General features: G+C 35.8%; 1 pseudogene; it reads left to right on the forward strand.

The window, feature by feature from the left end:
* Nucleotides 1-29,657: 29,657 nt before the first annotated feature.
* LOC118840752 lies at nucleotides 29,658-30,023 on the forward strand (annotated as a pseudogene).
* Nucleotides 30,024-72,089: the final 42,066 nt, after the last annotated feature.

The following is a 72,089-nucleotide window of genomic DNA, read 5'->3' on the forward strand; positions in this document are numbered from 1 at the left end:
TAAACACTAGACACATGTATGGGTATGCATATGTATGTGTCTATAATTTCCCAAAACTAAATTTTATTTCAACACCATGACGAAGTGTTGGGTTGGAGTTAAAGCAAGAAACTCCACTTTGTACATTTCCAATTGATTTATTTCTAATGCAAGCTCTAATACATTCAAAGGAGATTGATCAAGGGATCAAAGGATCATAAGAAATACAACTATACTGCTGGAAGCTACCAAAGAGCATTTAGCACAACTCCACTTGTTTTACAGATAAAGAAACTGAAGTCCACAGAGGTTAATGACTAATCCAGTGTCATGGTACTAAATATGAACATATTTCTTCCCCTGGAAAATATAGATATGTACTTTGTCACCTGGAGAAGAAGAGATTTGGCAACTTCTGATTGGTTTCCAAGGATTCGGACTATCTAAAACATAAAAATGTAACTTTTTAGCCACCTATATGTGCAATTCTACAAAGAAGAACGACAAATTTTTTTCTACCCTTTTGCCTTTTGACACTTTTAATCTCCTTTTTAACTGGTCATTGTTTCCTTCATGTTTTCCCCTCCACCCTTCACCAAGAGTATCATGAGTGTGGCAGAAGGGTGAAAGTGTGTCTCATTCTTGGCCAGATATGCAGTTGACAGTGAACCTGATATAGATATATATGGTGGAAGTAGACATGTGCAAGCCTTTTGCATTCCAAGAGGTGAGGTGATGGACAATGTACTTGAACTCCAACCTCCTAAATAGAGGAGGAATGATTTTCATCTCCTATGCATTGTGATTTCAAGATCTAGCCTTCTATTCAGAGAAGCAAGATTTCCCAGGAAACAATAATCTTGGAATTTGTTTTGAGGGGATCCCACATTTATGTAAGAGAGTTTCAGACATGGACTACTATAAAGCTAAGAGGATTTTCTTAAATCCTGAATTTCTCAGACATAGAGCAGAATTGTTCTATAATCACTGGAGCTGGAGAATAATGAAGGGAATTCAGAAGTTCAGGAAGCAAGTACCTGCCATGTCATTGCTATTAGAGTGAATGATTAGGAAAGTGCATGGGAAGAGCTATTATTTTGTTGTAGCCCCAAAAGCTATGAATTTCTAGGTAGATTTGATGGGTGAGCACTTTATGCACTTTTTGTTTCTACCTATGAATTTCTATAGGTCCTTTGAGTAGCTTATGTATTACAAAAATATTGACTCGTGAATCATTTGTGATTTTATATTTTCTATCTTCTACCAATATTGTTGCATTTGGTTTTTTTCAGCACATATTTTTTTTCATACACACATTAGTTGAAACCTTGATATGAGCTACATTTAAGCTACATTTGGAAGTTTCGTAGAGAAAACCATATGTTAAAACACAACGAAGGAGGGAATAAACATGTATTATGCATTTACTATTTACTAGTTATGGTACTGAGTGCTTTACAAATGTTATCATATTTAAACATTACAACCCTGGAAGGTAGATGCTACTACTGTCCCTGTTTTGCAGTTGAGTAAACTGAGGCAAATGAGATTAAATGACTTGCCTAGAGTTAAACAGGTAGTAAATGTCTGGGATTGGATTTTAACAGAGGTCTTCCTGCCCCGAGGCCTGGTGTTCTCTCTACTCCACCGTCTAGCTATATCTCATGAGGAAATTAATCTTCTGCTACTAGCCCCTAGGAAAGATCACATTTATGTGAAACCAGAAACATATTGTGGGCTGAGTCAAGGAGTAAATATAAATTCCACTATTTTTCCCTTCGGTTTTGTTAAACATGAATATAAATAAAATACCAGGAATATTTTATGAACGAATGTTTTTCATGTTTCATAAAATCTTCTGTCAGTAAGGCAGAGGATAAAGAATTTTGTTCAAGATCAATTCTAGAGTATATCCTGGATGGATACTCTGAGAGCTGAGAGAAACAGAGAGAGAGAGAGAGAGAGAGAGAGAGAGAGAGAGAGAGAGAGAGAGAAACAGGAAGAAATACTGATTATTTGCTAAAGGAGACAAAGCAGATACAATTTTAAATTTGAAGAAAACCTTAAATTATAACAACTTTCTGTCTTATATTTTGTGTAATTGTTTCAACAATCTGGGTAGCAGCTTCTGTGGCGGTGTAAGATCCGCCAACAAACAGCACCCAGAAAGCTGCCAACACACTGCAAAAGCACAGGTTCTTTTGATCTGCTTTAGTAAGGAAAGCAATGTTAAGGGGTTGACAAGCTCACTTTAATTCAGTATACAAATATCATTCACCTAGTTCAGGGGAAACAACCATCACCCTGAACTTCAGAGCAAAATACAAAGTACAAACATGGACAGACAGACCTTGTCTGATTCAAATCCCAACACATAGTTACCAGAGTTTAACAAAGTCCTAGCATCCAGGTTACAAGCTGGAGGGCCCTTAGCTACAGCTGCCTGGAGTCTTTGCATCAGCACACCAGCATGAGTGAGAGCCCTAAACAAATTACAAACATCGACAGACAGACCAAATACAGATTCATAGTTACCAACATCTAGGTTCAGCCCGGGAGCTCATAACGTGGGCTGGCCCAGAGTCACTTGTGCCACCACTGCTGTGGGCAAGAGCTCCAAAGACGAGAAAGCCAACCCCTGGCTTTATATCTTTTTCAGGGTCAGGGGTGAATCACACATGCGAGTCACCCATGTGACCTAAAATCATCACAAAGAGGTGACTTAAACCCATGTGGTCTAAGAGCCTCTGATGTCCCAAACCTATCACTCAAACTCATGTGTAAACTAGGCCCTCCCTTAGTTAGCCCAACCTGGGGCCCCACCTTGGTTACCAAGTCACACCCACATAGGTTTAGCACCTAACTGGGGTTTGGGCCTGGGGCTTAGCACCTAGTAAGACTCAAAGACACTTAATTAATCATTTTAAAACAGTAAGAAAGTACCAACTCAATTGATATTACAGTAATCTTAGTCAAATTAAATGTGGCACAGTGAATTTAAAGTCAGAAGATGGGGTTTTTCATTCAACTTCTTCTAATTCTGATCATGTCCTTGGGCAAGTTAGTTGACATTTCTGACCTCAGTTTCCTCATTTGTACAATGAAGGTTTAAGGATGGATACCAATGGAAATCCCTTCTAGCTCTAAAACTGGCATTAGTTTCTTTTACTTTTATGGCTTCAGTTTTTTTTACCTCTACAAAATAAGGCATAGGGTTAGAGGATTGATTATATGCATACATACATACATATGTACATATATGTATGTGTGTATATACTCTTCTAGATCGAAATGCTAGTATGGTAAAGGATTAGGAAATTTACCCTTATGTTTTATATTTGGTAACACACAAACTTATATTTTGTTCTAAAGATAATACAGTGTACACAATATTATTCACATGAATTAAGGCACTGAGAAGGGAAGAGAATAAAGCTGATATAGGGACTCATCAGGATATCCACCCCCAAAAATTTGTTTAAAATACCAACCATTTGGTGCCATCTGTTGAATTCTGAACACTAAAAACAATGCTGTTCAGAAGAATTCTATTTTTGTTAGCCAAAGATGAGAGATTTCTCTGACAGGGATCATTTAACAGGACTCATTGAGCAGGAAGAGCTCCATCAGAGACATAGGAAAATCTCCCCTGACAGCTATCCACCACATTAATTTGAAACTGACTGGGCAAACATAAACACTAATTCATTCATGCTCTCTTTATGATCCAGAGCATAAAGCCTGGACTCTAACTTTCCTAAGTGAGTATCAGTGTCCACTATATGAAGTAGATCAGAAGGAAAACAGGCATTATGTGAACAGATAAAACAATAAAAGGGGGAAAAAGTTGGTGCCCAGGTATGTATGAGATATCTCAAGCCACAAGAACAGAGTAAATCTTAGTGGCTAGGACCCCTCAAAGATGCCTCTGAATAGGGGGTAGGAAGAAGAAAATAATTTTTTTTTCTAATATAGTCCCACTTGAATTTACCTCTTTTTAATAATTGTCTTTCAGTGAAGGTATACTATTCATAAACAATAAAAAGGTATCTCTCACAAGCGTAGAAAACCAGTACAGAAAAAGAAAAACCAAACTGAAGTAGAATGTGTACATCAACTTTTGAGTGGTTGAGACTTAATATTTTTCTGGCCTCCTCCTCCTCCAATCCTTTTGCTATAGTTTTGTATGTGTGTGGAGGGGGTGGGGGGTATAAAGTTACATGATCTTGTCTGTGCATTGATCCCATGTTTTCCCAAAGTTTTGGGCTGAAATTACCTTGCTTATTAGGAGAAATTCTCTTTGGGCTACACATCATAAAAGGCTGTTCTGGATTGCAATGATATTTACCCCATGCAGTTTGGGGCATCTATTGAATTCAAAGTTCTGGAGCTTGGGGTATATTGACCACTGCTTCAGTTGCTTCTCCCAGCTGTGCCAGCTATCTTTTGTGTGACCTCAGCATAGTCAATTAGAATGGGACTTTCTCCTTACTGGTGGAGACCAATGTACTCTGCCTGTGTGAGGGGCAGGGTGGAGTTTGGAACAGTAGAAAGAGGAGAGTGCCAGACTCTTCAAGTTTCTTGAGTGTCTTCAGGCTCTGAAGTAGATTTTAGACCTCCCGGCCTTTCTGACTTCCAGCTTTTGTAAAGAAGATGGATGATGACAGCTCCACTTCAGATTGTTGAATAAGACTATGAGAAGAAGCCGACATGAAAAAAGCTGAGGGCTCTATAATGTCACTATACTTCTTTGGGTAAGATCTAATTCTCTGTCTCTATTTCCTTGTCTCTGTTTCCATCTCCATGTCTCTGTGTCTCTCTATGCCTCTGTGTCTGTCTGTCTGTCTATCTGTCTCTCTCTCTCTCTCTCTCTCTCTCTCTCTCTCTCTCTCTCACTTACCCCAATTCTAATGGGAGAGCTGTATTGTCAGTTGTATATGTATATTCTCCTATATAAATTTTCTAGATTTACTTCATTGCTATCTTTTTGGATAACTGGGTTTCTTTGCTACTTATTATGTGTGTTTGTTGTGAAACTGATATTTGATGGAAAATATGTCAAGCCTATGATATAGAGCTTGGGTTGTGCTTTCCACATTAAGCAACAACTATCAGAAATTTAACTTGATCCTGAAAACCAATTCCCTAGACTAATAATATTTAATGAAGCAGATAGATATACTTCCAGCTTGGTAGTCCTTGTCTGTAGGGAAAATAGAGTGGTCAAGCTTCTGGCCCAAACCTCCCGCTTCTGCTCTTAGGGGAAAATGAAGTATCTCCTTGAGAAGGTTGAGTGTAAAAGAGGCTAGAAATGTCTCTTCTGCCTCACATCAACCCCCCAAAAAAATGACACCTCCATGCTAAAAGTGCAAGACAAATTTCACTACATGTAGTGCTTTCATCTACAGAGATATAATTCCTGATTTCCTATTTTTAATAAATTTTATAGTTTTACTGACCTTGAACATTTTTTTCTCTTTCTTGTAGTTTGCTATGCAATGACATCCCCAAGCTATTTTCCACATGGAGAATAGTCCTTGCTACATATATTTTAAAAATAAATCCTATTATTCAGATAATTTTCATGAATTTGATAGAATACATGTTGTCTGTGTATCATGAGATGTGATACGTGGTATGGCAATATGGTCTGCATTTTTTAATTGAATTTGTTATTCCATTGGTATAGGGAACTCCCAGAGAAAGAAACTTTTTTCAGTAGTTCAGATCAAGGTTTTCTCTGCTATGTAGAAACTTAAAGAGATATTGAAGATTCTGAGATTCACCATATACTCACATGAGTAGTAGATTTTAGAACCAGACTTAAACATGGACCTTCTTCTTTCTGAGGGCAGCTCTCTCTCCACTATACTACTTATGACCGTCTTCAATCTCCATATCTTTATATATTCATGATAACAAGATGGTTAAGTCTGATAGAGATAATTTGCTTAGTATTTTAGACTTTTTGAGAGGTCTGCACTTGTTTAAAGGAAGTTGACTTCCTCTGAAGGAACATTAAAAAGTTCTCATGTATGTTTAGTCAAAATATTTAATCAGTTTTGCCTGTAGGTTGCTGCAATTCATTGTTTCTGTAATTCATCAAGGCTGTTGCTAGGTGAAAATCTGCATAAATGAATTTATTCCTCAAATAGCTATAATGTTGGAATTGGGGATATTCCAAATTTTTTTTGCTTCTCTCTTTCCCCAAGTAATTGCCTAGAGCTTTGTAGGTAAGTCAAATGACTCATAACCAAAGAATATTGATTATATATGTACAAGAACATGTTTTCTTCTTCTGTTTCTTAAAGCAAAAGAACATTCACCACAGAAGTTTCCTTCGTGCCTACCCTTTGGGCAAAACAGCTGGAACTGAAGGTTTTGCATATTTAATTTCATTAGCACAATACTCATTTCAAAGAGTTGCTTAACTCCTTTTTAAACCAAAGAAACCTTTTCTAAATGCCGAGGATACAGCAATAAGAATATTTTTAGAACATTTTGCCAGTATCATGTTAGCTCTTTATGGAGCTGAAATGAAAATGAATAGGTCTGTTCTCAAAAAAAAAATTCAACCATGAATGTGAATGAGTTCTTTTCAGAGTTGAAGAAGCCCTGCAACTGTAAGCTTGGGACAAATAAGTGGAGAATGGAAGGAGAAAACAATCAATAACCAGACTGCTCTGCGGAAATGAGAGTATGGTAAAGATTGTTTCTTCATAAAAGGAAGCAACTGTGTATTGAACATGCATTAACCAAGATATTATTGCAAAGGAAAAACAAAAGGGAATACATTATATAAATGCTAGGGAAGGATAATGAAGCATATAGAAAGGTAATATGTTTATTGTAGCTGAAATGAATTACAGCAGAGATGATCAGGAGTGAAACCCTCAATCAAATCCCTGATTATATGTTGGCAATAACACCCATAAAATGAATCTGTATAACTATCTCTACAAATAGGTCAACCATAAATAGTGAAGTAAACATCAAAAAATAATCAAATAAATTTTAAACATGTACAGATATCTTTGTGTTTGTTTTTATTCTATAACACGTTACCTATAATTTCACGTCTATCATATTGTCAACTTGAATTTAAATGAAAACAATCAATACAACAAAATTGAGGTCTTTAATCAGGGCAAGTGAGTTGTCTTTCAAGGTGCCACAGAGCAAGTGCTGGGGTACCCAAGTTGGGGACTAGGAATGGAATTTGTGTAGGATATTAAGTCAGAAAGAATGACTGGGCTACAGGTGGGAGGGGTTAGGCATCTCAAAATTTCATTAGGTAAGTTGTTTTGCATAACAAGCAAAATTCCATGAGTTGCTATGGTCACAAGAATTCATCATTGGATGATCAACCCTTGGCAACAATTTTTTTCCAATCTGGCTAGAAGGGTACATGGATGACAGAAACATTATCCACTTCTCCACCCATTCTTGAAGTATTTACAAATTACTAGGACATAGTAGTAGATAGCTGGGATAGTAGACATAGTTCCAGGACAGGAGACAGGAAGACTCTTACTAGTTGTGTGACTCTAGGTGAGCCATTTTACCCTATTTGCCTCAGTTTCCTCATCTGTAAAAAGAACTGGACAAAGAAATGAAAAACCACTCTAGTATCTTTGCAAAGAAAACCCCAAATGAGATTGTGGAGATTCTGATACAACTGAACAACAACAACAAAAAGATGTAGCTAAATTTTACACAGCTGGCATAACCTTAAAAAACCTTGGGTCATCTCTAAAATATTTATATACCTATCCATATTATGTCTACATCCATGGTTATAGCTGTATAGAGTAGGTCTATGATTTCATTGGCATAGGGAATTTCTGGAAGAAAAAAACAACCTTTTACCAATGTAATTTGGCACCTTCTCTGTACTTACAGTCTTTCAGAATGGACTACATCATGGAGCCTTTGGGGAGGTGCTTTCAGAAACACTAAAGATTAGGAAACATGATTTTGTCCCCCAAATCTCTCAAGATGTGTTTGGTAAAAAAAAATGAGAAAGTAAATGAGTTAAGTGAATTTCCTAGGTTATGCAGCCAATATGTGTCAGCAGTAGGGATTAAAGTACAATCTTCTAGAGTCTGAGGCCAGCTTTCTATGCACTATTCCCTGCTGCGTATTATGTAAATAATAATTAATATTAATGATAATATAATCACAATGATAAATCACTTATAAATCTCTTTAAGATTTCAAATGTACTTTAGAAATATTACTTCATTTCATCCTCAGAACAACCCTGGGAGGTACATACTATCATTTTCTTTGTTTTACCAATAAGGAACCTAAGACAGATAGTGATTAAATAACTTCTCTGGTTATATAATTAATAATTGTCAGATGTAAGTTTTACACTTAGATTCAGTGCTCTATCCATAACTATTTACATATCTAGATCCATGCTTTAATGGATATCAATAGATGAGTGGTATATACATATATATGTATATATATATATATATGTATTAATGTGTATATATATAAAAATATATGTATGTATATATATGTATGTATGTGTATATATATATAATATTGTATTAGGTAACTATATGCAAATATATGAATATTTGAAATATATAAATGTATGGTTGTACTGTAAAGTAATTTTTAAAATTCAAATATAAAAATATATTCAAAAATGAGAAATTTTGTATACTACATCATTTATATTTCTCCCCCATAAAAATATTTGATTTTATGGCTGTATAATCTCACAGTTGGAAGGGATCTCAGAGTCCTTTTAGTGCGACCTATATCTGAGCACAAAGCAAATATATACAATATTAGCCAATAATCTTCTTTGCCAATCAGAAAACTTAGAAATCATCTTAACAAAATGTGTTTTTGAGATGAATATAGTCCTCATATCAAAACTAGAGAAATATAAAACAAAAGGAAAGCTATAGGCCAACATCATTAATGAACATTCACTGAAATTTTAATGGCAATCACAATTCTTTTCAGAGAAGAGAAAAAGAAAGAAGTAGGTGCTTTCAGAGACTATTAACAAACTTCCATTTTTAGTTATTTCTTTTGTTAATCTTCCTATCTCTTAACATTTCACATGGCTTTCAATTTGGAATTTCATTTATGCTACCACAGGATTACTCCCTTATATTTAAAAGAGACCCAACTTTCTAACAAGGATAAATTATGTATTTCTAAGGTCTTTATTTTCTTACCCATTATCTCACTGTAATGGCTGGTAAAGTGGGACTTTTCATTGTTTTTTTTTTTCTTTTGGAATGTTTTTTAGCACTAAGGTGATGAAATGCCTTTGATTGAGTCTTGCCTTTGTTTCAGTCAAGCATCTTTGATTGAATTAAGTCTTTGATGACCTGCTGAAGTCACAAGAAAGTCTAAGCCACATGAATTTGAGTAACATAGTTGTGATGCCCTCTGACCCTGAAGAAGTGTATATGTACTCTGTTAGCATTTTGCTTTAGGGGCTCACTCATCAGAAGAGTATTCATGTGATTTGGCCAGACAAGACTCTGGGTAGCCATTAAGGAGCCCCTAGCTTTGAAAACCTAGATGTTGGTGCTTCTCTCTGTGTTAACTATGTATGGATTGCTATGGATAGACAGAAGCCCTGTCTGCTGATTTGTGTTATTTGTTCTGTTTATATAATTTCTGCTTGTAATTTCTGTTTGTGTTTTCTCTGAAGTTCAGGGTGCTGACTTTTCCCCCTGAAATAAGTGAATAATATATGTATATTTAAAGTAAGATTATAAATCCCTTAAAGTTGCTTTCCTTAGAAAAGCAGATCAAAGAACCTGTGCTAAAGGCCCTCCTGTGGGCTGGTGTTTTTGGTCTTATGCCTCCACAGCAGCTGCTAGTAACATTGGTGTTACACTCATCCAAAGGGGTCTTGGGGAATTTGGTGACTGAATTATGTTCATCAGTCCCCTTCCAGGAGGCACAGTCAATCTTAGTTTTCAAGGGCATTTTTAGGAAGCCATAGCAATAGCTGCCAGGTTCCTGTTTCGGCAAGTTGATTGTCAACTTGAGCTTAATTTTGTTCATGCCTTCTACATTTGTTCCCCTAGTCCTTCTTCCCTCTGCATGTTTAACATAAGCTTAGAGCCTAAAAAGACAGGATACAGGTAGATGAGGAGATAGTCAGTTACTTAAAGCTTTTGTCTTTGTTGGTCATTCTGTAGGTTAATTTGAAAGCACTAGAAAAACAAAATAAAATGGTTCCTAAAACTTGGTCAGAGGCTGCTAGGTGGCTCAGTGGATAGAGCACTGGACCTAGAATCTGGAAGACTTGAGTTCAAATCCAGCTTCAGACACTCACTAACTCTTTGACTCCAGGCAAGTTATTTAACTTGTCTGCCTCAATCAACTGGAGAAAGTAAAGGTATGCCACTCCAGTAACTTTATCAAGGAAACCCCATGTACAGGATGATACATGGGGTCATGAAGAATTGGATAGAACTAAACGATTGAACAACAATAACAATGTACAAGATACTGTGCTAAAAACTGAATATATGAAAAAAGGCAAAACAGTTTCTGTTCTCAAAGTGTTCACAATCTAATGGGGGAGAACACATGAAAAACCCCTGTACAAATGATAAACACAGGATACAGTGGAGATAGTCAGTTGGGAAAAAGTACTAGCATTAAGGCTCCTTAATAAAAATTTCCTGTTGAAGGTGGAATTTTAGTTGTGACTCAAAACTAGAGAATCCAGGAGGCAGAAATAAGGAAGGAAAATATAGTAGGCCTAGGGAACAGTCTGTGAAAAGTCTTAAAGTCTGGAGATAGAGTGTCTGGTTTGATATAATTAAAGAAATAAAACCCACCATAGAGTTTTTGTGATAGAATCTCCTAAAATGATTTAAGGGCACAGGATAGACAATTAGGAATCAAATGGGAAGATGCATAGACTTTTTAAGTGTTAACCTAGAGCAAGTCTTCAGATAGACACTGCTCACACATCCAAAAATAGAACTAAACCTGAGGTTATTCACTAGTTTAAAGCGGGTTGGATCTGTGTTCCAAAGTGAGGTTACTCAATAGTTTAAAGTGGGCTTGATCTGTGTGCCTTTTCCTAGGACAAGGACTCCACTTTTAGAAAGAATGTCCCTTCTAATGAAATTTCTGAGAAAATTTTGTGTTTAAGGAGGAAGAAAAAAATGAGAAAGCACTATTCTGCTACCACAAGAAAGGTTTTCTTTCCCTATACCCCAGGGAAATTACTGAGTTCATCAAGTTTCAATTTTTATTTTTAATTGAACTATAGTAAATATATGTATGTATATGGGTACATATATACATATGAATATATATATATATATGTATATATATATGTGTGTGTGTGTGTGTATATATATATATATATATATATATATATATATATCTGGTATTGGAATTCTAATTTATTAGTTTTGCATAGACTGTTGTACACTAGGGCTAATGGTCATACTCAAAACTAAAAAAAAGAATAAACTGCAACTTTCCAGAAATGTTTAAAGAATTAGTAATTCTTTGTTTCCTTATGACTTAATTTAAGAAAACCTAGAATTCAAATTCTACCCACTGACATTTATTTGCCATTTGATTTTGGAAAAGTGATTCAGTCTTCCTCCCTCCCCCCCCACCTCTCTCTCTATATATACATATACATATATATATATATATATATATATATATATATACATATACATATACATATATATATATATATATATATATATACATGTATTTTTTTTCTCATCTGGATATAAGTATAATAATACCTCCTCTAGTGCCTACTCTACAGGGTTCTGCGTAAAGATCCAATGATGGGGATTTGGTTGTAGGTCTTTGTCAAATTTTAAACGTTCTATAAACTTATGCTGTTGTTAAGCTATCACATTACTTTACAAGCCCGCTAAAGAAATTAAACATTTCTTGTTTTTAAAATAAATTCATTTTTTTTATTTTCAGTTCCACAAATTTTTGGGATCCACATTTTCTCTCCCTCCCACTCCTTCTCTCTCTCCCTCAAGATGGTGTAAAATCCAAAGTAGGCTCTACATATACCTTCACATTGAACTTATTTACATAACAGTTCAGTTGTAAAAAAGAATTATAACCAATAAAATGAATCATGAGAAAAAAAGAAATGAAACCAAAAAAGAAGGAAAAAAAGAGAGCAAAAAGTTTGCCTTGATCTGCATTCAGACTCCATAATTCCCTCTCTGGATGTGCATAGCTTTTTCCATCATGAGCCTTTTGGAGCTATCTTTGAACCTTGGATTGATGAGAGGAGCCAAGTGTATCAAAGTTAGTCCTTACAGATACTGGGTGTCTGTAATTGTGTATAATGGTCTCCTGGTTCTGGTCCCCTCACTCAACATCTGTTCATATACAACATTTGAGGTTGTAATTAAGTCTATCTATTCCTCATTACTTACAGCAGAATAGCATTCCATTACATTCATATACCACAATTTGTTTAGACATTCCCCAATTCATGGGCATCCCCTTGATTTCCAATTCTTTGCCACCACTAAAAGAGTTGCTATGAATGTTTTTGTACGTACTAGTCTATTTCCCACTTATGTGATCTCTTTGGGATGCAGCCCAAGATGTGGTATTGCTGGGTAAAACTGTATGAACATTTTTATTGCCCTTTGGATGTAGTTCCAAATTGTTCTCCAGACTGACTGGATCAGTTCACAACTCCACCAACAATGTGACAATGTTCCAATTTCCCCACGTTCTCTCCAAAATTTATGATTTTCCTGTTTTGTCAAGTTAGCCAACCTGACTAGAGAGATGTGGTACCTAAGAGTTGTTTTGATTTGAATTTCTCTAATCAATAGTGATTTAGAGCATTTTTTCATACGAGTATAAACATTTTAAATTTCTTCCTCTGAAAACTGCCTGTTCATATCCTTTGACCATTTTCCAATTGGAAACTGACTTGTATTCGTATAAATTTGCCTCAGTTCCCTGAATATTTTAGATATGAGAACTTTATCAGAGACACTGGTTGTAATAATCCTTTCCCAATTTTCTGCATCCCTCCCAATATTTGTTGCATTTGTTTGTTTGTACAAAAACTTTTTTTTTGTAATTTTATCATTTTTATTTAATATTTTAGTTTTCAACATTGATTTCCACAAAATTTTGAGTTACAAATTTTCTCCCCATTTCTACCCTCCCCCCATTCCAAGATGGCGTACATTCGGATTGCCCCATTCCCCAGTCAACCCTACCTTCTTTCACCCCACTCCCCCCAATCCCTTTTCCCCTTACATTCTTGTACGGCAGGATAGATCTTTATGCCCCATTCCCTATATATCTTGTTTCCCAGCTGTATGCAAAAAAACAACTTTTTTAAACATCTGCTCTTAAAACTTGGAGTTCCAAATTCTCTCCCCTCTTCCCTCCCCACCCACCCTCCCTAGGAAGGCAAGCAATTCAACATAGATCACACATGTATCATTATGTAAAATACTTCCACAATGCTCATGTTGTGAAAGGCTAACTATATTTTTTTCCATTCTATCCTGTCTCCCTTTATTCAATTTTCTCCCATGATCCTAACCCTATTAAAAGTGTTTGCTTTTGATTACCTCCTCCCCCTATTTGCCCTCCCTTCTATCATCCCCCCTTTGTTATCTCCTTCCCGTTATTTTCCTGTGGTGTAAGATACCCAATTGAGTGTATATGTTATTCCCTCCTCAAGTTGAATCCTATGAGAGTAAGATTAACTCATTCCCCCTCATCTGCCCCCTCTTCCCTTCCAACAGAACTGCTTTTTCTTGTCACTTTTATGTGAGATAATTTGCCCCATTCTATCTCTCCATTTCTCCCTCTCTCAATATATTCCTCTCTCACCCCTTATTCATTTTTTTAGATATCATCCCTTCATGTTCAACTCATCCTATGCCCTCTGTCTATATTCCCTTAAATTCCCCAAATACTGAGAAAGGTCTCATGAATTACACACATTATCTTTCCGTGTAGGAATGTAAACATAACAGTTCAACTTTAGTAAGTCCCTTATGAATTCTCTTTCTTGTTTACCTTTTCATGCTTCAATTGATTCTCGTGTTTGAAAGTCAAATTTTCTATTCAGCTCTGGTCTTTTCAGTGAGAAAGCTTAAAAGTCCTCTATTTTTATTTATTGAAAATCCATATTTTGCCTTGGAGCATTATGCTCAATTTTCCTGGATAGGTGATTCTTGGTTTTAATCCTGGCTCTTTTCACCTCTGGAATATCGTATTCCAATTCCTTCGATCCCTTAATGTAGAAGCTGCTAGATCTTGTATTATTTGGATTGTGTTTCCACAATCCTCAAATTGTTGCTTTCTGGCTGCTTGCAGTATTTTCTCCTTGACCTGGGAACTCTGGAATTTGGTGACAATATTCCTAGGAGTTTTCTTTTGGGGATCTTTTTTAAAGAGGTTGATCAGTGGATTCTTTCAATTTCTAATTTACCCTCTGGTTCTAGAATATCAGGACAGTTCTCCGTGATAATTTCTTGAAAGATGATGTCTAGGTTCTTTTTTTGATCATGGCTTTCAGGTAGTCCAATGATTTTTGAATTATCTCTCCTGGGTCTATTCTCCTGGTCAGTGGTTTTTCCAATGGGATATTTCACACTGTCTTCCATTTTTTCATTTCTTTGGTTCTGTTTTATAATATCTTCATTTCTCGTCAAGTCACTAGCTTCTATTCATCTCCAGTCTTTTCACTTAGAAAGCTTGAAAGTCCTCTATTTAATTGAAAATCCATATGTTGCCTTGGAGTATGATACTCAGTTTTGCTGGGTAGATCATTCTTGGTTTTCATCCTAGTTCCTTTGACCCCTGGGATATCATATTCCAAGCTCTTCGATCCCTTGATGTAGAAGCTGGTAGAGCTTGTATTATCCTGATTGTGTTTCCACAATACTCAAATTGCATCTTTCTGGCTGCTTGAAGCATTTTTTCCTTGATCTGGGAGCTCTGGAATTTGGTAACAATATTCCTAGGAGTTTTCTTTTTGGGATCTTTTTCAGGAAGCAACCAGTGGATTCTTTCAATTTCTATTTTACCCCCTGGCTCTAGAATATCAGGACAGTTTTCCTTGATAATTTCTTGAAAGATGATGTCTAGGCTCTCTTTTTGATTATGGCTTTGAGGTAGTCCAATAATTTTAAAATTATCCCTCCTGGATCTATTTTCTAGGTCAGCAGTTTTTCCAATGAGATGTTTCACATTGTCTTCCATTTTTTCATTCCTTTGGTTCTGTTTTATAATGTCTTGATTTCTCATAAAGTCACTAGCTTTCACTTGCTCCAATCTAATTTTTAAGGTGGTATTTTCTTCAGTGGTCTTTTGGACCTTCTTTTCTATTTGGCTAATTCTGCCTTTCAAGGCATTGTTCTCCTCATTGGCTTTTTGGAGCTTCTTTGACATTTGGGTTAGTCTGTCATTTAAGGTGTTATTTTCTTCAGTACTTTTTTGGTTCTTCTTTAGCATGTTGTTGACTTGTTTTTCATGGTTTTCTTGCATCACTCTTATTTCTCTTCCCAATTTTTCCCCTACTTCTCTTTCTTGCTTTTCCAAATCCTTTTTGAGCTCTTCCATGGCCTGAGACAAATGCATATTTTTCTTGGAGGATTTTGATGTAGGCTCCTTGACTTTGTTGACTTCTTCTGGCTGTATGTTTAGATCTTCTTTGTTACCAAAAAAGGAATCTAGAGTTCGAGTTTGAGTCTGGGTTCAAGTCCGAGTTCATTTTCGCTTCCTGTTCATGTTCCCAGCCAACTACTTCACCCTTGAGCTTTTTGTCAGGATATGACTGCTTGTAGAGAGTCCTTTGTCCTAAGCTTTAGGATCCAAGCCTTGCTGTTTTCAGAGCTTTTTAAACTCCACTGTTACCCAGGCTCTGTCACTGCAGCACTCCTCCTCTGCCAAGAACTGCCAACTAGGACCACAATATCAAAGCAAGCAGGGCACAGCAAGAGAATCTGCCTTTGTGCCCCCAAAGTGCTCCTTGCACTTCCTTTCTGATCTGCTGCTAGAGTCCTCCCACTGTGTGAACCAGGGTCTCAGGAAGCAGCTGACACTGTAGCTCTGGAAGTAGCCTCAGGCATTTCCTGCTGCTGCCACCACCACTGATGTACTACTTCTGTCACTCCCAGGGCTGGTGATCAGACAGCTCTCAACTGGATTCCACAGTTTCCCCCAACCTGCTCTTTGGCGTTTGTGGGTTGAGAAGTCTGGTAACTGCCACAGCTCACTGATTCATAGTCCCAAAGCCTGTTCCAGTTGGCTGATTCTGGATCTGGTCTGTCCCAGTGCAGCCCATGATGGGCTGCCCTCCACTCTCAGCACCTAGTGATAGACCCTTCCCGGTGACCATTCAGGCTCTCCTGGGCTGGAGACCTTTTTTCCCTCTGCTATTTCATGGGTTCTGCAGCTCTAGAATTTGTTCAGGGACATTTTTACAAGAGTTTGGAGGCATTTGGGGGAGAGATTATGCAAGTCCTTGCTTTCCAGCTGCCATCTTCCCTTCTTTACGTACAAAAACTTTTCAATTTGACATAATCCAAATTGTGCAATTTGCATTTTGTAATCCTCTCTATCTCTTGTTGGGTCATGAATTCTTTCCTTCTCCATAATTCTGCCAGGTAAGCTATTCCTAGATTTTCCAAATTGCTTATGATATCAGCCTTTATTCGTTAACCATGAACCCATTTTGACTCTACTTTTGGATATGGTGTAAGATATTGGTCTATGCCCAGTTTTTGCCATACTGTTTTCCAATTTTCCCAGAAGTTTTTATGAAATACTGAATTCCTGACCCAGAACATGGATTATTTGGGTTTATGAAAGAGTAGATTGCAATAGTCATTGTTTACTACCTCTTTTGTACCCAGTCTATTCCACTGATCCACCACTCTGTTTCTTTGCAAGTAACAAGTTGTTTCGATGACTTCTGCTTTATAATACAGTTTAATATCTGGTGTGGCTAGGCCACCTTCCCTACCACTCTTTTTCATTAATTCCCTTAATTTTCTGGACCTTTTGTTCTTCCAGATGAATTTTGTAATTATTTTATCCAGCTCTGTAAAACAATTTTTGGTAGTTTGATTGGTATGGCACTGAATAAGTAGATTAATTTAGGTAAAATTGTCATTTTTATTATATTAGCTTGAACAACTGTCATTTATTTTGATATGACTTTATTTGTGTAAAAATGTTCTGTAATTGAATTAATATAGGTTCTGGGTTTGTCTTGGCAGGTACACTCCCAAATATTTTATAGTGTCCACAGTAACTTTAAATGGAATCTCTCTTTCTATCTCTTCCTGTTGGGCTTTGATAGTAATATATAGAAATATCAAGGACTTATATGGGTTTATTTTATATCCTGCAACTTTGCTAAAGTTGTTTATTATTTCAAGTAGTTTTTTATTTGATTCTACAGGATTCTCTAAGCAAATCATCTGCAAAGAGCTATAACTTAGTTTCTTCTTTGCCTATTCTAATTCTTCAATTTCTTTTTCTTCTCTTATTGCTAAAGTCAATATTTCTAGTACCAAATTGAATAATACTGGTGATAATGGACATTCTTGTTTCATGCCTGATCTTATTAGGAATGAATCTAGCTTTTCCCCATTATATATAATGATTGCTGATGGTTTGAGGTGCATGGTACTTATAATTTTAAGGAAGACTCTGTTTATTCCTATGCTTTCAAGTGTTTTTAATAGGAATGGGTGGTGTATTTTGTCAAAAGGTTTTTCTGCATCTATTGAGATAATCATATGATTTCTCCTAGTTTTGTTGTTGATATAATCAATTATACTGATAGTTTTCCTAAAATTGAACCAGCCTTGCATTGCTGGAATAAATACTCCCTGGTCATGGCGTATTATTCTTGTGATAAGTTTCTGCAGTCTTTTTGCTAATGTTTTATTTAAAATTTTTGCATCAATATTCATTAGGGAAATTGGTCTATAATTTTCTTTCTCTGTTTTGACTCTTTCTGGTTTAGGTATTAGTACCACATTTGCATCATAAAAAAGGATTAGTTGGATTCCTTCTTTGCCTATTTTCCCAAATAGTCAATATAGTATCAGAATTAATTGTTACCTGTATTTATCCCCCTGTTTTAAATGTGTTTCTTGTAAACAATATATTATAGGATTATGGTTTTTAACTCATTCTGCTATCCACCACTGTTTTATGGCAGAGTTCATCCCATTCATATTCACAGTTATGATTACTATCTGTGTTTTTTTCTTCATCCTATTTCCCCCCTGTTTATGCTTTATTTCTTCCTTTTCTCTTTCACTCCTCAAAAGAGTTTTGTTTTTGACCACTGCCTTCCTCAATTTTCCCTCCCTATTGACACCCTTCCTTTATCTTACCCTTTTCCCTTTTGCTATTTCTTCCCTCCCTTCTAAACATGCCTCCCCCTCTTTTTCCTCTTTCTACTCCTACTGGCCTGTAGGACACGTTTGATTTCTATACTTATTAGAGTATGTTATTCCCTCCTTGAACCAAATCTCGTGAGAGTAAAGCTCAAAGCTGCTCTTCTCTCTCCCTTCTCTCTATCTACTATGATGCGTTTTGCCTCTTTATATGATGTAATTTACCCTGTTCTACCTCCTCCTTACCTCTTCTCCCAGAACAATCCCTTTTCACCCTTTATATATTTATATCATCACATTAGTTACTTTATACTGATAACCTCAGTCTATGAATCTCTCTCTTTTTTTTAATTTCCATAGGAACTGTACCACTCTCCAAATTGACATATGCATATACATACATATATATATATATATATATATATATATATATATATATATATACACACACACACACACATACACTATATAAGCATGTAAACAAATTGCCCTTATTGAATACAACTTTTCCCCCGGTTTACATTTTTATGTCTCTCTTGAGTTTTGTATTTGAAGAACAAATTTTCCATTGAGCCATTGAACTCTGGCCTTTACATCAGGAAGGTCTGGAACTCCCTTATTTCATTGAATGTTCATCTTGTCTGAAAAAAAATTATGCTCTGTTTTGCTGGGTAGTTAATCCTTGGTAGTACTCCAAGCTCCTTTGACTATCAGGTTATCATATTCCAATTCCCACTGTCTTTCAATAAAGTAGCTGCAAAGTGCTACATGATCCTGACTGTAGTTCCTCCATATTTCAATTGTTTCTTTCTATCTGCTTACAGTATTTTCTCCTTGACCTGATAATTCTGGAATTTGGCTACAATATTCCTTGGAGTTTTCAACTTGGGATCTTTTTCATGGGGTGTTTGGTGGATTCTTTCATGACTATTTTACCCTCTGGTTTTAGGATTTTGGGTAGTTTTCTTTAATGATTTCATGGAAGATACTCTCCAGGATCTTTCTTTCATCATGGTTTTACATGACACAAATAATTCTTAGATTACCTCTCCTTAATATATTTTTCAGGCCAGTTACATTTCCAATCAGATATTTCACATTTTCTTCTATCTTTTATTCTTTAGATTTTGTTTGACTGATTCTTGATTCCTCATAGAGTCATTAGCTTCTATTTGCCAAAATCTAATTTTTAATGATTTGTTTTCTTCATTTATCTTCTGTACCTTCTTTTCCATTTGATTAATTTTACTTTTCAAGGAGTCATTCTCTCCAATTTGATTTTGAACCTCCTTAACCATTTCCACAATTTTACTTCTTAAAGATTTGTTCTCATCAGTGCTTTTTCCCTCTGTTTTTCATTTTACCTCTCTTTCTTTTGAAATCCTCCTTGAGCTCTTTCAGGAATGACTTTTGGGATTTAGACCTGTTGACATTCCCTTTTGAGGTTTCTGAAGTGCATATAGTGTCAATGCTGTCCTTTCCTGAATTTATATTTTAATCTTCTCCTGTCTCCATAATAAGAATCAATAGTCCTTGGTTTTCTGGAAATTTTTTCATGATGGGTTTCTTTTTCCTACCTTTTAAAGTGGTTTTCTCCTTCTTTGCTCCAGGGGCTCTGTCTCAAGATTCTTGTGCTGGGACCTGGGGGCCTGACTAATGCCTTTGTGTGCTGTGGCCTCTGGTTTTGTCAGCTAGAGGCTATATAATGATGCTGCTCACCTTGTGCTGAGCTGGAGCTGGCTGGTTTGTGCCAACATCGATGCCAGGTGATGTCTTTTTGAGTTCCTCTAGTTTACACTGAAGGTCCTGGTGTGAGGTGGGGTGAGGGGTGGTCTGGCTGCTGGAAGTCTCCTCTTACCATAGGTCTAAGCTACAGCATGGATGGTCTCAGTAGTTGTTTGCACTGGTGTCTCCCACTTCCCCTGGTTGTTTGAAGGCATGTCTGGGATCCTGGTGCTGGAGCTGACTATCTCCACCCCCCTGGAGCTCAGGAACTCCCACTGGCCTCCTGAGATGGGGCCCGCTGGGACTCCTCTCTTCTTGCACTAGTCTCTTTCTGCCACTGCAAGCACGGGTCTTGCTTGCTTCCCAAGCTAAAAAGGCTACTGAAGCCCCACTTCTGCCTCCTCTTTTTCAGGCTTTCTCATGGTGGGGGGTGGAGTGAAGAAGGGAGGGATGAGAGCCCTTGGCTCATCATAGCTCCTGGAGATTCAAGAAGGCAAGTTTCAAACCTTTAGACTGTGGGCTGACAGCCTCAGTAGTAACTGCTTTCATGGCTGCGGGCTCTGCATTGGTATCTCCTGTAGCTTTGACAGTCTGCCAACCTGGGCCGAGAGGACTGGGGATTGCCACTGTAACTGGCACTTCAGCCCTGGGCCTCCTCCTGTTCCTGCTCAGGTATGATTTAGTTTTGCATGCCTCTCTCCCAGCCAACAGATTTATCCTGTTGTCCCTGTAACTGTCCTGGCTTGGAAATCTACCAAATTCAGTCTGCTAGTGGCTTCTAACTCTCTCAAATCTGCTCAGATTCACTTTTTTTAGAGGTATTTGACAGAATTTGTAAGAGAGCTCTGGTAATTTCTGCTTTCTCAACACCATCTTGGCTACACCCCTGTGTTTTTTAATGATCTATTACTTTCAATCTACTGCCAGATAGATCAGGTTATTAATTTAATTCGTTTTATTTTTTTAAGTCAGTAACTCCACCAATATGTACCATCAATTCTTAAAGCATTTAAGAAAGCAGTAACTCCATTTTTAAAATTTAACTTCAAAAAATTAAATTCCTCAATTAAACTTTTCTATACACTTGGGTTCTCTAAATGTTAAATAGACCCTATTTTCATACTTTGCTGTTTTTTTTAGGAGGTCCCACTCCCATACATGTTATATTTTACCTCAACCACAGTTTAAAGTAGATAATGCAAGTATCATTATTCTTACTATGAGGAAATTAAGATTGAGCCTAGAACTCTGTATCTTTCCTCCAACCCCATTGTGCTGTCTACTATGTCATGCTATCTCAAAATGTAGTTTCCAATTATTTAGATCTGACTTTATTCACATGAAAATTGTTTCATAATTATGTTTGTATAGGCCCTGGGTTTGTCTTAGCAGATAGACACCCAAATATTTTATACTGTCTACAGTAACTTTAAATGGAATTTCTCTTTCTGTCTCTTGCTGTTGGGCTTTGTTAGTAATGTATAGGAAATGCTGAGGATTTATGTGGGTTTATTTTATATCCTGAAATGTTGCTAAAGTTGTTTATTATTTCAAGTAGTTTTTTTACTTGATTCTCTAGGATTCTCTAAGTAAATCATCCATCTGCAAAAAGTGGTAATTTAGTTTCTTCTTTGCCTATTCTAATTCCTTCAATTTCTTTTTCTTATTGCTGCAGCTAACATTTCTAGTATCAAATTGAATAGTAGGGGCGATAATGGACATCCTTGTTTTACCCCTGATCTTGTTAGGAATGCATCTAGCTTATCCCCATTACAAATAATGCTTGTTGCTGGTTTTAGGTAGATGCTATTTATAATTTTAAGGAAGGCTCCATTTACTCCTGTGTTTTCTAGTGTTTTTAATAGGAATGGGTGTTGTATTTTGTCAAAGGTTTTTATGCATCAATTCAGATAATCATATGATTTCTCCTAGTTTTGTTGTTGATATAATCAATTATGCTGATAGTTTTCCTAATATTGAACCAGCCTTATATTCCTGGAATAAATCCTACCTGGTCATAGTGTATTATTCTCATGATAAGTTGCTGCAATCTTTTTGCAAATATTTTATTTAAAAATGTTGCATCAACATTCATTAGGGAAATTGGTCTATAATTTTCTTTCTCTGTTTTGACTCTTCCTGGTTTGGTTATTAGTACCATATTTATGTCATAAAAAAGAATTTGGTAGGACTCATTCTTCACCTATTTTCCCAAATAGTCTGTAAAGTATAGGAATTAGTTGTTCTTTAAATGTTTGATAAAATTCACATTTAAAACCATCTGGACCTAAGTTGCTCATGGTAAGGCTGAGCTAATATAATAAAAAATGACAATTTTACTTAAATTGATTTATTCAGTGCCATACAAGTTGAACTGCCAAAAATTATTTTGCAGAGCTGGGTAAAATGATAACAAAATTCATCTGGAAGAACAAGACGTCTAGAATATCTAGGGAATTAATGAAAAGAAATGCTAGGGAAGGTGACCTAACCATACCAGATATTAAACTGTACTATAAAGCAACAGTCATCAAATCTACCTGGTACTGTCTAAGAAACAGAGCGGTGGATAAATGGAATAGGATAGGTACACAAGACCCAGTAGTCAATGACTATAGCAACCTACTCTTTGATAAACCCAAAGAATCCAGCTTCTGGACTTAGAATTAACTATTTCACAAAAAAAACTGCTAGCAAAATTGGAAAATGGTAGGGCAGAAACTGGGCATAGACCTATATCTTACCCCATATACCAAAATAAAGTCAAAATGAGTTCATGATTTAGGAATAAAGACTGATTCTATAAGCAATTTGGGAAAGTAAGGAATAGTTTACCTATCAGATTTATGGGAAAGCAAAGAATTCATGACACAACAAGACATAGAAAGCATTACAAAATGCAAAATGGATAATTTTGATTGTGTCAAATTGAAATGTTTTTGTATAAAAAAGCCAATACAACAAAGATTAGGAGGGAAGCAGAAAATTGGGAAAGAATCTTTACCACTCATGTCTTGGATAAAGACCTCATCTCTAAAATATACAGGGAACTGAGTGAAGTTCATAGGAATACAAGTCATTCCCCAATTGAGAAATGGTCAAAGGATATGAACAGGCAGTTTTCAGAGGAAGAAAATTAAAGATTTCTATTGGCATATGAAAAAATGCTTGAAATCACAACTGATTAGAGAAATGCAAATCAAAACAATCCTGTCAGATTGGCTAAAATGACAAAACAGGAAAATGATAAATGTTGGAGAGGTTGTGGGAAAACTGGAACACTGTTATGTTGCTGGTGGAGTTGTGAACTGATCCAGCCATTCTGGAGAGCACTTTGGAACGATGCCCAAAGGGCTACAAAAATGTTCCTAGTCTTTGACCCAGCTATGCCACTTCTAGGGTTGTATCCCAAACAGATCACCAGTGGGAAAAGGACCCATATGTACAAAAATCCTTATAGTGGCTTTTTTTTGTAGTAGCAAAGAATTGGAAATCAAGGGAATGCCCATCAATTGGGGAATGGCTGAACTAGTTGTGGTATATAAAGGTAATGGAATACTATTGTGCTATAAGAAATGGGGAAGAGATGGACTTCATAATAACCTGGAAAACCTACATGAGATAATGCTGAGTGAATGAAGCAGAACCAGGAGAACATTGTACATAACCACAGATATGTGGATTCTGTGATAACTAGCCTTTATAGACTTCACTCTTCTCAGCAATACAAGGTGCAAGGATAACTCCAGGGGACTCACGATGGAGAGAGCTATCTATGTCCAGAGAGAGAACTATGGAGTCTGAATGCAGATTGAGTCACACTGTATACTCTCCTTTTTTTTCCCTTTTTTTCTCTTTTGTTTTTTTTTGTCTCTTCTTTCTCATGATTCATTCCATTGATCATAATTCTTCTTTGCAACTTGATTATTGTGTAAATAAGTTTAAGGTGAATTTATATGTAGAAGATATATTGGATTCCATGACGTCTTGGGGAGGGAGGGGGGCCAGGGGGAAAGAAAATCTGGAACTCAAAATTATGTGGAACTGAGTGTTGTAACCTAAAAATAAAAAATTTTAATTATTAAAAAAGTTTCCAAGCCATGTGGAAAGACTAACTTTACATGTCACCCGCACATTTATATAATTGTCTTTGACAGGGAATTGCCCAGACTAAGAGATACTACTACTGGTGTTAGAAATTTTTTTTTCTAATGTATTTTCTAATACCTAGGCCAAGGTTGTTTATTCATTTACTTACTTTTATATAATTAATTATAATTGGCAAGCTAATACACAGGAGCACAAATTCATATTAATTTCCTATGCTTTAGTCTGCCTACTTTTACTTTGACCTTCAGGTATTGCCAGGTTTCTTCTGTAATTTGAAGTTCATCATTAGCTTGATTAAAACTTTTGGTAGCAACTTTCACTGAAAATCTCCTTAACTAAGTAGAAGCTCATTAGGAGTGATGTTACTAGCAGATGCTTTCATTGTCTGTTCTATTTTGATCCAAAATATTCTTTTCATGTGGATCTATGAGACACAGTCCTAATAGCCAATCAAGCTTAAAAATGTCTTGTAACTCTTCATAAGATGAAATTATTCCAGGAACCCTACTGAGTCTTCAGGAGAAACACAGTAGTCCAAATGTCCCAGATGTGTTCAGAGACTGTTGATTTGTCCCATTGAGCCATTGGTGTTTCAGTATCGAGGAACTTGGGTAACTTTAAAAGGAAAGCTAGCTTTTGCAATCCCAAGTTATTGAAGGGGATCAAGATTTACCCTGAGCAATGCAAGGGGTGGAAGTGATTTAGATTTGTTAGGGAGTATGGAGGGAGAGGCAGAAATTCCAAGAGAGTACTCCTTATGTAATTAATGTGAAAATAGAAGTATAAGCATAGTGGTGTGTAAATATGGATTGTGGAAGTCACTAATATGCATTTGGGAAAGTGAGTAAAGCTTGAGCAGCTAGTTTGTGAGACTGTATATCAAGGTAAAGCTATGATTTGGTTTTTAATGGTTGCTAACCCCACATAACACATAATAGCATTAAATAAGTAATGAAAAATATTTATGAGATCAAACTGTATTCTATGCTACTGTTGAATGCACCTGACCTTGCCTGATCCCTGAGCTTTAAATTGCCCCAAGGCTATTGAAAACAGAGCCTCGCACAAGTTTTCTCTATGGACTTTTTGTTGCTATGTGAAACAACTTATGTAACAGACTGTCAAGGGTGTGCCTCCAAATAGACTCCCTCCACTGTTAAAAGAGATTTAATCCTGCTTTCCTCTGCCCTCTTCAGGCAGTCCTACACCCTGGTGCACGGTGGTGACTCCAAACTGAAATTTCCGTCTTGATTTAAAAGACCCTAGTTTTTACTGTTTTGGCAGTCTTTTTTAAGGTGACATATCTAGTGTTAGAAATGCAATTCAAAGACTCCTGCCTAGTCAACTGCTGCTTTTTACTCCAGAAGGCCAGCGCAAACAGGGACTTCTTGTGTTACAGTACAGATTTGACTCAACAATTTGGCTTGGGTGAGTAAGTCTTTCAAATTTCCTGAACTGCTATCTCTTTTCAGTCAAGATCTTGACTCTTTAACCAAGTGTTTGTTAAGACTCATGGGCAATTTTGGGTCCATTTCACCATGGGTGCTGGGCTTGTAATTATGGATCATAAGTGGCCACCTTGACAGGTCCCAATAAAAGGATGGCTGCTGGGCATATATTCTGTATTTTTATCTGTCTTTATGGAATGCTGCTTGTGTTAAGTATGCTGTGTGTTTAGTGTGTGTGTTCATGAGTAAAATACAGCAGTTATTTTTCCTTCTCCCCCTTGGTGGTTCAAAGGGTGGGAAGAAGAAGGCATGATAATAGTATATGATGAGAGCCAATAGTAGAAAAAACAGCGATGCGAAAGTTTTTTTTTTTTTTTTGGTAAATATATAATTAATTAATTTTTAGTTTTTAACATTCACTTCGATAGGATTTTGAGTTTTAAATTTTCTCTCCCTCCCTCTTTCCCCCCTCCCCAAGATGGCATGCAATCAATTACAGGCTCTACTTAAACATTTATATTAAGCATATAGGAACATTAGTCATGGTGTAAAAAAAAAAATTAGAACTAGTCAGAGGAACCAAGAGAAAGAGTAAAGAAATCAATAAAAGAAGAGGAGAGCAAATAGTATACTTAAATCTGCATTCAGACTCCATAATTTTTTCTCTGGATATGGATAGCATTTTCCATCATGAGTCCTTTGGAGTTGACTTAGATCTTTGCATTGCTAAGAAAAGCTAAGTTTATCAATGTCTGTCATTGCACAATGTGGCTGTTATTGTGTACAATGTCCTCCCGGTTCTTCTCATTTCACTGAGCATCAGTTCATATAAGTCTTTCCAGGTTTTACTGAAGTCTGCCTGCTCATATAAGTCTTTCCAGGTTTTGCTGAAGTCTGCCTGCTCATCATTTCTTATAGCACAATAGTATTCCATTACATTCATATACCATACATAACTTGTTCAGCCACTTCCCAGTTGATGGGCATCCCTTTGATTTTCAATTCTTTGCCACCACAAAAAGAGCTGCTATGAATATTTTTGTACATAAAGGGGCTTTTTCTGTTTTTATGATCCCTTTGAGAGATAGAGCTAGAAGAGGTATTACTGGGTTAAAGGGTATGCACAGGTTTATAGCTCTTTGGGCATAATTTCAAATTGCTCTCTAGAATGGTTGGATCAGGTCACAACTCTACCGACAATGAATCAATGTTCCAATTTTATAACATCTTCTCCAACATTTATCATTTTCCTGTTTTGTCATATTAGCCAATTTGATAATTATGATATCATACCTCAGAGTAGTTTTGATTTGTGTTTCTCTAATCAATAGTGAATTAGATCATTTTTTCATATGACTATAGATAACTTTACGTTCTTCATCTGAAAATGGCCTGTTCATGTCCTTTGACCATTTATCAAGTGGAAAATTACATGTATTCTTATATATTTGAACCAGTTCTCTATATATTTTAGAAATGAGGCATTTATCAGAGATACTGGTTATTAAAATTGTTTCCCAGATTTCTGCCTCCCTTCTAATCTTGGTTGCATTGCCTTTGTTTGTGCAAAATCTTTTCAATTTAGTGTAATCCAAATCATGCATTTTGCATTTTTTAATGTTCTCTATCCCTTGTTTTGTCATAAATTCTTCCCTTCTCCATAGCTGTGACAGGTAAACTGTTCCTTGCTCTCCTATTTTGATTATAATATCAGCCCTTATATCTAGATCATGTACCCATTTTGACTTTGTCTTGGTATAGGGTATAATACACTGGTGTATGTCTAGTTTCTGCCATACTGTTTTCTAGTTTTCCCAGCTGTTTTTGTTAATGACTTCTTATCCTATGAGCTGGACTCTCTGGATTTATGAAAAAGTAGATTACTATAGTCATTGACTATTTTGTCTTCTGTACCTAACCTATAGTAATTTTGATGATTGCTGCTTTATAATACAAATTAAGATCTGGTATAGCTAAGCCACCTTCTGTTGCATTTCCCTTGCAATCCCCTTGATATTCTGGACTTTTTGTTTTTCCAGATGAATTTTGTTATTATTTTTCCAGCTCTATAAAATATTTTTTATAGATTGGTATGACACTGAATTTAATTTAGGCAGAAGTGTCATTTTTATTATATTAGTTCATCCAACCCATAAGCAACTGATATTTTTCCAATCATTTAGATCTGACTTTATTTATTTGTGTGGAAAGTGGTTTGTAATTGTGTTCATATAGTTCCTAGGTTTGTTTTGGCAGGGAGACTCCCCAATATTTTATAATGTGTACAGTAACTTTAAATGGATTCTCTTTCTATTTCTTGCTGTTGGGCTTTGTTAGTGACATATAGAAATGCCAATGATTTATGTGGGTTTATTTTATATCCTGAAACTTTGTTAAATTTGTTTATTATTTCAAGTAATTTTTTACTTGATTCTCTAGGATTCTCTAAGTATACGATCATATGATCTGCAAATTGATAACTTTATTTCTTCTTTGCCTACTCTAATTCCTTCAATTTCTTTTTCTTCTCTTATTGCTAAAGCTAACATTTCTAGTACAATATTGAATAACAGTGGTAATAATGGACATCATTGTTTCATCCCTGATCTTATTTGGAAATGCTTCTAGCTTACCCACATTACATATAATGCTTGCTGATGATTTTAGATAGATGTTACCTATCATTTTAAGGAAGACTCTGTTTATTCCTATGCTTTCTAGTGTTTTCAAAAGGAATGGATGTTGTATTTTGTGAAATGCTTTTTTCTGCATCTATTGAGATAATCGTATGATTTCTGTTAGTTGTTGTTGTTGTTTTTGATATGGGCAATTATGCTGATAGCTTTCCTAATATTGAACTAGCCCTGCATTCCTGGTAAAAGTCCTGTCTGGTCATAGTGTATTAACCTTGAGATATCTTACTGTAATCTCTTTGCTAATATTTTAATTAAAAATTTTGTATCTATATTCATTAGAGGAATTGGTCTCTATTTTCTCTCTTCTTCTCCTTCCTGGTTTAGGTATCAGTAGCATGTTTGTAGTATAAAAAAAATTTGGTAGGACCCCTTTTCCAATTTTTCTAAATAGTTTATGTAGTATTGAAATTAGTTCTTCAAATGCTTGATAGAATTCACATAAATCCATCTTAGGTAGTCTATTGTGAGGTTTTTCGATTTCTTTTTATGAAATGGGGTTATGTAAGTATTTTATTTCCTCTTCTGTTAATCTGAGCAATTTATGTTTTTTGTAAATATTCATCTCTTACATTAAGATTGTGAAATCTATTGGAATACTGGTGGTAAAAATAGCTCTAAATTTTTGTTTTAATTTCCTTTTCATTGATAGTAAATACAGTCTTTTCATTTTTGATGCTGGAAATTTGGTTTTCTCTTTTTTTCCTTAACTGAACAAAAGGCTTATGTATTGTGTTTTTAAACCATTTCTTAGTTGAATTTATTAATTCAATAGTTTTCTTAATTTCAATTTTATTATTCTCCCCTTTGGGTTTCAGGATTTTGAATTTTTTATTTAATTGGGGATTTTCAATTTGTTCTTTTTCTAGGTTTTTTTTTGTTGTTGTTGCATGCCCAATTCATTGATCCCTTCTTCCTCTATTTTATTCATGTAAGCATTTAGAGATAAAAACCTTCCCCTAATAACTGCTTTCACTGCATCCCATAAGTTTTGGTGCATTTTCTCATTTTTGTCATTCTCTAGAATGAAGTTATTTTTTCTATCATTTGTCATTTGACCCACTCATTCTTTAGGATTAGATTATTTAGTTTCCAATTAATTTTTAGTCTATCTTTCCAAGGCCGTTATTACATGTAATTTTTCTTGCATCATGATGTGAAAATTATGCATTTAATATTTTTGCCTTTCCCCGTGGGAAGCCGTCAGGGGTCAGCTGACCCGGCACCCTCGAGAAGGGCTTCACTTTGCTTCCCCTTGCCCAACCTGAGTGGGCGGTGTGTGTGAGTGACCTTATGTGATTGAGCAAGCTTCAGCACATGCCGTCACTATTACCGTAACTGTTGCCCTTTTCCCAGCGCTAGCTGAGATGGAAGGGCTGGAGAAGATGATGTTGAGCATGCTGCAGCCACCGTAGCTGAGAAATGAAGGCTCATTAACATCTACTCTGAAGACTCTTCTGGTTTTTACAGCTTTAATGATCACCTTACTTTTTGGATTGTATTTTTCTTCTGAATCTTATGTGTTTAAAGGTACCTTGTGGATGTCCAGCCGAAACAGATATTTTTATGCCGCGATTGTTGCTATTGTTGCTGTTCACGTGGTACTTGCACTCTTTGTCTATGTTGCATGGAATGAATGCTCAGGCTAGTGCCAGGAAGGCAAACAAGACTGAAGGGAGCATCACCTTTTGTTAATGGATAGAATAAGGAAATAGGTACAGAGTATATTTATGATTAGACTAAAATGTAGGAAATTGCTTAACGCTCTCTATCTGAGGAGTCATGTGCCTCATAGTACAGTAGTTTGTGAAATCAATATTACTTCCTTAATCTCATGCTATTGCAACATTAAATAAGCAAAGAATTTCATCTTTTTACAACAAAAATATATTTTGCAAATTTTCCGCCTTTCTGCATTCAATTGAGAGGTTTTATGCCCTAATACATTATCAATTTTTGTGTAGGTGTGATGTACTACCTAGAAAAAGTATGTTCCTTTCTATCCTCATTCATTTTCTCCAGAAGTCAATTATATCTATTTTTTTTTCTAAAATTGTATTTATCTCCTTAATTTCTTTCTTGTTTATTTTGTGGTTAGATTTATCTAGTTCTGAAAGGGGAAGGTTGAGGTCCTTCACTAGTTTAGTTTTGTTATCTACTTCCTCCTGTAACTCCCTTAACTTCTCTAAGAATTTGGATGCTATACCATTTGGTCCATATATGTTTAGTAATGACATTTCTTCATTGTTTATGGCACCTTTTAGCAGGATGTAGTTTACTTCCTTATCTCTTTTAATTATATCTACTTTTGCTTTGGCTTTGTCTGAGATCAAGACTGCTACCCCTGCTTTTTTGCTTCAGTTGAAGCATAATATATTCTGCTGCAGCCTTTTACCTTTACTCTATGTGCATCCCTCTACTTCAAATGTGTTTCTTGTGAACAACATATTGTAGGATTATGGTTCTTATTCTGCTTTGCTATCCACTTCTGTTTTACTGGAGAGTTCATAGTTAGGATTACTATCTGTGTCTTTCTCTCCATCCTATCCCCCATCTCTTTATGCTTTTCTCTCTCCTTTCTCCCTTTTCCTCCTCATTAGAGTTTTGCTTTCTACCACTTCCTCCCTAAATCTGCCCTCCCTTCTTTTAGCCCCATCCCTTTTCTTCCTTTTTACCCTTACTACTTGTTCCCTCCCTTTTCATTCCATGTTTCCATCCTACTTCCTATAGGATAAGTTAGATTTCTATACCTAACTGATTATGTTATTCCCTGTCTGAGACAAATCTGATGAGAGTAAAGTTCAAACAATGCTCATCTCTCTTTCTTCTTTTCTTCTACCATGGTAGGTTTTTGTGCCTTTTCATATGATATAATTTATCATTGTCTACCTCCTTTATTCTTCTTCCAGTACAATCACTTTTCCCCACTTAATTCCAATTTTTATCATCATAACAAAGTCAATTTATACCCACACTCTCTGTCTTTGTATATCCCTTTTAAATGGCATAATAATAATAATAATAATAATAATAATAATAATAATAATTCTCAATAGTCACAAGTGGCATCTCCCCTTGTACAGATGTATACAGTTTACTTAATTAATAATAATATGTTGTTTTTGTTGTTGTTGTTTTCTTTCCTGTTTACCTTTATATACCTCTCTAAAGTCTTGTATTTGAAGATGAAATTTTCTGTTGAGCTCTGGTCTTTTCATCAGGAAGATTTGGAACTCCTGCATTTTTTTTTAAATCCATCTCTGCTAAAAGATTACGCCCAGTTTTACTGGGTAGTTTCTATTTGGTTGTAATCCAAGCCCCTTTGCCTTTTGGAATGTTGTATTCCATGCCCTCTGATCTTTTAATATGGTAGCTTCAGGGTCCCGTGTAATACTGATTGTGGTTCCATGATATTTAAATTGTTTCTTTCTGGCTGCTTGCAGTGTTTCTCTTTGACTTAGTAATTTTGGAATTTGGCTACAATTTGAATTTGGCATTTTCAATTTGAGATCTTTTTCAGGAGGTAATTGCTGGATTCTTCATTGACTATTTTACCTTCTAGTTCTAGGACTTCAGGGTAGTTTTCCTTGATTTCTTGAAAGATACTATGCAGCCTTTTTTTTTCATCATGGCTTTCTGGTAGACCAATAATTCTTAGATTGTCTCTCCTGGATCTATTTTCCAGGTCAGTTGTTTATACCAATGTGGTCTTTTGCATTTTCTTCTCTTTTTTCATTCTTTTCATTTTGTTTGATGGATTTCTGTTGTCTCAGAGAGTCATTAGCTTCCACTTGCCCAGTTCTAATTTTTAAGGAATTGTTTTGTTTAGTTAGATTTTGTACCTAATTTTCCATTTGCCCATTTTACTTTTTAAGGATTTCTTCTCTTGAGTGAGTTTTTGTTCCTCTTTTTCCATTTGGCCAATTCTAATTTTTAAGGACAAGTTTACTTCAGTGTACTTTTTTTTTCATTTAGCCAGTTGTATTTTTAAGGACTTGTTTTATACAGTCAATTTTTGTCCTTCCTTTCCAAGATATTGACTCTCTCTTGAATATCTCATTTCTTTTCCCAATTTTCTTCTCCCTCTCTTTTCTTTTAAAATCCTTCATGAGCTCTTACAGGAAGACTTTTTGGGCTTGAGGCCAGTACATATTCACTTTTGAGGTGTCATATTTGGTTATATTGAGAATGTTTTCCTCTTCTGAATTTGTGCCTTGATCTTCCCTGTCCCTATAATAAGAATCTATGGTTATTGTCCATTTCCACTTTTTGCTCATGGTATTTACCTATTTCCTGGCTTTTAAATTTGATCTCTCCTGTGGAGTGCAGGGGCACTGACCAAAGCTTCTGGTGCTGGGAGCTGTGACCTGGTACCTGGCTTTGTGTGCTGAGGCCTCACTTTCTGGCTGCTAGAGACTGTATTGGTCTAGCAGCTTACCTGGTGCTGAGTTGGGGTCAGCAACACTGCAGGTCTCTAGGTGGGGGTGGGGAGTCTGGCCCTTTGGAGTTGCCTGCTCACTTGGGATTTGCACTTGAATTTTTGGCTGCTGGAGGATGTCTGCCAGCCTGGAGCTGTGCCTCCTGCAGTTGTGCTTCCTAGAGTTGTACTGAGGCATTGGAAAATTTGGTTGCTGGAGAACACCACACATGTTGTGCTTTTCCAAGCCTGTGCTGAGGCACTGTAGGGCCCTGGTTTTGGCACTTGCCTGCTCTACCATGCTGGGACCCAGGAACTCCCCCTGGTTTGCTGAGGTGGGGCTTGCCACTGGCTTTCTGGGATGCCTCCCATCCTGTATTGCTCCCCCTGCCCCAAAGCAAAATGGGTCTTTTCCTTTGATCCCCAAAGCTTCCCAGGCTAAAAGACAACTGCAGCCCATCTTTCTGCTGGCTTAGCTGTTCCAGAGATTTTCCTTGGGGTGGTATTTTCTGTGTTTTTAGAAGTCAATGAGATCGACTTACTTCTTACTCTACCATCCTGGCCCCAGGTTCAGAAATCTTGATAAAGAGTTTTATATGGCTTTTTCTTCAGGTTATTCTTGTAACTCCTCAAGCAAGTAATTTGAATAAGCCCTTTTCCTTTGATAATGACACTCACTGTGTTTTATGAATCTCTGCCATGGAAAGTAGAATTGTCAGAAAGGTAATTTATGTAGTGGGAGAGGGTGAATACAGTTTGACTTTTTTTTACCTGCTTTTAAATATTTCTTTCTAACTAATTTAAAGTTAAATAGGGAAGTGATCTTGAGTATTATAAATTGATCTTGAATATTAGAAACTGTATATTTAATTGAACCCCAAAATTAAGGTTTATAGATTATGTTCAGCTTTAATCTGGGGAACTGTCTGGCTTCTTTGCCACCAAACATAATTTTAATTATTAAATTGTAGAAAACAGAAAAGTTTGTGTCAATTGAGGGACAACAAGAAGATAAAAAGAATTTGATTAGAAAATATAATTGAGTATTTTGGAATTTTATAAGTTTAAGTGACAGTAGGAGTGTGTTTGAACTTAGAAATTTTGCTATAATTTATTTGAGACACCTACCCATTTTAAAAATAATATATAATGGATCTAAATTTTTGAGAACTCTTTTGCTTCTTGCACACACATAAACACACACAGAAGCTTATTTAAGAAAGGAACTTGAAACATACATGATGTTTACTTGCAAAAATGTATCGTGATACTTCTGTAAATAGTATACCAGAATTTAATTTTTACTAAAATAGATCCAATTTTTGTAGGCTATTGCTAAGAACCTCTTAATAGATATTTGGTGCCTCCATCTTTTAGCAAATAACAGAATTATAACATTGGCAATAACACAACAGTTTAATTGTTACATGTATATCAATGGTCAATGTTGCAACTTGAGATTGAAAGTCCTTAATGAGTCATTAGTTTTGTTTAGCAACAATATGTGCTATTATTATAAAGGAAATATTCAGTGGAGATATGATTGAAATGTGAGAAAAGTAGGATTCAAGCAAGTAAAGAAAAACTAAGTAAGCCAACTCTTTGAGGAAATGAGGAAAGGTGGAATAAACATCTGAGCATACTGCCCAGGGATCTTTCAAGATGGTTTGTAAGAAGCTTATGTTTTTAGAGTACTAACCAACAGGTCTTGCCCATATTACATATCAAATATCATGTAAATTTTGGCTATTGTGATTTTCAGTGTTCCATTCACTGTATTAAGGCTCTTTGTGAAAACTCTCAGGTACTTGAAATTGGTCATACCCCGCTACCATCAAACCAAAGTTTGTAAAATTTTTGCCTGGGCCAAAATTAGCCCTCCACCTAGGATAATTCTAACAGCAATGACTTATAATATTTGACCCAATATACCTTGCACTAACCTAATAAAAACTGTAGTGGAACTAAATTGGTAAAGCTTCCTGTGTATTTCGTAGTATTGTTAAGGTAAAGATTAGTCACATGCAAAAGCTCATCTTTGTTTTTTCTGGTAAGATTTGTGAGACATTCTATTTAACATAGTTTAAATGTATGGGTTGTTTAAGGAGGACTAGCACTTATGTTACGAAGGCATGCTGAGGCCTTTACAGGGCTGCTCATCCACCTTTATCATCTCCCTAACACTCAATTCTCAACTGTGGCTCCAAGCTGTCCCATGCACAGCAGCCAAATCCTGGGAAGCTTTCTCAGCAAATAAACTACACCAGGTTGAGTGTGACTCTAGGGCCTCAAACTTGTAGGTGAATTAGCCTAATGTCTACCTCAACTATGAGAAGACATGCCCTGAGAATGGGAGGATGAAAGCAAGTTGTCCCAATGTCCAGGAAGGTGCCTGAAGTGGGTGTTGTGGAGTGCTTAGAGTTTGCTCAAAAATTGAAGATGGCAAGGTTATCCACAGCATCCTGGGGCTTCTCACATCATGCTGACATTTTTTTTTGCCACTGGACTTTGATGACATTGGAAAAGAGAGCAAGACTGGCAACTTTATCCAACTCTATGTCACTTAAATCCAAATCACCCATGAATCAATAAATAAACCTGTGACATGACTGGTAAACTTCAAAACAAAAGACAAACAACAAGAAAAAGGTTAATGCAGCTTTGATGGTTACATGGAATAAGTTCTTTAACGCTCAAATATGAGAGCTATGAGATACCTTTCTATGTTGGCTCTTCCTATCATTGTGGTGTAGCATTAACTAAGAGTTGGATTGTTCACCCCCTAATCTTTTGGATTTTAAGTAGGAGTTGGAAAAATTACCACAGGGAAAACAGGCTTGGGACCTCAATTCTTGAAGCAAGTAGATTCTACCTGAATTTGTTGTATTAAAGAAATGTGTGATTTTCTATGTAAGATAATTTGGAAATGCATTAAACTGAATTGACGTCACCTGACTGGTAATGGCTTTTGTTTCAAGTTTCAAATCTATTACTTACAAAATTGTGAAGCTCTGAAAAAATTTGTGCCACTTAGAAAACTGAATTCTCTCTTCCACTGCAATATTCCTTGTTGTAGGGAGGAATAAGTAAAAATTTGTTTGTATCTCTAACCAACTTAGTCTTAATGTACTACAATCTTAGAAATATATTTTTGCTTTAAACGAATAGTAGCCTTAATTATAATAATTATAATAACAGGTTGATTTTTAAGCATAGCTTAAAAAAGATGCTAAGTTCTTTCACAGGATCCTGGGCCTTCTCACATCATGCTGATGTTTTTTGCTACTAGACTTTGATGACAAGCAAGACTGACCACTTCTAATAGTTCCCTGAGAAAGGGGACTATTAGAACAAAATAGTATTATACAAAATCTTTTATATGATTTTTGGAAGTGCTAATAATTTATTTGCTAGTTAATTCATTGCAAAAGCTTGACAGTGCTGATAACTATTGTATTCCACCCATTATGATTAGTGATTCCCTGCTATCTGAGGTGAAACATTTTGGTACTGAATTATCTTTTTGAGCTTCATTTTCAGGTTCGTTGTTTCATTGAGCCAATGTTTCACTGCTTTAAGGAAAATGCCAGTAGCTCAATGGGAGTGGGGTCTTTAACCTATCGCCATTGGATAACTGTCCTTGGGGAAAAGGTTAGAAGCACCACCTCAGGAGGGCTCTGGTAGGACACTTTTGATTCAATATCTTATGTAAGAAACTATCCCACCTGGTTAATTCTGAGTCTGGCTGTGGTATCCTTTCATCTTACCTTTCATTCTCACCTGGAATCAATTGGAACTAAGAATGCTTTAGTTGTCCTGGCCTTCAGCCTAAAAACTGTTATAGTGGTCCTAATATGTTTTTTCTGGTCATAGCAAAATCTCAATAACCAGAGCAAACCCTTCTTCACACAACTGTTGCAATACCTTAGTAACAACTATTGTTTTCAATTTGAGATTCTATACCCTAAATAACTAAGTAAATTAGTATTTGATCTTGTCATCTGCCTATTTATATTTATATATTCATGTATAAAATTAGGTTTTTAGATTTTTTTCAAAATGCTTTGAGAATAATTAGACAGTGATGTAAGAGTTGGTGACATCACAAAACAAATTTACCTTTTGGTTTATAAATCTTAAACATTGTTCTAAAGAACTGGATTAGCCTTAAAGGAAGATAACTTATGGAATATCCTGTGCTACCTCAAACAAAATTCCATTTTTTTGCTTAGGTTTATTATTTGATGTTGGATTTACACTTGTATATAGAGTATGCTTTGAAATAAAAGCAGATTGCTTTTTTTATTCGGTAGTTTGAATTGTGTCCAACTATTTGTGACCCCCATTTGGGATTTTCTTAGCAAAAATACTGGTGTGGTTTGGCATTTTGTTCTCTAGCTCATTTTATAGATGAGGAAACTGAGGCAAAAAGGGTTAAATAACTTATGCAGGGACACACAGATAATAAATATCTGAGGCCAGATTACAACTTATGAAAATTAAGTCTTTCTACAGAACTGGCACTTTATTCACTGCACCACTTTCATGAGGGTTTAGAAAGAATCTGAGAGCAGTGGTCTATGTGGGTGTAATATCCAGTTCATTTGAGCATTATTAGTAACTGAACACATTTTACTATATGTAGATCTTTGATGCAATCTGGAATTATTTACTTACTCAATTCAGATACACTCAACCCTCACCCACCCAGTCCTTTATTAAAATAAGCATAATTGGAATGAATTCATTTTGGTACATAGAAATCACCTGCTTATAAGAGATGTTACTATTAGTTTCTAAACAGCATGTCATCGACATGGGAGGGAATGAGTTACCTTTTAAATCATTTGACAGACATTATAAGCTTTCATGTTTATGGCATTCAAATATTATGAAGGTTCTATGTATTATTTTTTCATCTATATATGCTTAAGCAAATACTTTGGTAAAACATAATATCTTTAATTAAAAACAACATTTTAAAGTAATAGGTAGAAAAAAATCATTGCAAATTAAGTATCTTGGATTCTGTTCTTAGAATGGCACAAAAGTGTGTATAGAAAGGTTGTTGTTTTTCTTTTCAGAATAGGATGTTTTACTAAAATTTGTTTTATTGCTATTTGGTGTATTTGTTTTAAAGCATGTTTTTTAAAGTATTTTAAGCTTTTCCCCTTCAATTAATATTATTTTGTTTTATTTTCAGGGTTATAAATTTTGGTAACCTGTGTTTGATTTTTAGCTTTTGTCTACCTACTTTTCAAATGTTGTCTTAACTATATCACTATGGCAGTAGTTTGAAGCAAACTGCATTTTCATGCCACGTTTTACTTATGTCCAATCCAACCTTATTGAGAGCCTTTCTATCTTTTTTCTTTACTCTCTGAAAGATAATTAAGTGACTCTAAGTAGACCCTAGTACTGAAATGCTTATAAGTAGCCCTAGTAGTATGTATATCTGCTCAATAAATTTCTCATGGTTACCGTTACAATTACTTTCTAATGAAAATGTAAACAGATACCACTAAAAGCATACTGTACATTTAATTAAATCAAGATGGCTAAAGAGATTAACTTTCACAACTACTCTATGTACTAATTCCAAACTATTTAAAGGCAATCTGGACATTTCAATAAGTCTGGTAATAATGCATGCCTGTTGTTGCTGGCAGCATGGCTCAGTAAGTTCTTCATTGAGTGCCTTCCAATAATTTAAAATCAAACACAGGTAAATACCATGTTGGTGTAGTTCAATGTTCACATATACGCTCACACATGCACAGACATACACACTTACATATATACATGTACATATGTATGTGTGTGATATATACAGATACATATATATACACACATATGCATACATATACGTGTGTGTGTGTGTGTGTGTACTAAAGAATTCCTTTGGAGAATTGATTGTAGATTTACCATCCTGAGAAATTATATGTACATTTTGCTGCTATTCATCGTCACAGAGATGTTGGATAGTGTTGTGAAATCATTAAAATATTTCATGGAAAAAGCTGCTCTGAGAACTCATTTATTCCAGAGTACCTGAAGGAGGAGAGATTTCCAGAAAACTAGAAAACTGTAGAAGGAGATGTTCTCAGAAACCAGAGAGCTACATGAGATGTATGAGCCCCTAAGATATGATAGACTGATGAAATGGACAGAGGCAGTATTATACCATTCTTTTTCACTTTTCCCCCATGCATGATTATTTTTTGTAAGGCCTGCTTGCTGAAAGGGATTGCCCCAATGGATCCTGTCAATGCATCTATTACCTCAATGACTACCTTGGTCACCAATGGAATTCATCTAGACCAAGAAAGTGGAATGTTGAACGTAGCTGACCTTGCCTGATCCCTGGGCTGAGAAATACCTGAGTGTGATTGAAATCACAGCCTCCCCTAGCCTTCTCTATGGACATTCAGTGGTAAAGCAGAACAACTTATTTAACAGCTTTTCAAGGCTATTTCTCCCATGAGACTCCCTCCCTGTTAAATATATTTAATCCTGCCCCCCTGTCTCTCTTGGGCTGTCCTATACCATAATGCTGTGTGGTAGTCCTGAATTGCAATTCCCTTGACTCAGTCAAATGACCTTAGTTTTACTGTTTTGGCACTCTTCTCTATTTCAGGTTGGCACTACCTAACCTCACCATGGATATTAAAACTTTCCTACTTAATGTTTCAGATGCCTCTACATAAAGAATATCACAGTAAATTGGCTAGCTGATTTTTAATAGGTCAATATGAAGGACCCTAGTATACAGAGCAGCTTAATTATGCTTAAATTTGAAATTAATTAAAAATATACTCAGTTAATGCTTACTTCATTATTCAATCATCAGTGTATTTATTGCTAGAGATACTCCGCCTCCTGCAATAGTAGCTATAGCTCGTCCATGATCCTGGAATGCTTTTGTGGCTAAAAACTTCTAATAATTCAGACAATCTGTAGATGATCCTCCTCAACTTTAGCTAAAGGAGTTCAGACCATGAATATATACCTTGTCTTGATTTGAAGTCTCCACAATAGGATCAATCTGAACTGCTTTGCTCCCAGAACTGTTGCAGTTAAGAAGCCTTCTCCACGCATAAAGGAAGAATTGATTTTGAGCTGTAGTGATACTATTAGGTTTTATCTCTTTAAAGCAATTCAATTACCAATCATTTTCATTTTTTTAAAAAAATTCACTGATTTAAAAAAAAATATGTTCACAACTATGTGGACAGTTACCCTAATTTTCCACTTTTGTCACCCAAGGAAGGTTTGACCACGGGAAGTAATTCATCCCATCACATCTTTAAGGTGTGATGGGAATGAAATTGTTGTTCCTGTTTCATCTGAACCTAGAGTATAACTCAAAGAATAATTTGCAATGAAACAAATTTCAATCAGTCAACAAGCATTTACTAAATGTTCACCACGTGTCAGGCAGTATGTTAAGCACTGGAGATACCTAATGACAAAACTCTTTTTTACCTCAAGAGTTTCACATTCTATGGGGGAGACAATAGGCAAACATCTGTGTATCTATCTATCTATCTATCTATCCATCTCTGATACAGGATAAATTGAAAATCATCTCAGAGATAATACTTTCAAGGTAAAGGAGACCAGCCTTAGAGCCATATAAGTTCCTAAAAATGTGAGATGTCTTAGGAGCAATATTACAACAAAAACACCCCAAAAATCACACTTTGGCCATTGCCTAAAATGTGTGTCTCATTCTGGAAATTTAGTCTATCACCTCTCTGTCAGTGGATGGGTATCAATCCTCATCATCCACCCTGTTAAATAATGAGTGATCACTGCTTTAATCAGAGTAATGTGAACTTGAAATAAGTGATAAACAAAATCAATTGCCTTCAGAACATGGTATCTCAATCAATTTTAAATCAATTTCACTGAATGTTAGTAGACACAATTAGCATTCAAAATGAATTCAAAATCTTTAGTACTATTGCAACTAACAAGAGAAAATTTTAAAGGGATAAATGCAAAGCCCTAGATTTAGACTAAATAAATCAATTATGTAAGTCCAAATGAGGGACACCTACATAAGTAATAGTTCATGTTAAAAAAAAGACACACAGAGTTAATCACAGGTTCAATGTGAGCCAAAGACATAACTCATTTTCCAAGAACAGCAACACCAACAAAACAAAAACCTACTGCAATCATGGCAATTTTGGTAGAAATATAGTGTCTGGATCAAGGGATATTATATTCTCACTAAATTATAAATAGGTCAGCCCATATTTGAGGTAGTATATCTAGTTTGTGAACACGAACAAAGTTGAGAACTTGTGTAAAGTAGAATGGGTCATAGGAAGGTGAGTATGATATCAAAGTATTTGAAAAACATCTTAAATGAGGAGGTATTGAAGGAATTGGCATATGTAGCTTAGAAAGACTCATGTTAGGAATTGATAGGCATCTTCAAACATCTAGAATGTAGCCCTACATAAAGAAAGCTTTATTATTTTAGAAGAATGAAGGAACTGACAGTGACACATTTTGGTATAACAAAAAGTTTTTCTAATAATTAGAATTAACTATGACAAAATCTAATTCCTTATCTGTCAGTGGAACTATCTTATCATTCATGGTACTAGAATTTTCCTGGTTCAGGAATCATTCATTCCCTTCTCTTTTACCTTAAGATTCCATGTGGGCCAACCTCTGCCATCACTCTTTCTAGGAAAATGATCTCAAGATTATTGAATGCTTCACTATGCCTATGTACTGCACCAAGGCAAGGCAGTCCATGTTGGTTTCTTATTTATAAAAGAATTAGATGACACCACCCCTGTTGATAGACAACTTTCCATTGTGCTAAGGTAATTAGGTTGTCAGGCTTGTAGTAATAGATGATGAAAGACAAAATATAGTCAACAGTAAGCTTGATTCTGTGGCAGATATGATGGTAGGAAAATAATTCATTTGCCAGAATGCTTTGGGCTGGATGTAATAACATGGGAGAAATCAACAAGAGGCAATGGTTGTGGATGTGAGGCTCTAACAGAAGCAAGACATGAAAAGGTTTTTTGGAAAAAATGGTTAATGAATTTACTAGTTCAGGTAATCATAGAATTTCAGAGTTGATAGTGACTGCAGATATCTAGTCTAACTACGTGAACTAGGCAACCAGGTGTCACAGTGGATAGAGTACTGAACCTGGAGTCAAGAATAGTTGAATTCAAATTTAGCCTTAGACACTTATTAGGTGGGTGACAGTAGGCCAGTCATTTAATCTCAGTCTGCCTCAATTTCTTCATTTGTAAAAGGGAATAATAATATCATTTAGCTTCTTGTGCTACTGTGAGGATAAAATGAGACAATATTTTAAAAAGCAGTTTAAAGATTCCAAAGTTGTATATAAATCCTAGCTAATAATGTGTTGTTATGGAAAAAATTCCCACTATAACAAAAATGACAAATAGTCATATAGCTTTTACTTGAGAAATTCCAAGTTGCAGGTTCCCATTACCTCCTCACTCAGTCAATTCAAATTCAGATAGTTCTAATTATTCAACTAGTCAACAAGCCTTTATTAATAGTTAACTATTCTAATCTTTGTTCTAGGAAATGGAAATATGTATTAAATGTATGAAAAATTCCTATATGCATTTAGATTACAATCCAATAAGGGAGACAACAGGTACATACACAAGTATATAATGACTATATGTAATTAGAATAAACACAAACAAATGCAAAATAGTAAAACATTAGTTAGGGAAGGAGGACACTACCAATTGGAGGATCAGAAAAAGCTTCTTGTAGAATAAATACTGCTGAAAGTTGTACTTTTTTTGAAGGAAGCAAGGGAGTACATTCAAGTCATGGGAGATAGACAGGGTAAGGACACAGAGTTCAGAGATGTAGTGTCCTGTGAGAGGAACAGAATTGAAATTTATGGTAGGGTCAATAATGTCTGATGAGTCCAGAAATATAGGCTGTCTCCGTGTTAGGAAAGACTAAACATTAAAGAGCATAGTTTATTTTATTGTCCTGGAGGCAGTAGTCAACCACTAGATTTTATTGAGTAGTGTATAGACATGTTAAGATGTTTCATAAAGGAAAAATAATTTTAAAAACAGGGTGTAGGACAGAGTGGTTTAAGAAGATACCTGCAGCAGGCTGATTAATAAAGAACCCATTGCAATAATATAGGGAAGAAATAGTGAGGTCCTAAAATAAAACATTAGCTGTGAAAATAGAAGGTAGAGAGAATAGTGAGAGATGTGAAGGAAGAAATGGAAAGATTTGACAATAGATTTACTCTATGTCATAAATGAGAGTGAAGAAGCCAGGATAATACTGAGGTTATAAAACACATATTCTTTGTTAACATCAAATCTATATGTGCTTCTTATAAGCTTCCATCCACTCTTCCTAATTCTGTTCTTGGGGACCAAACAGAAATAGTCTGATTCTTCCATAGCATGACAATTCTTCAAATTTTAGACAGTTTTTTATGTCCTTCTTAACTGTTCTCTATTCCAAAACAAATATCTCAAATTCCTTCAAATGATACAAATATAAAATGTAGTCAAAGACTTTGATTATCCTTTCTACCCTCTTCTGGGCCTTTTTGATTAATACCCTATGTGAACTGACCAAAGCCTGATATAGAACAAAAATCACAATTCATTTATTTATCTATTTATTGATTTTTTTATTAATTTATTAGTTTATTTATCTATTTATTTATTTATCTGTTTAACTATTTATCTATTTATTCATTCATTCATTCATTTATTTGTTTGTTTTATATATATAGTCTTCAGCATTGATTTTCACAAGAGTTCGAATTACAAATTTTCTCCCCATTTCTACCCTCCCCCCCACTCCAAGATGGCATATATTTTGGTTACCCCATTCCCCAATCAGCCCTCCCTTCTGTTACCTCACTCCCCTCTCATCCCCTTTTCCCTTCCTTTCTTGTAGGGCAAGATAAATTTCTATGCCCCATTGCCTGTGTATCTTATTTCCTAGTTGCATGCAAAAACTTATTTTTTGTTTTTGAACATATGTTTTTAAAACTTTGAGTTACAAATTCTCTCCCCTCTTCCCTCCCCACCCACCCTCCCTAAGAAGGCAAACAATTCAACATAGGCCACATGCTTATCATTATGTAAAACCTTTGAACAATATTCATGTTGTGAAAGACTAAGTATATTTTGCTCTTTCTTAATCTATGCCCCTTTATTCAATTTTCTCCCTTGACTCTGTCCCTTTTCAAAAGTGTTTGTTTTTGGTTACTTCCTCCTCCTGTTTGCCTTCCCTTCTATCATCCCCCCCTTTTTATCTTCTTCTTCCTTCTTTCCTGTGGGGTAAGATACCAAACTGAGTATGCATGTTATTCCCTCCTCAGGTCAAATCTGATGAGAGCAAGATTCACTCATTCCCCCTCACCTGCCCTCTCTTCCCTTCCTACAAAACAGCTTTTTCTTGCCACTTTTATGTGAGATAATTTACCCCATTCTATCTCTCTCTTTCTCCCTCTCTCAATATATTCCTCTCTCATCCCTTAATTTTATTTTATTTTTTTAGATATCATCCTTTCATATTCAACTCACTCTGTGCCCTTTGTCTATATATATGTGTATATATATATATATATGTATGTATACACACACACACACATATATATGCATACATATACATATACATACATACACACCCATATATGTATATTCCCTTCAGCTACCCTAATACTGAGGTTTCATGAATCATACATCATCTTTACATGGAGGCATGTAAACAAAACAGTTCAACTTTAGTAAGTCCCTTGTGATTTCTTTTTCTTGTTTACCTTTTCATGCTACTCTTGATTCTTGTGTTTGAAAGTCAAATTTCCTATTCAGCTCTGATCTTTTCACTGAGAAAGCTTGAAAGTCCTCTATTTTATTGAAAATCCATATTTTTCCTTGGAGCATGATACTCAGTTTTGCTGGGTAGGTGATTCTTGGTTTTAATCCTAGCTCCATTGACCTCCAGAATATTGTATTACAAGCCCTTTGATCCCTCAATGTAGAAGCTGCTAGATCTTGTGTTATTCTGATTGTGTTTCCACAATACTCAAATTGTTTCTTTCTGGCTACTTGCAATATTTTCTACTTGATCTGGGAGCTCTGGAATTTGGCTACAATATTCCTAGGAGTTTTCTTTTTGGGGATCTTTTTCAGGAGGCAATTGGTGGATTCTTTCAATTTCTATTTTACCCTCTGGCTCTAGAATATCAGGGCAGTTTTCCTTGATAATTTATTGAAAGATGATATCTAGGCTCTTGTTTTGATTATGGCTTTCAGGTAGTCCAATAATTTTTAAATTCTCTCTCCTGGATCTATTTTCCAGGTCAGTGGTTTTTCCAATGAGATGTTTCACATTGTCTTACACTTTTTCATTCCTTTGGTTCTGTTTTCTAATACCTTGATTTCTCATAAAGTCACTAGCTTCCAATCTAGTTTTTCAGGTAGTATTTCCTTCAGTGGTCTTTTGGGCCTCCTTTTCCATTTGGCTAATTCTGCCTTCCAAGGCATTCTTCTCCTCATTGTCTTTTTGGAGTTCTTTTCCCATTTGACTTAGTCTATTTCTTAAGGTGTTGTTTTCTTAAGTATTTTTTCGGTCTCCTTTAGCAAGTTATTGACTTGTTTTTTATGGCTTTCTTGCATCATTCTCATTTCTCTTTCCAATTTTTCCTCTACTTCTCACACTTGCTTTTCCAAATCCTTTTTGAGCTCTTCCATGACCTGATACCAGTTCATGTTTTTCTTGGAGGCTTTTGATGTAAGCTCTTTGACTTTGTTGAGTTCTTCTGGCTGTATGTTTTGGTCTTCTTTGTCACCAAAGAAAGATTTCAAAGTCTGAGTCTGAATCTGACTCAGTTTTCGGTGCTTGGCCATGTTCCAAGCCAACTACTTAACCCTTCAGTTTTTCTTCACGATATGACTTCTCGTAGAGTAGAGAGTACTTTGTTCCAAGCTTGAGGGCATGTGCTGTTGTTTTCAGAGCTATTTCTATGGAACCACCTCTGCCACACCAGTGATCCTCCTCCCTCAAGAAATGTCAACCCAGACCTCACTCAGATCTTATGCAGGCTGTGCACTTCCACTCTGATCTGCCACTTAATTCCTCCCAGAAGGTGAGCCTCAGGCCAAACGTGACTTCAGCTGTCTTTCTGTAGCTGCACCACCCCTGCCACCCCCGGTGGTGGTGGCCGAACAGCGAACTTCTTTCACTCTGTCCCCCGCAGCTTTTCCCACTAACCTTTTCTGTTGTCTTTGGTGTTTGTGGGTTGAGTGGTCTGCTAACTGCCACAGCTCACTGATTCAGGACACTACAGACTGTTCCTCCTGGCTCCAGGTCTGGTTGGTCCGCGTTGCCCAAGCTGGGTTCTGCTCCCCTCCTCTCCCAGCTCCATGCATGATAGACCAGTGACCATCCAGGCTGTCCTGGGCTGCAGCCCTGCTTCCATCTGCTATTTTGTGGGTTCTGCTCTTCTAGAATGTGTTCAGAGCCATTTTTATAGGTTTCTGGAGGGACCTTGAGGGGAGCTCAGGCAAGTCCCTGCTTTCCAGCTGCTATCTTGGCTCCACCCCCCCAAGAATCACTTTCTTAATCTTGTAAACTAAGCCTAGCTTAATGCAACCAAAGAATATATCCACCTTTTTGGATGCTGCTTCACACTGCTGGCTTATTTTAAGCCTATGGTCCACCAAAACCAATAGAGCTTTTTCATATAAACTATGTTCTAATGATTCTTCTCCCAGCATGTGCTTGTAAAACTGATTGTTTTCATTTATATGCAAGATTTTGCTTTAATGTCTACTGAATTTCATCTGATTTGATTTAGTTCAACACTCTATGCTATCAATATACTTCATGTATCCTGTCTCTGTGAACCAGTGAATAAGCAACTTTTTTTTTCCTATTTGTCATCTGAAAGTTTAAATATGTTAGTTAGTTAGTTTGTCTGTTTGGCTCTAAGAGATTCATAAAAATGGTAAAAGATTGCTATGTTCACTAAGATCTTGAAGACACCCTGATATAGTCCCACCAAGTTGGTACTGAATCATATAACTGCTCTTCGGGTTCACTCATATAACCAGTGCTTAATAAATACTTTTCAAATTACTAAATATTTCCCTTTTGTTCAAAATGAAGGATGTGTTTGACTCTCTATATTTCTGCATTAACTCTCCCATTCTTTATAAGTTTTTGAATATCATTGACAATGATTTTATCATACTTTCCTCTGCTTCTTTCAGTATTGTATTATATGATTCATGTGTGCCAGGAAATGAGTCCAAGTAAGGAAAATGAATATTCTTTTACCCTATCTTAACTTATATTGGGTATCAACTTTCTGTTGGCAATTTTTAAAAAATGCATATATTTCTAAGGAAAAGGCCACAGCAAGAGGACATACAAAAATTGTGCATCACTGTTTTCCTTCTGTTGTAAGTTATTATTATCCTGTCCATTATTTTATCCTCCTCTTAGTTCAAATGTTACAAATTGTATTTTGGTGTTCCTGGTATTCCTCTTCAAACTCATTTTGTCATTAATTTATTATTCCTGGCTTCACTCTTAAAGAAGCATCTCTCTCTGTTTCTCACTTTCTGTTTCTCTCTCATATGCATACACACATACATATATGTATAGGATATATTATGCACAAATAGAATTGAATATATTATGCATATATGACTCACTATAGAGGCAAAATATTTTCTCTTCTATACATAAATATATTCATTAAACACTCCTCTGTCTTACTTATATTGTATATGTGTGCGTATATGTACATATATATATGTATGTATATACACACATTATACATATGTATATTTGTGTGTGTTCTAGAATCAGAGGATCTGGCTTTTTATTCTACTTCTGATACTAAACCTTGTGACAACTTCCTTGGAGCTCTTTTTCCTCCTCTACAAAATAAGGCAACTGGACAATATGATTTCTGATATACTTTCAGTTCTAGACATATAATTCTAAAAGTAATATAATCATCTAGAGAATGAGTTCAATATATAATATTCTCTCTCTCAAGACACATATTATACACACATGTTACATATATATACATGCATATATGTATGAATATTTTATATGCCATATTTCCCCATGTATAAGATGTACCCTTTTTCAAAAAAGCTGGGGTTTAAAAACTGGATGCGTCTTATACAGTGGTTGTAAATTTTTTTTCTTGCATTTCCTGCTTTTTCACTCTTGTTGTCTTTGTGTTCATTGTTTTGCATTTGTTACCAGTATATTAGGTTACATTTTGCCACTTTCTGCCCAGAAATGGGTCTGAAAAGATTTTTGTACAGTGCTGAATTCAATTAAAAAGTGATCCAGTTTGCAAAAGTGAATGGAAATCATGCTGCTGAATGTAATTTTGGTCCTCCTCCAACTGAGAAAAAAACATCTGAGACTGGCTATGGGAAGAAGAAACCCTGCTGAAAATGCCATGGCAGAAGATGGCCATGAGAGGCAAGTCAGCAAAATGGCCTGATTTAGAGAGGGAATTGAAGATATGGATTGAAGACCAAAGGGCAATTGGAATTCCTATGTCCACAAAGATGGTTCAGCATAAGAAAAGAAGAATTGCTTATGTGAGTAGAGTGCTGGCCCAGGAGTCAGGAGGACGTGAGTTCAAATCTGGCCTCAGAAGCTTGACACACTTACTAGGTATGTGACCTTGGGCAAGTCACTTAACCCCAATTGCCCTGCCAAAACAAACAAACAAACAACAACAACAACAACAAAAAGAATTGCTTATGAAAAAGAAGTTACTGATTGCAAAGGAGGACACAATTGGTGCTTCAGGTTCATGAAACGGAATGGACTAAGCATGCGTACATGCGCCATACTTGCTGAAAAGTTTCTTGAAAGCTAGGATCAGATAAATAAAACTTGAGTTCAATAACTTTATGTGATACATTTTTTTTCAAATTTTGGGGCCCAAAATTAAGGTGCATATTATTCATGGCAAAATAAGGTAGATGTTTGTATGTCTATCTATACCTATACCTGTACCTATATCTATATCTATGTCTATCTATCTATATAGATATCTATATAGACATAGATATAGATGATTGTGTGTGTATACATACATATACATACACATACATACACACATACACAATACATACATATACATATACATATACATACATATACACATGCACACATACACACATATACATATACATAGATACATAGATACATAGATACATAGATACATATACATATATATATATATATATATATATATATATATATATATATATATATATATATGTATGTATGTATAGTGCCCAGAACTAGTAGCAATGACTCAAAGCTTCCAAGAGGCAGATTTAAGCATTAGGTACAGGGGAAAACAAACAGAAATACTTCCTCATCATTAGAGATGACAAAATCTTGAATAAACTACTTTGAATGCCATTTACTTCCACAGTGGAGGACTTCAAGTCATGCCTGCCTGAATACTTAACAGGTGTTCTGTTACTTATCAAGAGGAGATTATTTGGAGAATATGAGAGGAACCATATTGCTATTGAGGTGGTTTCCAGCTCTGAAATTTTGTAATGCTTTGATTTTGGAGAATAAAAATGCCTGAAGATAATGTTGCATCTATGGTAGGTTATGCAAACAATATTGCAAATAGTTCTTTAATGATAACTATGAGCCTGGCTCTTGAAACTGGCCACAGATCCAATCGATAACTTTGTATTCTTTTTAAATAATAAATATGCTTATTTTCAAAGTCCTTGTGTGTTGCCTTGGTTACTAGAAGTGTACTGACTCATAGAATTAAGTTAAATTCAGAGATTAACAAAGGCACTAGCAGAGCTCCTTGGGGTGGGGGCAACAAATGAACCATATAGGCATTATTACTGATATGTCTCTAACATTGAACTTCCTCTGTTTTTAGCTAGTACATACATGGCTTACAAGTACTGTGAAAGAAAGATAGCATTGATATAAATGATAAAAATGGAAGAGTTTTCAGAGAGAACACCCTCTAGGTTTTAATTTCTTTCTTTGTAAAATGAAATATGTGTACTAAACATCTCATATCTACTTTTTCAGTGGAGAAATTCAAGCAGAAGATGAAAGCTGTCTGTAACAGATATAGAAAGTTCCTTCCTTTGACGGAAAAAAAAATGATGCTTACAAACAAATTTCCTTTTGCCAGTCAAAAATTTGCAATGTTCAAGCAATAGACTAATAGACATTTATCCCAAATAATCCCACAAAATTAAAAAAAATATCATGAATTTTGCTCAAACTAGGGAAGAAATATTTTATGGCATTTGTAAGCAGAAAGACTTTCCAGAAAATTTCAATTTCATTAAATAATACATTTATCAACAATGACTCCTATCAGTTGACAATGTTATTTGTAAACATAATAAAATGTGTAAGGATCATCAACATTCCTATAGCTAGGATTAAATTAGATTATTTGTCCTGAACCTAGTTAGAGCTACATTGACATTAGGCCATGTGGACTTCCCAACTATGAGAGAATAGGATGAAAGTGGGGGGTGGAGGGGATAGGGGAAGTGAAGAGAGGAGAAACCAAGTTCAAAAGAAAGAGGAAATTTTGTGCAATGACCCTGGAATTGGAAGACCTGGCTCCAAATCTCACTTCTGTTGCTTACAACTTCTGTGATCTTGAGCAAGTGACAACTTTCCTTGGACTTATTTTACTTACTTATAAAAAGGAATTTGGAATGTGTAATTTCTGATATCCTTTCAGCTCCAGATATGTAGTCCCTTTACGATCTGTGCAAATATTTTTAAAGCCTTTCTAATGCTTTTTGTATCATTTAATATGTAAAAATATTTCCTCTTGATTATCTTCAGTTTACACTTTACTACTGTAAACAATGATGCACCTGTGGTCCATCTTTAGAATGTGAGCTTCCCAAGTATAGAAACAATTTCATTTTTACCTTTGTGTTCTCAGAACCATGTCTGATGACTAACAAAGAATAGGTACATAATAAAAGCTTGTCCATTGATAGAGGCACAACCATACCTTTTATATTTTAAGTTCTATGATAGACCTGAGGGATGTTGAGTGGGCTGCTCCCTTAGAAGAGGTTAGTGAACTTTGAATTGTGGGGTCAAACTCTCTTGACAACAGAAAATCATCCCCTTAGCTTAATCATATGATTGTTATTGGCCACTTTTCCAAGATCTGTAGTCCTGGCTGAAGCCAAGTTGGGGGAAGGATGGATTTGGATTATTATGCCTTTATCCTGAGCAGACAGAAAGTAATGAAGTGGTACTTGATAATCAAAATGTTCCAGGGGATAGTAAGTAGGCCAATTCCTAATAAAGGTTCCACTACATCTCTCCTGACAGATAAGTTCACTCACACAGCAGTGGGTATTTTGGCATATGCCAGTATTTCGAGGTTACTGTCAAGTCAGTCAGCTTGAGAGGGCAGCAGGTTATTTACAACATCTGGTATATTTTCTTGCCCTGGGAAGTGAGATGTTTTCTTTTTAACCTTCCTTCAGCCTGACTTTCTGTTTATTTAGGAAAATATCAAAGATTTCTGAATAGATTGATATCAAATAAGAATGTATGATGCTCTAAAGATGAATGCTACTTGGGGAGCTAGGGAGAGGGCACTTTTTCACATTTTATTAATTTATTTTAATTTTCAACATTCACTTTCACAAGATTTTGGCTTCTAAATTTTCTCCCCATCCCTCTCCTTTCCCCACCACATGACAGTATGCATTCTGATTACTGCTTCCCCCAATCTGTCCTCCCTTCTATCACCATCCCCCCTTCCTCTTATCCCCTTCCCCTTCTATTTTCCTGTAGGGTAAGCTACACCTCTATACCCTATTACCTGTGTATCTTATTTCCCAGTTGTATGTAGAAAAAAATAACATTTTTTAAACCTTGAGTTCCATATTCTCTCCCTTCCTTCCTCCCCACCCACTCTCACTGAGAGGGCAAGCAATTCGATATAGGCCACACATGCAGTCATGCAAACCACCTCCACAATAGTTACATTATGAAAGATTACCAATATTTCCTTCCATCCTATCCTGCTCCCCATTTATTCTATCCTTTCCTTTGACCCTGTTCTTAAGAGGACACTTTTTCTGGCAACTATTATGCCCCATGAAGTAAGATACTTTACTCATAAAAATCCATCTTTTAAAATAATGATTTTTTTAAAAAGGAACATTGTCTTTAAAAGAAAAGCTCAATATGTTGACACTTGATGGGTCTTTAAGTGAGAAAAAAAAGAAATGTGTCTAGTTCATTGTCTCTTAACCATAGGTGCACATAGAGCATGGGCCCAGTGTTCTATGGATTCATAGATTCTTAACATGTATTCCAAGTTTCCTCTTTTAATTTGTATAACTCTAATTATTGGGATTTCTCCCCCTTATACCAACCCCAAATTCCCTCCTTTGCAGTTTTCCTATATTGCTAATACTTCTGCTTTCCAAGACCCTCTTGTATGTAACAGGCCCTTAAAAACTTGAAGATAACTATCATGTTGCCCAAAGGTTATCTTTTTGTTTCATGACCAAGGTCCTCTCATTATTTTCAAGATTGTACCTACATTTTTTGTTTGATCTAACCCCCCTTGGGTTGGTATTCTATTCAAATGATCTTCAAACATTTTTTTTTCATTTTGTGCCTTTGACAGCAAAATAATTTTGAACATGCATTTGTCATATGTATGTACTTACCATAAATTACAAATATGTATGTATTATTGTATTATGTACATTACAAACCATATGCAAAAATCTGTTGCAACTGAGATAAATATGAAATATTTGATTCTAGAGTAGAGATCCAATAGCTTCTGTTGAATAGGGGAGTGAGATGGTTAGAACTGCATTTTAAGAAAGCAATTTTTGTAAATCTGTAGACTGAGGATAGACTGGAATGATGACAGGCTCAAGACGGGGTAGTCAATGAGAAGGCAATTCCAAAAGCAAAAATAAGAGTTGATAAGAGCATAAATGAAGACGGTGGCAATGTGAATAAGGTCAAGGGAAGGAGTTTGAGAGATATTTTAGAGATAGAAGTGACAACATTTGGCAACTGATTAAATATGTGAGGTTAATGAGAGGGAGAATTTGAGGATGACACTGAGGTTTGAGAACTGAGGGAAATAGAAGCATGGTGGTGCCCTGAAGAGTAATAGGGAATTTTGTAACAGGGATGGATTCAGGTGGAAAGGTGGTATGGCATTTGCAGAATAGATGAATCAGTCAGGCAAATAAACATTTATTAAGTGACCACTATGTGCCAGGCACTCTGCTAAGTGATGGGGTAGAAAAAAGAGGCAAAAGACAGACCCTGCCTTCAAGGAACTCACAATTTACTTGGGGAGAAAACAAGCAAATATATACTAACAAGTTATATATAGGAATATAGGAAACAATTAACAGAGGGAACGCACTAGAATTGAGAGTGATTGGTTACAGAATTTAACACAATCATAGGGCAGACATTGGGATTCTCATCTCTCTTAACATATCCACCTTGCCCTTCTAATGCCAGGTATGATGGGATTAGCTTTAGTGGCTCATTGTTTTCTTATATTGAATTTGAAATCTACTTTTTCACATGAAATTTTGTCTAATTAGACCTCCATGAAACAGATATATTTTTTTAATCCCTAAATTCACATAAGGAATGACCTGATTGATGTTTAGCAGTATAGGAATGACAGACTCAAGTGGGAAATAGATTCATTTCTAAAAAGGATAAAAATGGAGGTAAAATACGGTTGATTGATCAGTTATGATAGTTTTCTAAGCCACTAAAGAGCTCAGGCCTAACTTCATTCCCAATAACCCTTATCCAAACATACTAACATTAATTAATGGCAAATCCTATATGCAACTATTCTGTTCCCTCTGCAAGGCAGGATATATTTTCTTCCCATTTCTTCTGACATTTTTTCTTTATATCCCCTTTCTGTTATAGAGTCCATTCTAGTCTCTAGTACATGCCTGTTTGTATATATCATGGATATAACTTACCCCATAAAACAAGTATGGGAAAAAAAAGCCCTGAGGAAAGCTGCCCTGTTATTCTACCCATAGAAATGTTTTAGTAGAGTCTGAAGACTGCTTCTTGAGAGTGCAGAGTTACATCAGAAATTTTGTTGGTCTTAAAAAACAAAAAAACCTCTTTGAAATATGTGCATTTTCATAGATATTTACACATATATATGTATAGATAAAGATATGTTTGTATACATACATACATATATGAACATATATGTCTCTATGACTGGGTAACTTCAAATTCAAAGTTGATTAGTTATAAATCCATTTATCAATCAATCAGCCTATCTATGTAGTATGAGAAAGGCCCTTAAAATTTTGTTCAGAGCATTTGAAAATAGGATTTGCTATAGAAAAAAATGATCCAATCAATAGACTATACTACTTGAAAATTTAATTAGATATGAAGTAACAACTCTGAATTGAAAAGAAACTATATCTTTGTTCATATGTGAATGAGGACAAAAATATAGCTAGTGCCCTTTCTCTAACAGGCCAGTGAAAAGTCTAACAATCAGCACCTGTGGGTCTTAATTTGATGGCTGCAATAAAACCACAATCCATGTCATCTGAAACAGCTAAGTCTATGCTATAAAAATGGACCACATATTAATAGATGGTGGTGGATCTTGGTAGAGAGTAATGACAAGTGGGAGGAGGATAGAGGAGAATTCCCCAATTACCAGTAAAAAATTTTAAAAAACAGTACAGGTAAAGTATAACAATCAGGATCTTTAAACTTTTTTTTTCCTATCAGAGGGGAACACTACTATACTAGCCTCTCAGGATTATTTTGCTACTAACTGGGACATTGTGAGTTCAGATTTTAGAACTCAAAACCCTTATTTCAGAAAATATGTTTCTTGTAAAATTAAGAAATAGCCTGATGTCCAGTGTAGAGAATGGGACTTTTACTGTTCCTTTTTGCCTCTGCTCTTACAGAATGAAAATAGATCCTGAAGTGGTATCAATCAAATAATCATTCAGTACTTACTGTCTAGAGACTAGTGATCAGTTTCCTTTTATATTCTGTGTTTGATTCTGACTGATTTATATTCTGAGAATGATTCCAAAATTGATCTCATTTCCCCCTATAATTCAGCATCCTTTTAAAAATTCCTTATAATTATCAATGGGATCACCATTCTTGCATTTACTCAGGTTTGAAATTTTGAAGATAGCTTTGATTCATTCCTTTTTTATCTCTATATCCATTTAGTTCCTGAATACTACAAATATTTTATTCCTTCAGAATGTCTTTTGTATTCTCCTTCTATTTCCACTGCCTCTGGTTTTAATGCAAGATCACATCGTGCTTGAATTATGGTAATATTTTGTGTTAGTCTTTGTGGCTCTGTCCTCTTTCTGCTCCTGTCTATTCTTCAGGTTGCTGACAGAATAATTTGTCTCCTCTTGTCACCTCCTTAAGAAGGTACAACACTATCTTACTGGAGCCTGAATTATGAAAAATTCAATTGTGACTTTTCAAAAAATTATTTTAGTATTTAATATTTTAGTTTTCAACATTGATTTCAACAAGCTTTTGAGTTACAAGTTTTCTCCCCATTTCTGTCCTCCTTACCACTCTGAATGCCCCATTCCCCAGTCAACCCTCCCTTCTGTCACCCCACTCCCCCCCCACCCTCTTTTCTCTTACTTTCTTGTAGGGCAGGATAGATTTCTATGTCCCATTGCCTGTATATCTTATTTCTTATTTGCATGCAAAAACATCTTTGCTCTTTTGAGCATCTGATTTTAAAACTTTGAGTTCCAAATTCTCTCCCCTCTTCCCTTTCCACCCACCCTCCCTGAGAAGGCAGAAATTCAACATAGGCCACACGTTTCATTATGTAAAACACTTCTACAATACTCATGTTGTGAAAGACTAACTATATTTCCCTCCATCCTATACTGTTGCCCTTTACTCAATTTTCTCCCTTGACCATCCCTTTTCAAAAATCTTTGCTTTTGATTGAATCCTTCCCCTATCTGCCCTCCCTTATATCAACCCCCCTTTTTTATCCCCTTCCCTCTACTTTCCTGTGGGGTAAGATACCCAATTGAGTGTGTATGTTATTCCCTCCTCAAGTCAAATTGGATGAAAGCAAGATTCATTCATTCCCCTCCCCTGCTCCCTCTTCCCTTTCAACAAATTGCTTTTTCTTGCCACTTTTACGTGAGAAAGTTTACCCTATTCTATCTCTCCCTTTCTCCTTCTCACAATATATTCCTCTCTCATCCCTTAATTTTATTTTATTTTTTTAGATATCATCCCTTCATATTTAACTCACCCTGTGTGCTTTGTCTATATATGTGTATATTCCCTTCCACTACCCTAATACTGAAAAAGGTCTCATGAATTACACACATCATCTTTCCATGTAGGAATTTAAACAATTCAAATTTAATTATTATTTAGTTCAATTATGCTGATAGTTTTCCTAATATTGAACCAGCCTTGCATTCCTGGAATAAATCCTACCTGGTCTTACTGTATGATTCTGGTGATAAGTTGCTGCAATCTTTTTGCTAATATTTTATTTAAAACTTTTGAATCAATATTCATTAGAGAAATTGGTCTATAATTTTCTTTCTCTGTTTTGACTCTTCCTGGTTTGGGTATTAGTACCATATTTGTGTCATAAAAAGAATTTTGTAGGACTCCTTCTACATTTATTTTCCCAAATCGTCTATAAAGTATAGGAATTAATCGTTCTTTAAATGTTTGATAGAATTCACATGTAAAACCATCTGACCCTGGAGATTTTTTTCTAGGGAGTTCATTGATGGCTTGCTCAATTTCTTTATCTGAGATGGTTTTATTTAGGAATTTTACTTCCTCTTCTGTTAACCTGGGCAGTTTATATTTTTGTAGATATGCATCCATATCCCTAGGGTTGTCAAATTTGTGGGCATAAAATTGGGCAAAATAATTCCTAATTATTGTTTTTGTTTCCTCCTCATTGGAGGTGAATTAATCCTTTTCATCTCTGATACTGGCAATTTAATTTTCTTCTTTCTGTTTTTAATCTAATTGACCAAAAGTTTATCTATTTTATTGTTTTTTTTCATGAAACAAGCTCTTGGTATTATTTATTAATTCAATAGTTTTCCTGATTTCAATTTTATTAATCTCTCCCTTGATTTTCAGTATTTCTAATTTGGTATTTAGTTGGGGATTTTCAGTTTGTTCTTTTTCTAGCTTTTTCAGTTGCATACCCAATTCATTAATCTCCTTTTTCTCTATTTTATTCAGGTAAGCATTTAGAGATATAAAACTTCCCCTAAGAACTGCTTTTGCTGCATCCCGTAAGTTTTGGAATGTTGTATTATTATTGTCATTCTCTTGAATGAAGTTATTAATTGTTTCTATGATTTGTTCTTTGGCCCACTCATTCTTTAGAATTAGATTATTTAGTTTCCAATTAATTTTTAGCTTATTTTTCCATGGTTCTTTATGACAAACAATTTTTACTGCATCATGATCTGAAAAAGATGCTTGGACTACTTCTGCCTTTCTGCACTGGATTGTGAGATTTTTATGCCCTAGTACATGGTCAATTTGTGAGTGTGTGCCATGTACCACTGAGAAAAAGTATATTCCTTTTTATCCCCATTCAGTCTTCTCCACAAGTCTATCATATCTGCCTGTTCTAAAATTCTTAACTTCTTTCTTGTTTGAGTTTAGATTTATCAAATTCAGAGAGGGGGAGGTTGAGGTCTCTCATTATTATAGTTTTGCTGTCTATTTCTTCCTGTAACTCTCTTAACCTCTCCTCTAAGAATTTGCATGCTATACCACTTGGTGCATATATGTTAAATAATGATATTCCTTCATTGTTTATGGTGTTTTTTGGCAGGATGTAGTGACCACCTTTATCTCTTTTAATTAGATCTATCTTTGCTTTTGCTTTGTCTGAGATTAGGATCACTATCCTTGCTTTTTTTCTACTTTAGCTGAAGCACAATATATTCTACTCCAGCCTTTTACCTTTACCTTGTGTACATCCCCCTGTTTCAGATGTTTTTATTGTAAACAGTGTATTGTGGGATTATGGTTTTAAATCCATTGTGCTATGCAGTTCTGTTTTATGGGAGAGTTCATCCCATTCACATTCACAGTTATGATTACTGTCTGTGTCTTTTTCTTTATCCTATCCCCTCTCCCCCCCCATTTATGCTTTTATTTCTCCCCTTCCCCTTAAACTCCTCAACAGAGATTTGCTTTTTGCTGCCACCTTCCTTGGTTTACTCTCCTTCTTGATTCCCCTCCCTTATCTCACCATTTCCCCTTGCTACTTCTTCCTTCCCTTTTGACCATGCCCTCCCTTTTGTCTCCCCCTTTCCCCTCCTACTGCCTGTAGGACAAGTTAGATTTCTGTACTTATCAGGGTATGTTATTCCCCTCTTGAATCAAATCCAATGAGAGTAAAGCTCAAATACTGCTCTTCTCCCTCACTTCTTTCCCTCTACTACAATGTTTTTGTGCCTCTTAATGTGATGTAATTTACCTTTTTCTACTACTTCCTTACCTCTTCTCCCAGAACCATCCCTTTATATCACTTAATTATATTTTTTATCATTATATCCGCTATTTTATACTGATATCCACAGTCTATGAATATCCCTTTCAGTTGTCATAATAAGTATACTATTCTCAAGATTGACATATATATATATATACATACATATATATATATACATTTATATATATGTATATAAAACAAAATAATCCTATGTAAGGATATAACCAATTAGCTTATTGATTAACTAGGGTTTTCTTCCCCCATTTACCTTTTTATGTCTCTCTTGAGTTTTCTATTTGGAGATCAATTTTTCCATTGATGTCTGTCCTTTTCATCAGGAAGGTCTGAATTCCATTATTTCATTGAATGCCAATCTCCCTGCCTGGAAAATTATGCTCAGTTTTGCTGGGTAGTTGATGCTTGATTGTAGTCCAAGCTCCTTTGCCTTTCAGAATATCATATTCCAAATTCTCCTGTTATTTAATGTAGAGGCTGAAAGATCCTGTGTGATCCTGACTATAGTTCTGTGATATTTGAATTTGTTTCTTCCTAGCTGCTGGCAGTATTTTCTCCTTGGCCTGGTAGTTCTGCAATTTGGCTATAATATTTCTTGAAGTTTTCAATTTGGGATCTTTTTCAGGGGGTGATCTATGAATTCTTTCTATGACAATTTTACCCTCTGGTTCTAGGACCTCCTGACAAGGAGCCCAGGCTCTTTTTTTCATCATAGCTTTCAGGTAGACCAAGAATTCTTAGATTTTCTCTCCTGGATCTATTTTCTAGGTCAGCTGTTTTTCCAATTAGATATTTGACATTTCTTCTATTTTTTCATTTTTTAGATTTTCTTTAACTGATTCTTTATGTTTCATAGAGTCATTAGCTTCGATTTGCTCAATTCTAATTTTTAATGTTTTATTTTCTTCCTTTATATTCTCTATCTCCTTTTCCATTTGGTTGATTTTACCTTTCAATGAGACATTTTCTCCAATTATATTCTGATTTTCCTTAACCAGTTCCCCAATTTTACTTTTTAAAGATTTGTTTTCCTCATTGATTTTTTCCATTTTTTCTTTTACCTCCCTAAATTCATTTTTAAAGTCCTCTTTGAGTTCTTCAAGGAATGCTTTTTGGTCTGGAGATCAGTTCACATTCCATTTTGAGGTTTCAGATGTGGGTGTAGTGTCAATGCTGTCCTCTTCTGAATTGGTATTTTGATCTTCCCTGTCTCCATAATATGAATCAATCATCTTTGAAAGATTCTTACTATTCTTTTTCATGGTGTTTTTTTTTCTCCTGGTTTCAGAAGTGGATCTCTACTTCTGGGGCTCAGGAGATTCTGTCCCAAGTTTCTTGTGTTGGGATCTAACTTTATGTGCTGTGGCGTCTGGTCTTGTGAGGTGTGGGGGAGGGGTAGTCTGGCTGCTGGGAGTCTCCTCTTCCCCAGGACTCTTCTACAGCATGGGTGATCTCAGCTTTTGCCTGTGCTGTTGTCTCCCACTTCCCCTGGCTTTGCAGAGCCAAGTCTGAGGTCCTGGCACTGACGTTAGTTAGCTCCACCCCATGGGGCTCAGTTACTCTTATTGTTCTGCTGAGGTGAGGGCTGCTGGGACACCTCTCTTCCTGCACTAGTCTCTTTCCACCACCACAGGAAGGGCCCTCTCCCCCACTTCTCTCGCTACTGAAGTCCACCTTCTGCCTTCTTTGTTTCTCCTGAGGTATTATTCTCTGTTTATTCATGGGAGGGATAAAGGCTGTTTTACCTGCACATAATGGCTACTGGAAGTTCAAGAAGGTGAGTTTTAAACCTTTAGACTGTGGGTTGGAGGCCTCCGGGCTAGCTGCTCTCATGGCCACAGGCTCTGTCCTCTGACACACTCTCATTCAGGGTTGAGAGGCCTGGGGCTTGATCGCGACCTTAGCTGATATTTCTGCCCTGAGCCTGTTCCTGCCCTGGCTTTTTGCTCACCCAATGCTCTCCCAGACTGGCATACTGGCCAGATTCCTCTGCTGTTCCTGGTTGTTTTGGTCCAGTTCCCCTTGCATATACCTGGTGCTCCTACCCCTCTCAGTCTACTAGTGGCTTCTAACTCTCTCAAACCTGCTCAGATTCACTTTTTTAGATGTATCTGACAGAATTTGTGAGATGTGTGGAACGAGTGAAGACCTCTCATAAAAGGGAACAAATTAGATAAGTAGAAATAACTAGGATAGTGAGTTCCATTTCTCTACTTACATGTTTTCCTTTCTATAAGCTAAGCTAGTGACCGTAAGGCCCCCAAGGTTAAGAATAGGACACAGGATGCTCACATCCTGTGTATTTACCTAATGGAGAGGGGCCTGAAAGAAAGAAGGGTTGAGGTGAATAAGTCAGCAACCATAAAATTCTCTGAGAGTAAGGATAGGACACAGGATGCTCACCTCCTGTTTATTGACCCCAGGATAAGGGACCCCCAGCCTGGGATAAGAATGGATGAAAAGCCAGAAAGCCAGGTGCAATGTAGACATGCAAGACCAGTTAGGTATAGGAATGATGGGAGACAAGGTGTAAGGGTGCTGGGAATATCCATCACAGATGTAATGGTGATGGGAGGCATCCATTGCAGAAGCAAGGGTGATGGGAAAGGCTAGTCTGCCACAGATGTGAAGATGAGGTAACCAACAACTGACTTCTGCCTGTCACAGATAACCAAACCATTCGTTCATTGTCATTGTCATTAAGATAGATTTATCACTTCAGATTGATGGGAGAATGGGATAAGAATGGTGGGAAGGTTATGACCATCACCTGCTTGTCAAAAATAACCATACTATTTGTTCCTTGCCATTGTCACTGGGTAGATTTATCGTGTCCAGATTGTACCCTCAAAGCTTACATCTGCAAGCTGAGAGGAAGGAGGTTGGGAAGGGGAATTGTGGTTAGAGACCTAATTCTCTGTGTCCAGCATGCTCTGACACTGAGAGGTGCCTGGAGTTGCCCTTTCCCGTGGGATTGTAATAAATTGTCCTTTCTACTTTCACCTTGAGATGCCTCTGTTTTTAATTCTTGGATTCGTAAATCCATGCCACACATGAGAGAACTCCAATAATTCCTATCTGTCACAGCACCATCTTGGCTCTGCCCCTTTTTTGTTTATTTTTTTTTTGTGAATTCCACACCCCCCACTTTGTTTTATTCTTATAAGGATAGTTTCTAGGTAGAAGGCAGAAGGAAGCTGTGCATTGGGGAATGTAGGTAATAAAAAAAAAAAAACAAAAGACAGGAACAACAAAAAGTTAAAATGCTTAGTTAAACATTATGTCAAAATAAAAGTCAGCTAGGCACTACCAAAAAACAAAATTCTGCTCCCATATTCCAATCTTTCATTTTGTTTCATGCGGTTGACTTAGATGGATTCCCTAAAGGACAATTGTTATAGAAATGCATTAATTGCAAATCTGTCCAAAGAGTACCAAAAAGTAATACTCTACCCAAACATAGCAATATATCACTTCATTCACCTGTAAAATTTGGGAATGAAGTGTATAAATTCATTATTTAAAAAAATTAATTTAGTATATTTAAGATATTCTTGCATTTTTTGTATACCTTCAAAACATAAAATTCTACTTTCTCCAAAGAAATAAAGATGAGTATCACCAAAAGGATAATAGAAATGTTCACACAATGTTTCAGTAGGTCATAACATATTACAAACAGGGAATTATAAAAGAAAACTGATCTAAATGGTATCACAAAAGAAATTTATTAGTGCAAAGGGATAGGCTAGTCATGTCATAAGAGGGAGGAATTACTAATAGTGTATTTATCCATTGGTTTTCTCACAATGTCAAGAGAAAAGTGTAATTTAAAATCTTACTTTCTCTACAATAATTATTTGATTGTGTTCAACCACTTAATATCTCTAAGACCCAGTTTTCTCAATCCACTGTAACATAGGGAGTAGCACCAACACTGCTTAAAGGTTATTATGAGATAATTTACCTAAAACATATTGTAACCTTAAGGTACTACATAAATGTCAGGTATTACTAATATTTTTACCCCAATTTTTGGGGGGTTCATTGTGGTCCTAGTTTCATGAATTATAGTTATTATGGTGCCTTAGAATTTAATAGAATAATCACATTTCAAGTCTAAGTTGTACACAGTATTCATGCCCTGTTATAATTGAGTTCATTAACAAAATCCATGGTCACCTTGGATGTTTCTGTGGTAGAGTCTATCAAGTTAGGAGAAGCCTCAATTTTACCCCTGATGATTTAGTTGCAATGGGTTACTATGAATGGCCACTACTAAGAGTGCAAGTATTATGAACATTCGCAGTATTACTTTGTCTGATACAATCTCCAAATTTATATTGGAGCATACACATATGAAGAAGTGGAAACTCTTGATCAATATACTACATGTAGAAAAGCATTTTGATTGGCTGCTGCAGCAGAATTGAAAATGAGTATGAAAAACACTAACCAGATGATTCAGTATTCTTTCCAGTGTGGTTGTACTAAGTGAAGAAGGAATGCTATAAGCCTCTGAATAGGGAAATAACACATTTCTGCCCCATTTATATCATCATAGACTGTAAATTTGACTCTTTGTTTTTTGATTCGTGTGTTTGTGTATGTGCATTTTCTTGGTTTTAGGAGTTTTAGACTTTGTGAAACAGAAATCATGTCAGATTTGGGGCAGTGGAGCATTGTAAAAAATAAAGTTCTATGTGACCCATTTGACCCAGCATAATAGAAGACTGAAGACAGCCAACAGTGAATAACAGTGACTCATCCACTGGCTATGCCACATTCAGAAATGAACTTCGAAGAGCAAATACTTTTTAGGAAGCTCTTTCCAGTTAAACCCATTCTCCTCAGGAACAAAGGTGATATAGGGAAAATGTGCTCTTCAGCGTAGGGGGAAATGGATTCTTTATAACCTTCATCAAGTGTCACGCTAGTGGAGGAAAGAAAACAGAAAAGAATAAAATGTAAGCTCCTTCTGTGATAAGATAATAATAGTTCGACAAATGAAACAAAACGAATAAAAAAAAACCTCCTTAAACATAATATTAAAACTGAATTTTGGGTGGCAGCAGAAGGAAGATCTAGTTAGTCTAAATAAACTTGTAGCAGTAGTTGGAGACTAGGAGATTAAACATTGGTGTATGTTCAAATGATTGTTTTGTAATATTATATTGAGTAGTAATGAGTCCATGTGGCTGGGTTCAGGTTAAATGGTAAGAAGCTTTGATCTGGAGAAGCGTTATGAAAAATATGCCACCCTTCCTTCCTGGAAGAGGAGGGAAGATATTGAAAAATAGTGCACATACTGTCATATACAGTCAATGTTTTAATTAGTATTGTTAATCTACACCCCTCCCATTTCATTTTTGTGAGAAGGGATGGTGTGTTGGGGTAGGATAAATATGGATACATTTAACAGTCAGTGTGATGTAAAAGTAAAAGGTACTAATAAAAATGAATTTGAAAAAAATATTGAGAGGTCATTGTGATGAATAGTCAAAGGTTATGAACAGGCAGTTTTCAGATGAAGAAATCAAAGCTACATATAGGCACATGAAAAAGTGCTCCAAATCACTTTTGATTAGAGAAATGCAAATTAAAACAACTCTGAAATACCACCTCACAACAACCAGATTGGCTAATATGACAAAAAGGTAAAGAGCAGACATAGCTTGATTGCAACAACTAAGATGTCTTTCAGTAATAGTCAATGTGCCAATTATAGTTCCTTATGCAGTGTGACCCTTTTAACAAATGCCTTGAAGGCTTCAAAGCTTAGTCTACTGGAGGCCTGACAAAGTTCCCACTGATGGATTCTACCAGGAGCAGAGACACAATCCTTACTCTAAATCCATAGGATCCTTCATATCTGGTTAATAACTTGGTGGTGCCTTTATCCCAGGGCCTAACTGACAAAAAAAGATTAGTTAGAGAGAACTGGAGACTCAATATCAGAATGGGATCATAGAGTGATAGATATAGTGCTAGAAAGACATCAGACATTATGTAATCCAACTATCTCATTTCACAAATGAGAAAACAGAGGATCAGAGAGTTTAGGTGATTTACCTAAAGTAGTAGAGCTAGGATTCAAACTCAGGTCATGTGAGTCCAAATTTGTTCCTCTTCTCTTCAACCATCCCTCTTTGAAGCAAGAAAGATTTGATACTTAGCCAGAAAATTAATGAAGTAAGATGTCAACATCCCCCATGTTTAGGGTTTCATGCTCACAGAACATGAAGCAAAGCTAATTAAGCTGGTAGAGTTTAAGTAGAAACACATTCTGCAGTTCAGATTTTTTTTAAGTGTTTGGGAAGTTAGATTCATTACTTCAAACATCTGATGACATTTACTAGCGTGGCCTCGAACCAAAAAAGTACTAAGAAAAACTCACCTCTACATATTACACACGCCAAGGAGCCATCCAAAACACAAATTCTACTCAGTAAAGCTTATGTGACCATGTGGTAGGCTTTCTTTTGAATAGAAATACTGATAGTTCAAGATGAATCTGAATATAAATATTAGGAACCATAAGGCTGAAACACATTGTATAATGGCTGTGCTTTATTGGATGACCATTCAAGGAAGAGCAGGATTTGTAGAGTGTCACAGAAGCAATGATTAAGTACCTTCTTATTTAGTGGAGCCACCAAGGGACTGCAACTGGAAGCTGAGAAATGAGCCTTCTGATCTATCCATTTCAATGAAAAGGGAACTTGAATTCAATTTTATATAGAGAACACTATTGAGAGGACAGAAAATTGAATTTAAATGGGCAAAGAGAAGAGTTTACAGAGCTCTGCTAAAACAGATTTTTTAAAAGTAACACCTGGTTAGCTGCTGTAACAAAAGTGGAGGAAATGCTTTATGGGGATGGATGTCAGTATTGTAGAGATGTTTTCTCCCATTTCAGAGGTAGACTTTCTCTTTTCACTAGGATGTCCATGCAAATGTAAACCAAAGAATAGAGCTATGATTGCTTCAAAATATGTGATCCTCAGAAAAGTGCTCTTGGTTATTTATTTCCTTACTCTTCCCACAAACTTATTGGCTTCTCTTCCCTTATAACTTCCACCCTCCTCAGGAGACTTGATGGCATGAATTAACCATTCAATATGATGGTTAAGAATGAATCTTTTGTGATTTTGGGGGGTTCATCCTAATTTGGGTAACATCAATATGATACTAATGAGTCAGAATGAATCAAAAAGATTAAATTGTATTAGAACAGGGAGAGTCAAAATGTAAAAGTGAGTAATTTTGTTGTCTCTGATAGTTTATAGTATAAAAACCTGATAAATCAATTCTATAAAGGACTATGAGTTCATAAGGGCTAGACAGTACTTGAACAGAAAGGAATGGCTACTTCTTAGCATAAAAGTTCATCTTGAGAGTTAGCATTCATTAAAATTATATAACATGAAAGCTGAGTTTATGGGCAGGTTCCTGGAATATAAACAATTAACATTTATTTCATTTTTTGGATGACACCTTTTTCTGGACATGTTCGAGAATGCCCTTACTTTATTCACAAATTCATCACTTGCTCGAGACCCATCTGTTCCTCTCTGTCTCTTTATGCCCAGAGTGCTGATTTTTACAAAATTTTGCATCAGGAATATCAACAAGAAACAATTAAGATCCTTATAAATGTTAATTGCAGCAACATTTTATGTTTCTTTAATCATATCAACATTTTGAACTTTTTTTCTGATATTAAAAAATCTATTTGAACTTAAGGAAAAAATAGGCTTCAGATGATGAATTTCTTTGCTGAAGCAAAGAAGCAGAAGGATCTAGGTAACTCATAGCATGTTTGTGATTTATAAAATATTTTAACATAAGCATAAATCCATATACCACAGGTCAATTTTCTGAAATAGGCAAGGATTATTGGTGGGAGGAAAGAGGATGCATTGTGCATTATAAAACTTGACTATCTTATACTTTTTGATAAATCATTGCCAACAAGATGGGGAGCTTACTACAAAAGCTGGCTGTTTCTACTGCTGGTAGTTTTAGTAGAACAGGTAATAGGTTTGCCTCTGGATTGATTTACATAATGTACAGTCCTTCCACCAACTGCAGTAATATAATTTATTACCCTCCTTTTGAGGATTTACAGTTTGAAGAACTCAAGGAAATTGCCACTACAAATAATGCTTTCCTCTCTTTTCTGTGCAGGGGGATAATATACAGTATGATTTCCTGCAACTTTTTCTGTTTTTCTCATTTTCACTAATCAGGTTCTAGACTTCTAGTTGTAATTTGATATGTATTTGTCAGGTTGTGTCCCCTCCACTTTTCTCTAAAGGGCACCACAGGGTTTGTACCCCTTGGTGCTACTGATGACTAATGTACTGGCTTTTATTTCTGGTTTTGCTCTAGGAGAATATATCTCTGAGTTAGGGCAATGATTATGGAATTGTATTTCAAATGGTTCATGTTCTGAGCTTGTAAAACAAGCCATCACTCAAACCTGAAAAGCAAGTTTATGAGATAGGTTTTGTGAAGATACACATGAGAGTCTCATATCTCTCCCTCTGCACACTCCAAAACAATGTTTTTCCCTTTAATGAATCCATCTATGGCTGGGATACACTAATTGCAATTTTCTCTAGTGAGCCTTGCCTGAAGTAAATCATTTCTGTTCTCACTGAGAATATAGTCAGTTCCTAATCAATATTTCTATGGCACTAATAGTTAGATTTTTCTACTCCTATCTCCTTAAACTGGAAACAATTTTCACAGTTAATGAAAAAAATAGGACAAGTTACATTCCGAGTAATTAGTTAGATAATCATTATATTCACTTAAATAAATAAGATTAAGCACCTGTCATTAAATTCCCATTCTCTTGCATAAACCCATCTCTTTATTCAGCAAAGTACTGGTATTTGAATTTGAACTTTCTGGATAAAGGATTGCTTTATAATTATAGTATAATATATGCTGATTAATTTTGAAAAGCTTCAATATTGAAACTCAAGGAGAATATTTGCAAGTTCTCAGGTGTGGATTTCCATTTTGACCCCAGTTCGAACTGTGATTGCTGATAACTCCCTTTCCAGCCCAAAATGAAATGGGATAATTTCAAATCTTACAATAATCTCCCTTCTATCCAACAAGTGAGTTGATAAATTTCCATTGGTGTCAATGAGTCGTCTCAGTTCTTTGGGGATGAATTAAACAGATCACTTTTAATCTACATTTAAGGTTCAGTATCAAATATTAAGGGCAGCTAGGTGGCACAGTGGACAGAGTACCAAGCCTGGAATCAGGAAGACTTGCATTCAGATCTGACCTGTGTGACACAGGGCAAGTCACTTAATCTTGTTTGCCTCAGTTTCCTCATCTGTAAAATGATTTGGAAAAAGAAATTGCAAACTACTCCAGTATTTTCACTAAGAAAACCCCAAAAGATTTTGCCATGAAGAGTCAGACACAACTAAAACAACTGAACAACAACAAATCAAGTGTTATTTTCTCCTGCCTATCTCATAAAAGCTATGATAAATATTGCATTATTGTGATATAGCATGCTGCCTTATATCTCTTCTACACCTGCTGGAAGCTCCTGCTAATTATTGATCTTATTACCAGTTGGAGCAATAACTCTATGAGCAAATGGGATGTCAGCCCAAGGTGTGAATATTGAGGGTAGAAGAAAATGGGGTACATTTTCTTTCAAAGGCAACAACCATTACTCTACTTTGCTTCATGGTCCTTTGGATGTAGGGGATTCAACTATGCACATATGACTCTTTATAGGATGAGATGTCCCTCCTCTTGGTATGGCTATATACATTTTAGGACTTTCTGTGCTACCAACAATTCCTGTCAGACTGTCATTTACAATATTTCATCATTACACTTGGTAGTGCTCCCATCCCTAAATTTGCATGAGGCAAAGTTATCATAGTTATAATCCTGTTACCACCTGTCTGAACTGTTGCAATAGGTTCCTTACTGCTATGCCACTCCATGATCTCACTTTCTAAAATATTCTTCATATGATTAGCAGAATGATGAAAGATTTTATTAATAATATTCATTATTATAAATTTCAAAATTTGTTCCCTGGCATTCAAGTAGGTCCCTAGTCTTCCACCACTTTAATTTTCTAGACACCTCAAACTATGGCCTCAAATGTACTCTCTATTCAACCTGTCTTTCTTCTAATACCTTTGTGATTTCAATATATATGTTTTGCTTTGCCCATTATATCCTTCAACTCTACTCTTGACCTGATGAATATCTGTCAATCCTTTAAAATCTGTTCCAGAATTTGGGTTTCCCTGAAGTCTTCCTTGATTATCACACCAGTAACAATCTTCTACTTCTGACATAATAGTCATTTTTGTACTAACTTAATGTTTTTATCAAGTAACATGTTTTTAAGTTCTTTGTCTGTGTATGTATTCTCATAAAGTATTCTCATAAAGGATGAGCATCATAAGTAAAAGTACTGCCTCTTAACAAAATGGTTTAACTCTTCCAAACCTGTCACTATAATCTGCATATACTGGGAATTTGAAACAGGTTTGTTAAGTTTGAACTTGTTTATAAAAATCATGCTGATGTACCACCATATGTATAAGAAAACTTGTGAAACCTCAAGATATTTGAACACATTTATTGCCCAACCTTAAAAGGTTTTATCTCTGAAGAACCATTAGAAGAGTTCAGTGCATCTACTACAATGTGCATATAGTGGAATTGACTTCAGCGTAGCTAATAACATGACAATACAGAGCAAATGTTAGGAAGGCAACTAGAACTATTTCTTCCACTGTGGTTTCTTGTATCTAGAAATAACACAGAAATAATTAATCCTGTGTTGCAAATGTTGCTTTTAAAATTATTTTTCTCACTCAAAACAATTTTATATTTCTGGTATGCAACAACAAATTAGTGGAGTAAATCAATGGAAATACATATATTTTAGAATAATATCAGTTTTTTAACGTGTATAAAAATCATTCAGTGTGTATGTTGTACTATTTGGACAATTCTATCTAAATTGTAATTATAATTGTTGCTGATTATGATGATGATAGTAATCATAAGCTCGATAACTATTGGTAAATCAGCTACATATTTTTAAAGGACAATTGTCCTGGAGAATAATGGAGCAAATATAATAGTGAGATATAAGTTGGAACAATTCAACAATATTAATTTAATGTTATTAATACAAATTAAGTGTCACAGTGGATAGATCGTTGGACTTTGTAAATAGCAAGATTTAAATCCAGCCTCAGAAACTTACTGGCTGTATTATTCCAGCAAGCCATTCAACCTCTCATTCTGCCTCAGTTTTCTCATCGGTAAAATAAGGATAGTAATTTAATCTATCCCCAGTAATCTAGTGAGTAGAAAGTGAAGTAACACATGTAACACTCTTTATAAAACTGAAAGTAATAATAAATGCTAATTAAATATTATTTTTTTAATTTAAATTTATTTATTTAACATATTTGGTTTTCAGCATTGATTTTCACAACAGTTTGAATTACAAATTTTCTCCCCATTTCTACCCTCCCCCCCACTCCAAGATGGCATATATTCTGGTTGCCATGTTCCCCAGTCAGCCCTCCCCTCTATCACCCCCCTCCCCTCTCATCCCCTTTTCCCTTCCTTTCTTGTAGGGCAAGATAAAGGTCTATGCTCCATTGCCTGTGTATCTTATTTTTTAGTTGCATGCAAAAACTTTTTTTTTTGTTTTTGAACATCTGTTTTTAAAACTTTGAGTTTCAAATTCTCTCCCCTCTTCCCTTCCCACCCACCTTCCCCAAGAAGTTGAGCAATTCAACCTAGGCCACATGTGTATCATTATGTATAACTCTTCCACCATACTCATGTTGTGAAAGGCTAACTACATTTTGCTCCCTCCCAAACCATCCTGCTTTATTGAATTTTCTCCCTTGACCCTGTCCCCCTTTCAAAGTGTTTGTTTTGATTACTTCCACCCCCATCTGCCATCCCCTCCATCATCCCCCCCCTTTTATTTTTTTTTATCTTCCTCGCTCTTCTTTCCTGTGGGGTAAGACACCCAACTGAGTATGTATGGTATTCCCTCCTCAGGCCAAATCCAATGGGAGCAAGGTTCACTTATTCCCCCCTCACCTGCCCTCTCCCCTCCTCCCACAGATCTGCTTCCTCTTGCCACCTTTATGAGAGATAATCCACCTCATTCTATCTCTCCCTATCTCCCTCTCTCAGTATGTTGCTCTCTCATCCCTTAATTTCATTTTATTTCTTTTAGATATCTTCCCTTCATCTTCAACTCACCCTGTGTCTGCTCTCTCTCTTTTACATACATATATATATATATATATATATATATATATATATATATACACACACACATATATATATATACACACACACACACATATATATACATGCATACACATACATACATATAGGTATAGATATATACATACATACACATTCACTTATATATATATACATAAACATATATATATGCATATTCCCTTCAACTACCCTAATACTGAGGTCTCATGAATCATACACATCATCTTTCCATGTAGGAATGTAAACAAAACAGTTCAACTTTAGTAAGTACCTTGCAATTTCCGTTTCTTGATTACCTTTTCATGCTTCTCTTGATTCTTGTGTTTGAAAGTCAAATTTTCTATTCAGTTCTGGTCTTTTCACTGAGAAAGCTTGAAAGTCCTCTATTTTATTGATAATCCATATTTTGCCTTGGAACATGATACTCAGTTTTGCTGGGTAGGTGATTCTAGGTTTTAATCGTAGCTCCATTGACCTCCGGAATATCGCATTCCAAGCCCTTCGATCTCTTAATGTAGAAGCTGCCAGATCCTGGGTTATTCTGATTGGGTTTCCACAATACTGAAATTGTTTCTTTCTGGCTGCTTGCAGTATTTTCTCCTTGATCTGGGAGCTCTGGAATTTGGTGACAATATTCCTAGGAGATTTCTTTTTGGGATCTATTTGAGGAGGTGATCGATGGATTCTTTCAATTTCTATTTTGCCCTGTGGCTCTAGAATATCAGGGGAGTTCTCCTTGATAATTTCTTGAAAGATGGTATCTAGGCTCTTTTTTTGATCATGGCTTTCAGGTAGTCCAATAATTTTTAAATTATCTCTCCTGGATCTATTTTCCAGGTCAGTGGTTTTTCCAAGGAGATATTTCACATTGTCTTCCATTTTTTCATTCCTCTGGTTCTGTTTTATAATATCCTGATTTCTCATAAAGTCACTAGATTCCACTTGCTCCAATCTAATTTTTAAAGTAGTATTTCCTTCAGTAGTCTTTTGGACCTCCTTTTCCATTTGGCTAATTCTGCTTTTCAAGGCATTCTTCTCCTCATTGGCTTTTTGGAGCTCTTTTGCCATTTGAGTTAGTCTGTTTTTTAAGGTGTTGTTTTCTTCAGTGTATTTTTCAGTATTTTTTGGGTCTCCTTTAGCAAGTCATTGACTTGTTTTTCATGGTTTTCTCGTATCCTTCTCATTTCTCTTCCCAATTTTTCCTCTACTTCTCTAACTTGCTTTTCCAACTCATTTTTGAGTTCTTCTATGCCCTGGGGCCAGTTCATGTTTTTCTTGGAGGCTTTTGTTGTAGGCTCTATGACTTTGTTGTCTTCTTTAGGCTGTATGCTTTGGTCTTCTTTGTCA

This window comes from Trichosurus vulpecula, chromosome 3 (genome assembly GCF_011100635.1).
Source record: "Trichosurus vulpecula isolate mTriVul1 chromosome 3, mTriVul1.pri, whole genome shotgun sequence".
Taxonomy (NCBI): domain Eukaryota; kingdom Metazoa; phylum Chordata; class Mammalia; order Diprotodontia; family Phalangeridae; genus Trichosurus; species Trichosurus vulpecula.